This window comes from Theropithecus gelada, chromosome 11 (assembly GCF_003255815.1).
Source record: "Theropithecus gelada isolate Dixy chromosome 11, Tgel_1.0, whole genome shotgun sequence".
Taxonomy (NCBI): domain Eukaryota; kingdom Metazoa; phylum Chordata; class Mammalia; order Primates; family Cercopithecidae; genus Theropithecus; species Theropithecus gelada.
In genome coordinates this window covers 63222325-63277974 of record NC_037679.1, presented here as the reverse complement: position 1 = coordinate 63277974, position 55650 = coordinate 63222325, and the positions used below count along the sequence as shown (strand labels likewise).

The following is a 55650-nucleotide window of genomic DNA, read 5'->3' as shown; positions in this document are numbered from 1 at the left end:
TTTTTTTTTTGAGACAGAGTCTCGCTCTGTCGCCCAGGCTGGAGTGCAGTGGCGTGATCTCGGCTCACTGCAAGCTCCGCCTCCCAGGTTTACGCCATTCTCCTGCCTCAGCTTCCCGAGTAGCTGGGACTACAGGCGCCCGCCACCTCGCCCGGCTAGTTTTTTGTATTTTTTAGTAGAGACGGGGTTTCACTGTGTTAGCCAGGATGGTCTCGATCTCCTGACCTCGTGATCCGCCCGTCTCGGCCTCCCAAAGTGCTGGGATTACAGGCTTGAGCCACCGCACCCGGCCGTTGCCAATCTTTGTTCTAAATTTCTTCCTCAGGGACTAGGAGGGAGTCACGCCCATGGGCCAGACCTAATTGATGACCCCAAGTCTTTAGATGAAGCTTTCCTTCCCTAACCAATTGCAAATCAGAAAATCTTTTAATCGACCCATGACTTGTAAGCCCTTGGTTTAAGATATCCTGACTTTTTAGGCCAAACTGATGTTTAACCTCCAAGTATTGATTTACAATTTTGCCTGTAACTTCTGCTTTCCTGAAATTTACTTCTACCTTTAAAAACCCTTGGCTTGCAGAGGTCAGATCTTAAGCATGAACTGCCAGATTCTCCTTGCATGGCACCCTGCGAATAAATGCCTTGTTTCTCTCACAACAAAATCTCAGCATGGATGTTTGGTCTTACTGTGCCAGGCAAGCAGGCCCCAGCTCAGTCTAGTAACACTATAAATTGGAGTTCCCATGACCTCCTCCTTGGGTTCAGCTAAATTGCTAGAACACCTCATAGAACTTAGGGAAACACTTTACTTATGTTTATCCATTTATTATAAAGGATATAATGAACAGATAGATGGAAGCAATGCATCAGAAGGTTTATGAGAAAGGGCACGGAGCTTCCATGCCCTCTCTGGGTGCTCTACCCTCCAGGCACCTCCATGTGTTCGGCTATCAAGAAGCTCTTCAGGCCAGGCATGGTGGCTCACCCCCTGTAATCTCAGCACTTTGGGAGCCTGAGGTGGGCGGATTGCTTGAGCCCAGAAGTTTGAGACCAGCCTGGGCAACACGGCAAAACCCTGTCTCTATAAAACATACACATTAGCCTGGCGGTGGCGGGCACCTGTAGTTCCAGCTACTCGGGGGGCTGAGGTGGGAGAATCACTTGAGCCCAGGAGGTAGAGGCTGCAGTGAGACGTGATTGTATCACTGCAATCCAGCCTGGGTGACAGTGAGACTCTGTCTTTAAAAAAATATATATATATTTTCAAGCCCAGCCCTTTGGTGTTTTTATGGAGGCTTCATTACAAAGGCACAATTGATTAAATCATTGGCCACTGATGATCAACTCAACCTTTGGCTTCTTTCTTCTCCCTGGAGGTTGGCAGGTGGGACTAAAAGTTCCAATCTCTACTCACATGATTGCTTCCCCTGGCAACCAGCCTTGGTCCTGAGACTGCTTAGGAAGCCCTAGCCTTCAGTCATCTCATTAGCATATAAATAGACATTCATCCCTTCAGAGGTTCCAAAGTTCCAAGAGCTATGTGCCAGGAACTAGGGACAGAGACCAAATATATATTTCTTATTACATCACAACATCTCCCCATAGCCTAAAATATTTACTATCTGGCCCTTTACAGAAGAAATTTGATGATCCTTGCTTTATAGCAAGGGCTATATCTTACTTCTCTCTGTACTTCCAGCCTCCTGCAACATCAATGTTGGGTAAGCAGAACCAAAAGGGAATTTGTAATTTACAATTAGATTTTGATAAGATTTCTGAAACCCTTACAATGTTTTCAGTTTTGTGATTCTGTTACCCCTTGTCAGCTCAGAAGAAAAGAGGAAAGCTAGCCAAATGATTGTGGGCCTTTGGGAAAACATGAGAGAGACCTAGACCTGAAAAGCAAGCCCACAATCTTAGCTGGGAGTAGGCTCTTGTGTGCTTCCTCACATCCAACAGGAAATCATGCCAGTGAGAAAGAAAATAAAACTTTTTTTTTTTTTTTTTTTTTGAGATGGAGTTTCGCTCTTATTGCCCAGGCTGGAGTGCAATGGTGGGATCTAGGCTCACCACAACCTGCGCCTCCTGGGTTCAAGCAATTCTCCTGCCTCAGCCTCCCGAGTAGCTGGGACTACAGGCATGCCCCACCATGCCCAGCTAGTATTGCATTATTAGTAGAGCAGGGTTTCTCCATGTTGGTCAGGCTGGTCTCGAACTCCTGACCTCAGGTGATCCTCCTGCCTCGGCCTCCCAAAGTGCTGGGATTACACGCATCAGCCACCGTGCCCAGCCAAAAAGAAAACTTTTTATCTGAGGAAGGTTATCAGGTCCAGAGAGGCACAGGAGTGAGGCAGCAGCCAAGTCCCATTTCCCCACCTCCAGCTGAGTAACTGAGTAATCATCTCTTGAATCCTCCTCTTAGATAGACTCTAGACTGAGTGTCACCATAAATGACTATAAATTAACCTAAAGATGCCACAGGCTGGACACCATAACTCACACCCTATATATAGTTCAGTAATATACAGCCAATCACCAACCAATGTTATTTCTCTAAACCAATGAGAATTTCTGACAAATACCTTTTGTAATTGCCCCTCTCCTGATTCATTCTTTTTTCTTTAAAAACTCAAGTCACTTTTTGGTTCTCCAGAGCACGTCCCAAGGTAATTTGGAAGTGTTTCCCAGGCTGCAGTCCTCAACCTTGGCCCAAATAAATATTTACCTGTTTTTGTCTCAGTTTCTTTCTTTATGTCAACAATGGGCTGAAGGTAAAAAAAAAAGAGTAGGAACAAATATGGCTGGGGAAAACAGTTTAACTTGAAATGCAAAATAATTCTAACATGCAAAAATTGTATCCTTCATCAGGCTTTTTGGAATTATCCACAATACGTTTTTAGAGATTCCTGATATGGTTGGCTGTGTCCCCACCCAAATCTCATCTTGAATTGTAGCTCCCATAATTCTCACATGTTGTGGGAAGAAGCCAGTGAGAGATAATTGAATCATAGGGGCGGTTTCCCCCATGCTGTTCTTGTGGCAGTGAATAAGTCTCACCAGATCTGATGGTTTTATAAGGGCTTTCCCCTTTCACTTGGCTGTCATTCTCTCTTGCCTGCCACCATGTAAGACATGCCTTTCACATTCTGCCATAATTGTAAGGCCTCCCCAGCCACGTGGGACTGTGAATCCCTTAAACCTCTTTTTCTTTATAAATTACCCAGACTCAGGTATGGCTTTATCAACAGTGTAAAAATGGACTAATACAGTTAATTTTGTTTACTGATACAGCATTATCAATCAAGTTGGCCTAATTGCCATTTATAGAACATTCTGCCCAACAAGAGCAGAATGCAAATTCTTTTCAAGTGCACACAGAACATTGACCAAGATAGATCATATTCTGGGCCATAAAACAAGTCTCAACAAATTTAAAAGCATTCACTTCCTACAAAGTGCATTTTCTGAACACATGAAATTAAATTAGCAATAAATATCAATATTTGGAAACTAAATAAAGCACCCTTAAATAACCCTTGGATCAAAGAATAAATCAAAATGGAAATGGGAAAGTATTTCAAACTAAATAAAAATGAAAATGCCACATATTAAAGTTTATACAGTGCAGGAGAATTTAGAGGGAATTTTGGAATAATAAATATTTACATTATAAAAGAAGAAAGGTGTGAAATCAATGACTCAGTTTTCATATTAAGAAACTAGAAAAAGAAAAGCAAATTAAGCCTTGAGTAAGTAGAAGGAAAAACACTATAAAGATCAGAGCCAAAATCGGTAAAATGGAAAACAGGAACAATAAAGAAATAATAATAAAAAAGTAATAAAATAATTTTTTTTTTTTTTTTTCATACAGGGTCTCACTCTGTCACCCAGGAAGGAGTGCAGTGGTATGATCTTGGTTCACTACAACCTCAGCCTCCTGGGCTCAAGCAATCCTCCTGCCTCAGCCTCCCAATTAGTTGGGCCCACAGGTGCGCACCACCATGCCTGGCTAATTTTTGTATTTTTTGTACAGACGGGATTTCACCACGTTGCCCAGACTGGTCTTGAACTCCTGGCTCAAGCAATCCTCCTGCCTTGCCCTCCCAAAGTGCTGGGATTATAGGCATGAGGCACTGCACCCAGCCTAAAACAAATTATTAGTATTAAGAATAATAGAGGTAAGGACGGGCGCGGTGGCTCACTCCTATAATCCCAGCACTTAGGGAGGCCCAGGCGGGTGGATCAACTGAGGTCTGGAGTTTGATACCAGCCTGACCAACATGGAGAAACCCCAACCCTACAAAAAATACAAAGTTAGCCAGGCGTGGTGGGGGATGCCTGTAATCCCAGCTATTTGGGAGGCTGAGGCAGGAGAATTGCTTGAACCCAGGAGGCAGAGGTTGCAGTGAGCTAAGATTGCACCATTGTACTCCAGCCTGGGCAACAAGAGCAAAACTCCATCTCAAAATAATAATAATAATAATAATGATAATAATAGAGGTAACATCATGATATTTATTAAAAGGATAGTAAGGGAATACTATTAACAATTTTATGCCAATAAATTCAACAACTTAGGTGAAATAGACAAATTCCTTGAAAGCACAAACTACCAAAGTTCTGATGAATGTGACAGATTCATGATTAAAAAAAAATAACAAAACAAAAAACGGCCGGGCGCGGTGGCTCATGCCTCTAATCCCAGCACTTTGGGAGGCCAAGTTGGGCGGATCACGAGGTCAGGAGACCGAGATCATCCTGGCTAACACGGTGAAACCCCATCTCTACTAAAAATACAAAAAGATTAGCTGGGCGCGGTGTCGGGTACCTGTAGTCCCAGCTACTCGGGAGGCTGAGGCAGGCAGATTGCTTGAGCCCAGGAGTTTGAGACCAGCCATGGCAACATGGTAAGACCTCATCTCTATAAAAAATACAAAAATTAGCTGGGTGTGGTGGTGTGAACCTGTAGTCAGCTACCCTGGAGGCTGAGGTGGGAGAATTGCTTCAGCCTGGGAGGTGGAGGCTGCAGTGAACTCTAATTGTGCCAAGGCATTCCAGCCTAGGCGAGGGAGGTCCTTGTCTAAAAATAAAAACAAAAATAAGATCTCCCCAAAATAGCAGTAGAAGGGAACTTCTCAACCTGCTCTTGGGTATTTATCAAAAACCTACAGATAACATCAAACTTAATGGCTACCAACTAAATGTTTTCCCCCTAAGATTAGTTATAAGGGGAGAATGTCTGCTCTTACCAACTCTACTTAACATTGTAGTGAAGATTCTAGCCAAGAAAAAGAAATAAAAGGTATTTATATCAGAAAGGATGAAGTAAAATTGTGTTGATTCATAGATAACATGAGCATTCACGGAGAAAATCCAATGGCGTCTACAAATAAAGCTACTAAAATAAATGAAATTGCAGGATACAAGCTATTTCTACAAAAATTCCTATGTACTAGCAATGAGAATCAGACACTACAATTAGAAAAACAATACCATTTTCAATAGATTCAAAAATCATGAAAATTTAAGTCTTCTGGGATTTCAAATCCCAGGGCAGACCAAGACCCTGGTAATTTTCTGTGATCCTAATGGCTGAGGCAAAATAAGTTACAGTAAAACAAACAAACAAACAAAAAAACCCAAGACAACAATAACAAAAACTTTACAAAGAATGAGTGACACTACTAACCTTTTTTTTTTTTTTGAGACGGAGTTTTGTTCTTGTTTCCCAGGTTGGAGTGCAATGGCGTGATCTCTGCTCACCACAACCTCCACCTCCCAGGCTCAAGAGATTCTCCTGCCTCAGCCTCCTAAATAGCTGGGATTACAGGCATCTGCTACCATGCCTGGCTAATTTTGTACTTTTAGAGACGGGGTTTCTCCATGTTGGTCAGGCTGGTCTGAAACTCCAGACCTCAGGTGATCCGCCCACCTGAGCCTCCGAAAGTGCTAGGATTACAGGCGTGAGCCACCATGCCTGGCCACTACTATTGTAAACTCACTCAATTGAGTAAAAACAGACAGCTACAATTTTCATACTAAACATTCAGTCTTGTAATCCCACTCTCCGGTATACCTAATTTAAATACACTTAAAATGTTTTATTTAGAAGAATGGTAGTATGTTAATATTTAATCTTCTCATGTATAAAGTTTGAGTGAGCAAAGAAAAATATCACGTTCATCAAGGAAGTTTTAAAATAATATAGTCATCTTAATCTAAAGAACCATAATTCCAGTTATTCATGCGTAAAACGCGGCAGCAATGTTCATGGAAAAAAGTGGAATTTTTAACCATGTGAGCTGCTTTTGCACTTTGAGAAAATGAACAATTTTGTTTTAGATGTCATTGTCCTTCCTTGCATTCAGAATGTGAATGTTCATATACTTTGCAAAATAAGACCTAAGGTTGCCCATGAATCTGTATTTAATTAAAATTTTTTTTTTGTTTTGAGACAGGGTATTTTTGTATTCTTTTTAGTAGAGACAGGGTTTTGCCATGTTGGCCAGGCTGGTCTCGAACTCCTGATCTCAAGTGATCTGCCCACCTCAGCCTCCCAAAGTGCTGGGATTACAGGCATGAGCCACTGTGCCTGGCCTGTATTTAACTTTTTGATATAAGAGGAAAATATAAAAATAAATGTGCCTACCAAATACAAATGTTCTTCACCTACTTCAAAATCAAAATGATCATTCCAGCTAGTTCTCCTTATAAACTCCAATAATTTTTTTAATTGTGAAAATCTGACAAAGAATTGCAAGACCTAAACAGTGAAAACTATAAAACACTGATGAGATAAAGATGATTTTAACAAATGGAGAGATATACTATGTTCATAGGTCAGAAGGCTCAGTATTATTAAGATGTCAGTTCTCTCCAAATTGCTGTTAACTCAATGCTAATGAAAATTGCTGCAGGCTATTTTGTAAAGAAAAGAAAAAAAGACAAATTGATTCTAAAATTCATGCAGAGGCCTGGCATGGTGGCTCACACCTACAATCCCAGCACTTTGGGAGGTTGAGGCGGGTGGATCACTTGAGGCCAGTAGTTAAGACCAGGCTGGCCAACATGGTGAAACCCTGTCCCCACTAAAAATACAAAAATTAGCTAGGTCTGGTGGCACATGCCTGTAGTCCTAGCTACTTGGGAGGCTGAGGAGGAGAATCACTTGAACCCAGAAGGTGGAGGTTGCAGTGAGCCAAAATTACACCACTGCACTCCAGCCTGGGCAATGAGACTCTCAAAAAAAAATAAACAACAACAAAAAAAGACAGGAACAATAGATGCTGGTGTCTACTAGAGAGGGGAGAAAAGGAAAGGGGTAAGGGCTGAAACATTACTTGTAGGGTATTATGCTTGTTACCTGTGTGATGGGTTCAATCATACCCCAAACCTTACTATCATGAACTATACCTTTGTAACAAATCTGTACACGTACCTCCGGACTCTAAAGTAAAAGTTGAAGAAGGCTGGGCATGGTCACTCATGCCTGCAATCCTAGCACTTTGGGAGGCTGAGGCAGGAGGACCACTTGAGCCCACGAGTTTAAGACCAGCCTGGGCAACATGGCAGAACCCCATCTCTACAAAAAATACAAAAAAATCAGCTGGGCATGGTGGTGTGCACTTATATTCCCAGCTACCCTGGAGGCTAAGGTAGGAGGATTGCTTGAGCCCAGGAAGCTGAGGCTGCAGTGAGCTGTGATTGTGCCACTGCACTCCAACCTGGATGACAAAGTAAGACCCTGTCTCAATAAAAGAAAAAAAAAAGGTAAAAGAAAGAAGACAGTGTGGTATCAGCATCAAGACAGAAAAATACAGCAATAGAACAGAAGAGAGAGTCCGGAAACAGACCCACATCTTATCAACGTTACTTGCAAGATGAGGCTATAAAATACATCTTGGTTACCCTGTCTCATGCCAGCTACATTGTGAGAAACCCTTTGGAGAGCCCCCTGTGTCAAGGTACTGAGGCCTCTTCCCAACAGCCATGCGAGAAAACTTGGAAGTGAATCCCCCAGCTTCATTCAAGCCTTCAGATGACGGCATCCTCGGCCAACAGTTTGACCAAAACCTCGAGAGAGAGTTGGAACCAGAACCTCTTAGCAAAGTTGCTACTAGATTCTTGCCCCTGAGAAACTCTGTGACATAATAAATGTTTGCTGTTTTTGTTTGTTTGTTTGTTTGAGATGGAGTTTTGCTCTTGTTGCCCAGGCTGGAGTGCAGTGGCACAATCTTGGCTCACTGCAACTTCCGCCTCCTGGATTCAAGCAATTCTCCTGCCTCAGCCTCCAGAGTAGCTGGGATTACAGGCACCTGCCACCACAACCGGCTGATTCTTTGTATTTTTAGTAGAGACGGGGTTTCTCCATATTGGTCATGCTGGTCTCAAACTCCTGACCTCAGGTGATCCACTCGTCTCGGCCTCCCGAAGTCCTGGGATTACAGGGGTGAGCCACCGCACCCAGCCAATGTTTGCTGTTTTAAGGCATTAAGTTTTGGGACTAATACTTTACGCAACAATTGGTAACTAATAGAGGGACTATTACACAGATGTGAGCAGGGTTTATGAAAACCTGTAGGAGCCAGTGTAGTTCCTCATGGTAGCAACAACCGGAAACCACTTGATACCCGAGTCTGACGAAGCAAAGGGAAGGATGCATTTCAGAGTCTATGGAGCATAGGGGAGTTGGGGGTGGCCTTGCCAGGGCTACCCACTTGGGTAGCGGGAGGCAGCGGCCCAGCAGGAGGGAGCCAGGGAAATAAACACCCAACCTTGATTTCTTCTCTTCTTTGTTCTGTTAGTACTTCTCCTCACTGGCCAAACTCAAGAGTAGGTAGGGCTTGAGTTCTGCAGCTGGAAGAAGGAGGAGGCCACAGGGCTGGGCAGAGGTGAATAGATGCCTTATGGCAGGGTTCCTGAATCCCTGGGCCACTGGCTGGTGGTACCAGTCTGTGGCCTGTTAGGAACTACCTGAGCTCCACCTCCTGTCAGATCAGCAGCCCTGTAGATTCTCACAGGAGCACAATCCCTGTTGTGAACTATGCATGTGAGGGATCTAGGTTGTGGGCTCCTTATGAGAATCTAATGCCTAATGATCTGTCACTGTCTCCCATCATCCCCAGATGGGACCACCTAGTTTCAGAAAAACAAGCTCAGGACTCCCACTGATTTTACATTTTGGTGAGTTGTGTAATTATTTCATTATATATTATAATGTAATCATAATAGAAATAAAGAGCACAATATATGTAATGCACTTGATTCATCACGAAACCATCCCTCCCATCCCTTGTCCATGGAAAAATGGTCTTTTATGAAACTGGTCCCTGGTGCCAACAAGGTTAGGGACCACTGCCTTAGGGAGTAGGAGGCAGAGGAAGATTTACACCTGGGTTATGGACATGGAAAAAGAAAAATGAAAGAAAAATGGAGGTGAGTAGCAGGGCAACAGCAAGAAACGTCGGATGGGGAACAAGGACTGAGATTTGGATCACGATAAGGTTGCTCACTGAGCAGCAGAAAGTTCTCTGATGGGCAGATTCAAGGGGCAGTTCAGCTTGGAAGGGCTTCTAGGAGCAGAAGTGGCCTAAAGACTGTTGTGCTGGCTCTCCACTTCTTTTTTTTTTTTTTTTTTGAGACGGAGTCTTGCTCTGTCGCCCGGGCTGGAGTGCAGCGGCCGGATCTCAGCTCACTACAAGCTCCGCCTCCCGGGTTCAGGCCATTCTCCTGCCTCAGCCTCCCGAGTAACTGGGACTACAGGCGCCCGCCATCTCGCGGGGCTAGTTTTTTGTATTTTTTAGTAGAGACGGGGTTTCACCGTGTTCGCCAGGATGGTCTCGATCTTCTGACCTCGTGATCCACCCGTCTCGGCCTCCCAAAGTGCTGGGATTACAGGCTTGAGCCACCGCGCCCGGCCTCCACTTCTTTATATTTCAATTGTTGCCCTAGACCAGAGGGCAGCAAATCTTTTCTTTTGGGGGCAGATAGTAAATATTGTAAACTTTGCATTGCAACACCTCTGCTGCCATTGTAGCAGGAAAGCAGCAAAGACAATAGATAAATGAAAGATGTGGCTGCGTTCCAATACCACTTTCTTTACAAAAACAGGCAGCGGGGCTGTAGGCCGGAGTTTGCCAACCCCTGCCCTAGACAGGTAAGAAGTTTTTCATTGTTTTGCCTTCAGGTACACGTAAATTTTTTAAAAAAAATTTTAATTGTTGTGGGTGCATAGTAGGTGTACATATCTTCAGATAGACTTTTAATGGGCCTTATCCCAGGACTGGTTCCTGCCAGATAAACTATCTGAACTTCTTTCAGAGTACCAGGAATTAATGAGTCAGTAGATTCTGCTGTAATTCCTACGGATGTCTCCGAATGAATGCATGTATAGCTGACTAACTATTAATGAGGAATATGGAACAGGAATTTCCAGTTCCAACGTTTGATTTAAGGTATTTTCTGAAAATACATTAGATTAAAGGAAGGTTTTCCTTTCATGCCAGGAACATATTCTAGCCTGGTGAAATGATTAAGCTTTGAAATCAGACACATCCGAATTCACAACCTGTCACTTTCTAGCTGTTTGGTTTGCTGAGCCAATTTTCTCTCCTGTAAAATAGAGATAATACCCACCTCATAGGTAATGACAGCCATTATTATTACAAGGGATAACAAATATACTCTTTCTTACTTAAACTTTTTTCTGTCTTCTACTGTCCTCTTGAAAATGATTGGTTCTTAAAGTTTGTTCCCAAATTGCAGGCTTTTCATTCCCGAAATGCTCTTCAAGCAAAACCAAAATAGATCCCAGACAATTTATATATTCACTGAGACTCTGATTGCAAGCAACAGAAACTGAATTCAAACTTACAAAAGGGGGAAAAAAGAAAGATAAGAGTGACTTATTGGATACTAGAGTAGTTCTCAGAATTGAAGCTCAACAATTCAGCCTTAGGTAAACAGGAACTAGAGAAGCTCAGGGATCTTCAGGAATTAAGTGCCTCTCCCCCAACCCCCTGTCCCCCTGCCATCTTTTCTCTGAATTAACTTTCCTATGTAGACAAGTATTTTCTATATCTCAAGGGAGGGACCTGTTGGGAATTCTGGGTCACATCATGACTTTATCACCTAGGAGCAAAGTAAATGTTTGCTTTTTCTTCCACTAGATTTAGATTTTAAAACCCAATGGAATGATCATATTTGGCCTGATTTGGCCCACTCCTCAAGCTAATCACCGTGGCTGGGGGAGGTAAGGTACTGTGCAGCCTGGCTTGTATCAAGTATCCTGTAATAGGATTGGCTGCACCCTCTAGGACCGTGTGGTTGGAGGTGGGGGAAAAGCAATTATCCCCAAAGAAGGAGAGCAACGTCACCTAAAGAAGAGTGAAAAGGCATGCTGGGCAGACAGGTGTGTGCTGTATTCACAAGAGAAGTCTACTCTATCGACTATATTGACAATTATTTTTATAAGTTGCCTGCTATGATTACAGTGCTAAGATCCTTAAACAAACATGGCCACTGACTTCTGCCACTGTTGGAGGTAGTGGAGGCAGTTGTCAGGCAAGAGGGCATGAATAGGGCGTTTGGAACCAATTTAGTTTAAGATGTGGGAATACAGGTGTTCACCACCGCGCCCAGAGTTGTTGCAATGCAAAGTTCACAATATTTACTATCTGCCCCTGAAAGAAAAGGTTTGCTGCCCTCAGGTCTACAGCAACAATTGAAACATAAAGAAGTGGAGATCCAGCACAACAGTCTTTAGGCCACTTCTGCTCCTAGAAGCCCTTCCAAGTTGAACTGCCCCTTGGATCTGCCCATCAGAGAACATTCCACTGCTCAGTGAGCAACCTTACCGTGGTCCAAATCACAGTCCTTCTTGTTCCCCATCCAACGTTTCTTGCTCTTGCCCTGCTACTCACCTTCATTTTTCTTTCATTTTTCATATTAGGTAGGGATTCTACATGACAATTTTCTTTCTTTCCTTCCTTTCTTCCTTCCTTTCTTTCTTTCTTTCTCTCTTTCTTTCTTTCTTTCTTTCTTTCTTTCTTTCTTTCTTTCTTTCTTTCTTTCTTTCTTTCTTTTTCTTTCTTTCTTTCTTTTTCTTTCTTTCTTTCTTTTCTTCCTTTCTTTCTCTCTCTTTCTCTTTCTTTCTTTCTCTCTCTCTCTCTCTCTTTTTTGAGGCAGAGTTTCCCTCTCTCACCCAGGCTGGAGTGCAGTGGTGTGATCTCAGCTCACTGCAACCCCCATCTCCCAGGCTCAAGAGATTGTCATGCCTCAGCCTCCCGAGTAGCTGGGACTACAAGCATGTGCCACCACACCCAGCTAATTTTTGTATTTTTAGTAGAGATGGGATTTCACTGTGTTGGCCAGGCTCGTTTTGAACTCCTGGCATCATTTGATCTGCCTGCCCCAACCTCCCAAAGTGCTGAGATTACAGGCATGAGCCACCACACCTGGCCTTTTTAAAATTTTTTTGAGACAGGGTCTCACTCTGGTTGCCAAGGCTGGAGTGCAGTGGCACAATCTTGGCTCACTATGGCCTCGACCTCCTGGGCTCAAGCAATCCTCCCACCTCAGCCTCCCAAAGTGCTGAGATTACAGGCATGAGCCACCACACCCCACCTACCTAATAGTTTTCTAAATGAGCAGATGTCCTGTAAAAGCTCTATTTTAGTGCCATAAAATGTGAGAAAACATTTTTTTAGCTGAATATCTTAAAAATGTAAAGTCTAGTTCAGAAGTGTCTCCCCTTTTTGAAGTCCTCTTTCATGTCGCTGAAGCCCTGCATACTTCTCATCCTGGGTTCTCTCTGGGATCCTTGCCTTGTGTCGCTAACTAAAAGCCTTGCAATAATTTATTTTGCATTGTATATTATTTAAGAGGTAATATGTGCTTTTCTCTTTTTTTTGTTGTTTTTTTTGTTTTGTTTTGTTTTGTTTTTTGAGACGGAGTCTCGCTGTGTCGCCCAGGCTGGAGTGCAGTGGCCAGATCTCAGCTCACTGCAAGCTCCTCCTCCCGGGTTCACGCCATTCTCCTGCCTCAGCCTCCCAAGTAGCTGGGACTACAGGCGCCCGCCACCTCGCCCGGCTAGTTTTTTGTATTTTTTTAGGAGAGACGGGGTTTCACCGTGGTAGCCAGGATGGTCTCGATCTCCTGACCTCGTGATCCGCCCGTCTCGGCCTCCCAAAGTGCTGGGATTACAGGCTTGAGCCACCGCGCCCGGCCTCTTTTTTTTTTTTTTTGAAACGGAGTCTCGCTGTGTCACCTAGACTGAAGTGCAGTTGCATGATCTCGGCTCACTGCAACCTCCATCTCCCAGCTTCAAGCAATTCTCCTGCCTCAGCCTCTGCTGGGATTACAGGAGTGTGCCACCACACCTGGCTAATTTTTGTATTTTTAGTAGAGACAGGGTTTCACCATGTTGGCCAGGCTGGTCTCAAACTCCTGACCTCAGGTGATCCACCCACCTCTGCCTCCCAAAGTGCTGAGTTTGCAGGTGTGAGCCACCGTGCTCGGCCAGAAGTGATATATGTTAACTCAGATGACTGGAGATGTCAAGAAGTATCACAGTGCATGAAATTAACTTCTCTTTTAGTTATTATGTCTGGGACCATACCTGACACGGGATACAACCAGTACTAGCTTAGACGAAATGGAGAACTAGAGACTTGAATTCTGCAGAGTCTCTCCTCTGTTTCTCCTTTCTGCTGTTCTCTTAGTGTTTTGGTTTTCTCCCCAGGACTGGTGACAAGTCAAGCAACAGCTACCAGGGCAGCTCCACCCAGCTTTGACACCAGAGAGGGATTGACCCTTGCTCTCCCTGGGGTCAGGTTTACAAATCCTGGGTAAGGGTTCTGGCCTGGTTCAAAGACTGTATCCAGTGGGGCAAGAGAGGCTCATGTCTGCCCTGGCTTGAATCAGGTGCCCAATCCTGCACCAATCACCAGGGGCCAAGGGGATGGGATCTGTCAGAAGAGGGTGGTCTGCTCTCTGTTCCCATGGGAACCTCACAATTGGAGTCAGGGAAATGTACATTTTCCAGAAGAAGGGGAAAGCCTATTCTTGATGAAAAACAGCAGCAGGCCTCTTTGGAGTTTACCTGTCTCTGCACCTGTGATGTGAGCACAAACAGTAACCACATGAAAAACGGAAGGAAAAGGCAGGAAAAGGCAAGGTGGGGCTGGGAATAGAGATGGGTCTCCCAGAGGAGGTCTGGAACTTGAACTGGGCTTGGAAGGCAAGGACATCCCTACATGAGACAGCTGGGGAAGGAATTTTTGGAATGGGTTGGAGGTTGAAACAGCCTCAGTGGCCAAAACTCAGATCCATCATCAGAGGCCAAGTTGGTAGCATAAACTGAGAAATAGCCTGGTAGAAGCCAGGGGTTGGCGGTGGGGCTTGGGAGAAATGAAAGAAGCCATGGCTTTCCCCAAATACATTTAAACCCCTCCCAAAGTTTGGGGTGGAAACTCCCCAGACTTGTATAGGTGAAATAAAAATAAGTATGCTGCCTACAAAGGTGACTGGATAGGAGTTTGTAACCTTTGAGCTAGATGGTCTCAATAATTTTTTTTAGCAATTCTGGCTGGGGGCAGTGATTCACGCCTGTAATCCCAGCATTTTGGGAGGCCAAGGTGGACAGGTCACTTGAGGTCAGGAGTTTGAGATCAGCCTTGGCAACGTGGCAAAACCCATCTCTACTAAAAACATAAAAATTAGTGGGACATGGTGGTGGGTAACTGTAATCCCAGCTACTCAGGAGGCTGATGCATGAGAATTGTTTGAACCTGGGAGGTGGAGGTTGCAGTGAGCTGAGATCACGCCAGTGCACTCCAACCCGAGCGACTGAGTGAGACTCCATCTAAAAAAATAAGAATTTCTTAGCAATTCTGCTGTTGAATCTGTGACTGATTATAGGCAAACAGAGTCGGGGGAGCCTTTCCAGTCAGGAACACCCTGTTTAGGAAAGTGATTAAGACAGGATTGTGCCAAGTTGGGAAGGGGCAGTTTGCAGAAAATCCTTTACTTAATACTTCATAAAACTCGGAGACCCCCTCAGGGTGAGGTCGTAAATGCTTTGTTTCTTCAACTTTATCACCTAGGGCTCAGAAAATTCAGTTGTGGAAATTCGGTCTGTGCTTATAATTTTTTATCCTTTGAATGGGTTCTCATTGAACTCAATCAGTGTGGAATCGGAGGCATGCAGGTGGGAAGATCTCTGACTTTGAGGCAGCAGAAGTGTAAGAGCTCTGGAGACAGGTGGGAGGGACCTATCCGAGCCTTCGGGATAACTCTGACCAGGTGTTTGTTGGAGGTGGCGGAGTCAGGGGACATGGAGTGAAGTGGAATCACTCTTTCAATAATTTATTCATTTAGTACACCTTTTTTTTTTTTTTTTTTGAGACAGAGTCTCGCTCTGTCACCCAGGCTGGAGTGCAGTGGTGCGATCTCAGCTCACTGCAGGCTCCGCCTCCTGGGTTCACGCCATTCTCCTGCCTCAGCCTCCTGAGTAGCTGGGACTACAGGCACCCGCCACCAGGCCCGGCTATTTTTTTTGTATTTTTAGTGGAGACGGGGTTTCACTGTGTTAGCCCAGGATGGTCTCGATCTCCTGACCTCGTGATTCACCTGCCCTGGCTTCCCAAAGTGCTGGGTTTACAGGCGTGAGCCACCACGCCCAGCCCATTTAGTACACATTTATTCAGCTTTGAGCCAGGCACTGTTCTAGGCACAGCGGGTGCAGGGATGAAAAAGAGAGACATGGTCTGGCTCTCCACAAATTTACATTCCAGGCCAGGCACAGTGACACACACCTGTAATCCCAGCATTTTGGGAGGCCGAGGTGGAAAGATCACTTGAGTCCAGGACTTCAAGACCAGCTTGGACAATATAGGGAGATTCCGTCTCTATAAAAAATAATTAAAAGAAATTTAACCAGGCATGATACGTGCCTGTAGTGCCAGCTACTCTGGAGGCTGAGGTGAGAGGATCGCATTGAACCGTGAGAGCCTGCATTGAACCGTGATCATGCTACTGCATTCCAACCTGGGAGACACAGAGACCCTGTCTCGAAAAAAAAAAAAAAGAATTTCATTCCAGGGGGAAATGTGCTTTAGTGCAGCAGTCCTCAATCTTTTTGGCACCAGAGACCAGGTTCATGGAAAACAATTTTTCCACGGATGGTGGTGGTTGGGGAGGGGAGTTAGTTTCAGGATGATTCAAATGCATTACAATTACTGTACACTTTATTTCTATTATTATTACATTGTAATATATAATGAAATAATTATCACCATAATGTAGAATCAGTGGGAGCCCTGAGCTTGTTTTCCTGCAACTAGGCAGTCTCATCTGGGGGTGATGGGAGATAATGACAGATCATCAGGTATTAGGTTCTCATAAGGAGCATACAACCTAGATCCTTGGCATAAACCGTTCCAATAGGATTCATGCTCCTATGAGAATTTAATGCTGCTGCTGATCTGACAGAAGGCGGGGCTCAGGCAGTAATGTGAATGATGGGGAGCGGCTGTAAATATAGATGAAGCTTTGCTTGCTTACCTACTCACTATGCACCTCCTGCAGTGCAGCCTGGTTCCACTAATGGTCCATGGCCTAGGGGTTGAGGACCCCTGCTTTAGTGAGAGAGATGGATGTAACTACAAGACCTGGTCTTGGAGGATCAGGGAAGGCTTCCTGGATGAAGTGATAGCTAAGCTAAATTCTCTGAGGGATGTATAGGAGTCAGCCAAGCAAATGGCAAGGACTGACGAGTCAGTGGCCACAACTTTCAGGTGGGAGTACAGATTAAGCAAACCAAGAATGTGCTTGGGGATCAGCGAAGCAAGGAATTTTTAAAAAAAGAATTTGATATTGAGAAACATATAAAAGTGTCCATCATGAGAAAAGCCAGAACTTTGTGGGACTTCTAGCCCCATACTCTGCAGTGAAGCATCCTTTTTATTTTGAATTACATAGGGGGAGATACGGCATCATCACCTTTTCAGTGCTTGAAGCCAGTGAACAGCCTGAGGAGTCACCCTGGCTTTAGAGGTGGAAGGGATGTCTCTGGCCCCCCATTTTCTCTCCTCCACTTCCCTCTGCAGTTTCTTTCCCTCCAGGCTCAGCCTGCCTCAGCATCTTTTCCTTTTAGTGTCATTTCCTAGAGTCCTTATTAAAATTTACTGCTCTTTTATTCCTTCCTTTGGCCACCTCTAATCCACAGTGTTAATTATCACATAGTATATCAATTACTCCCATAACTGTTAAACTAGGTAAACTTTAATAGGTGGCAAGATTCCACTGTAATAGAGAAAAATTAATAACTACAGCTTTTAAATACTCACAGTCATTCTTAATTTTGATTTCTTTTTTTGTAATCCTCATTTCAACAGTTGTAAAACAATAATAATAATGGCTAATAATCTTAGCTATTTTTCACTGTGCGAGGCTCTCTTTGAAGATCTTTATACTAACTCATGCCTCCCAACAACTCTGTGGATTAGCTTGTTATCTGCAAAGTGGATGAGGAAGGTCATCGATTTGCAGACGAGGAAATTGAGGCACACGAGTTACGTAGCCTGTGGACCCAAGGTCACTCAGCTGGTAATTAGTAGCAGCAGGATTTTAATCTATCAACCTAAATAACAGAGAGGGGCCCTCTAAAAGAAAATGATGTTTATTTGGGAATAGAGCACTGCAATGGGAAAACACCTGCCATTGTAAACTACGTGAGTATTCAGGGAGGTAAAGGAAGACAAAGGTTTCTACAGAAAAAAAAATGAGAAGGATTACAAAATTGTTTTGAAATAATTATCTTTGGCTACAAAGATCAATAACAAGGGTGATACTGGTCCAAGGTTGGACAGGCAGCTGCTGGACAGATGCTCTTGCAAAAACATTTTTTTGTGCAAGGTTGTAGTTTTTGTAGAGTCTTCTTTGTTATCAGGTACACAAGTAGGAGATCCTTTCTTCATAGACTTTGCCATAAGGAAAAAGATAACTTGTTAGGGTTTTCTTAATATTAGTGACTCCATTTTGATTTTGACAACTTTCACAAAACCAAACACTCTACTCCACAGCCCATCCTACCATCCACTTAAATTACCCAAACCAACCACCTAAGAGTAAACCCTATTTCTTCACTATTCCCTTTTTGGCTTTAGTTGTTGCTGTTGTTGTTTGTTTTTTGTCTGAGATAAAGTCTTGCTCTGTTGCCCAGGCTAACATGAACATGGCTCACTGCAGCCTCAACCTCCCAGGCTCAAGTGATCCTTCCACCTCAGCCTCCGAAGTAGCTGGGACTACAGGCACGTGCCACTATGCCCAGCTAATTTTTAAATTTTTGGTAGAGACAGGGTCTTGCCATATTGCCCAGGCTGGTCTTGAACTTCTGGGCTTAAGCGATCTGCCTGTCTCAGCCTTCCCAAATGCTGGGGTTACAGGTGTGAACCACCTGGCCTTATTCATTTTTTGCACCAAAATGTTCTACACCTGAAATGTATCAACAATCCATTCACTACACTCCATCTTTCCACCTCCATCCCCACTGCTATAGAAGAAACCATCAGGAGGGCTCACCAAGAAATAAGTTCCGTGAGTGCAGGGACGTGGTTTTTTGTCTCCATTGTCTCCCCAGGGCCTGGCTGACACACTGTAGATGTTCAGTAAAAATGGACCAAATGAATGAGTTCCTAACTGAAATCAACAAGAATGCTTTGAGCACCTATTCTGTTTCACAGAGAAAATTGTTGACCTTCAACATATTTACTTGCAGGTTTTCTCTGTAAGTATTCCTATAAACACGAATTGGGATCATATGGTATCTCTTTATAGTTTGCTTTATTCTCAACATCTTCCCATGTTTTAAAAAATTCTTTGAAAATATTTTTATAGCAGGATAATATTCTATTTTATGACATATTTCTTAATCATTTCAAATTGTTAGACAATGAAGTTGTATTTGTTATCTATTGCTGTGTAACAAATTATCCCACAACTCAATGGCTTAAAACACCAAGCATTTAGTAATACTATCTCAGTTTCTGCAGGCCAAGAATTTGGGAGTGGCTGTGGCTCAGGGTTTTTTAGTGCTGCAATTAAGCTATCAGCTGGGCTGTGGCTATCTCAACACTCAGGCAGAGGAAGACCCACTTCCAAGCTCACTCGGCTATTGGCAGAATTCAGCTTCTTGCCAGCTGTTGGCTGGAGACGACAGTTCCTTATTCTATTTATCTATATCTATACATATCTGTATCCCTCTATTTAACTATAGATATAGATATATAAATATATAGACCTATCTATAGATAGATCGATAGATATAGAGATACACACACACACACACACACACACACACACACAGTGAGAATGAGAGAGAGAGAAAGGTGACCCAAGATGGAATTCACAGTTATTTTGTAATCTAATATTAGAAGTGACCTCCCATTTTGCCTGCTGACTTTCATTCACTAGAAGTGAGTCGCCCTGGCACTCCTCTCTCCCCCCAGCCCAACACGCTGTGCCCTCACACTGCCAGGCCCCCTCCTGTCAGGGAGAACAGTGTCCAATAAACTCCTCCACCCACGGGCTTCCTGAGCTTCGACAACCCGGCCAGCGTGCAGACCGCCATCCAGGCCATGAATAGCTTCCAGGTCAGCATGAAGAGGCTCCACGTGCAGCTGAAGTGGTCCAAAGGTGCCAATCGCCTGGACTGAACACCTGCGGGAGCGTCTCCCACGGGAGAGCAGGACTCGAACAGGGCAGGATGCCGAACAGGCTCCATTTAAAAACCTGTACGTGTATACCGGAACTTCAAACCAAATTAAATAAACCTCTCTCTCTATTTATATATGAGAACTGTTGGATGACACCCTTGACATATCAGCCAATATCAATGAAGCTGAAGACTCCAGACACTGTCTGTGTGACTGTAACATTTCTTCCAGAAAAAGATAGCATCTATGGAGTTCAGAGGGCACGTTTGGGGGAAATATATATGACATAAAGAAGAAGAGGATGAAGAAAAATGAAAAAAATAAAAAAAACCACACGCACACACGGCAACTTTAAAACAAAATAACATAAGACCAGACGTGAGGCTGAAGGGCTGGGAACTGGGAGGAGATGCTGCTTTTCTAGCCTACAAGCACCTGAACCAGGCCTGGGGCACAGGGGATAGCTGGGAGGCCACTGAGCATCTCTATCTCTTCTTCCTTCAGCTATTTAGGGACCAAAGGATCAGACTTTTTATTGCAGCTCTATGTGTAGCCCTGTGTCAAATGGAGGGGGAATGGAGGACAACCCCCTTCCTGCCTCATGGCTGTTCTTGACACAGCTTAGAGCGATTCTACAAAAAATGTAATAAAAAATTTAAAAATAAAAGGAAAAACAACATATCACTGCTTTTAAAACAGCAAGATAACAGTGCTTTGATAATTAGAGAGGCGCTTTGATGACCCTCATCCAAGTTTATGAGACCTTCCTAAGGTTTTCTGTATTCTATGTCTGGATGGAGCTGTTAAGATGAACAAATTGGTGGATATTTGGGGAAAGCAAATCTTAAAACTCATTAACCGCAAAGTGTGAGAAAACAAGGAGGGGAAAAAAAGGGACTTACCAGGCAGGGTCATTGTTGTGAAAAGTCTGTAAATGCTTCTAACTCTTCCCCTTCTTAAAATCATAATAGTTGTACAGAATTTTAAAAAGGAAAAGTTTAAAATACCTATATAATAGAAGAAAAATAGAGAAAAGCAAAATAAATAGATAAAAATGAAAAAAAAAAAAAGATGTGAGTCGATAAGTCCAGTCCATATCCCAGGGGAGGACAATACACAAAGGTGTGAATACTAGGAGGTGCAGAGCCTTCGGGCCATTTTAGTTTGCTTACCACATAGTTTTCCCCAATTGTTTCTATTGTTAACAGTGTTGTTATGAATATCTTACTACTTATTACCTGTATTACAAATGATTTCCTGTGATAGATTTTTTGACTAGGTGTGTAAGAACACTGATAGGGTTTGACTGTGTCCCCACCCAAATCTCATCTTGAATTGTAGCTCCCATAATTCCCATGTGTCATGGCAGGGACCCAGTGGGAGGTCATTGAATTATAGGGTTGGGGCTTTCCCATGTTGTTCTCATGATAGTGAATAAGTCTCATGAGATCTGATGGTTTTTTAAAGGGGAGTTCTCCTGCACATGCTCTCTTGCCTGCCGCCAAGTAAGACGAGACTTTGCTCATTTGCCTTGTGCCACGATTGTGAGGCCTCCCCAGCCATGTGGAACTGTAAGTCCATTAAACCTCTTTCCTTTATAAATTACCCAGTCTTGGGTATGTCTTTATTAGCAGCGTGAGAACAGACTAATACAAACACCTTAAAAGCTGCCAAAGCACACACCGCTTTCTAGAAAGCTCTCCCATTATCAGCATATAAGAGCACCAATCTCAGGCTGGGCGAAGTGGCTCACACCTGTAATCCTGGAACTTTGGGAGGCTGAGACGGGAGGATTGCTTAAGTCCAGGAGTTCAAGACCGGCTTGGGCAACATGGTGAAACCTCATGTCTACAAAAAAAAAAAAAAAAAAGAACATCCATCTTACCACATCTTTGTCTTCATCTTTGCTGTAAAATTATTTGCTTATGTGTTAGGTTTCCCCTTATTTTAATTTGTCTTTGAGGTAAACGTTTTTCCCTACCCACATGTTCATGAACCATTTGTATTTTTTCTTTTATGAGTTTTCTATTTTATGTCCTTCGCTCATTTTTCTATTGGGAATTTAGTGTTTTGCTTAGAATTTAGTGTTTTGCTTATCAATGTGTGTGTGCTTCAAATATAAAAAGACATGAACACATATGAAAAGGTAGGATCCTTTTGGTAAAAGCTTTATTGAAATATAATTTACATACCATACAATTTTCAAATTTAAAGTGTACAATTTACTGTTTTTGAGTATACTCGCAGATTTGTGCAACCATCCTCACAATTTTTCTTTAATTTTCTTATTATTTTTTGAGACGGATCTCATTCTGTTGCCCAGGCTGGAGTGCAGTGGTGCAGTCTTGGCTCACTACAACCTCTGCCTCCCAGGCTCAAGCAATTCTCCTGAGTTAGCCTCCTAAGTAGCTGGGATTACAGGCACCTGCCACCACACCTGGCTAATCTGTGTTTTTTTTTAGTAGAGATGAGATTTCACCATGTTGGCCAGGCTGGTCTCGAACTCCTGACCTTAAGTGATCTGCCTGCCTCAGCCTCCCAAAATGTTGGGGTTACAGGTGTGAACCATTGTGCCCGGCCCTCACAATTTTAAAACATTTTCATCACCTCAAAGAGAAACCCTATACCTTTTAGCTATCACACCTCTGGCTTCCCCATCTCCTCCCTTAGCCCCCAGCAAAGAATAATCTGCCTCTGTCTCTACGGATTTGACTATTCTGGATATTTAATGTAAATGAAATCATATATCTGTGGTCTTTTGTGTCTGACTCCTTTTACTTATATAATGATTTCAAGGTTAATCCATGTTGTAGCATATATTACAGCTTCATTTGTTTTTATGGCCAAATGATATTCCATTGCATTGATATATCATATTTGTTTATCTATTCATTTGTTGATGGACATTTGGGTTGTTTCCACTTTTTGGCTATAAGAAGAAAGCTGCAGCCAGGAGTGGTGGCTCACATCTGTAATCCCAGCAATTTGGGAGGCCTAGGTGGGTGGGTCACCTGAGGTCAGGAGTTCAAGACTAGCCTGACCAACGTGGTGAAACCCCGTCTCTACCAAAAATACAAAAATTATCTGGGTGTGGTGGTGCATGACTGTAATCCCAGCTACTCAGGAGGCTGAAGCAGGTGAATCACTTGAACCTGGGAGGTGGAAGCTGCAGTGAGCTGAGACCGTGCCATTGCACTCCAGCCTAGGCAACAAGAGTGAAACTCTGTCTCAAAATAAATAAATAAATAAATAAATAAAAATAAAAGAAGAAAGCTGTTATAAATGTACAATTTTTGTATGGATATATATTTTCATTTATCTTGAGCATAAACCTAGGAGTGGAATTGCCAGGTCAAATGGTAACTTTTATGTTTAGCTATTTGAAGAACTGCCAGACTGTTTTCCATAGTGGCTGTACCATTTTACATTCCCACCAGCAATGTGTTAAGGTTCTAGTTTCACCATATCCTTGACAACACTTGTTATGATCGACCTTTCTGATTCTGGCCATCCAGGTGGGTGTGCAGTGGTATCTCACTGTGGTTTGATTTGAATTTCCCTTATGGGAAATGATGTTGACTAATGATGTTGAGCATCTTGGCATATGCTTGTTGGCCATCTGTGTATCTTCTTTAGAGAAAAGTCTCTTAGGATCCTTTGAATAAATAGTTGTTTTTTTTTAATAAGAGAGACCGGGGCCAGGTTTGAGGCTTGGCTTCCAGCTGTGTCACTTCTTGGTTTCTTAAACTATGAGCTTGTTTTTATGTCTTTTGAGTTGGGTCAATAACACCTATTTCATAAGGTCATTGTGTGGCTGAAATGAGAAAACATGCAGGTAGCATTTAGCAGAGTGCCTGATACGTAGTAACTATATCATAGATGAGAGTTGTTTTCATGATTTTTAAAAAGGTAATAACACAGTAAGAACTATGTTTTCTAAGACCTGGCATTCACATGTAGGATTTAGAAAAACAAGTTTTCAGGAAGATTAATATGGCCATGTTATATTAAATGGACAGGGACACCAGTTTGGAAATGACCCAAGAGTTTAAGCAAAAAAATAAAGGACATGAGAAAAGAATGTTCTCTGCCCTTCTTTCCTATCACAGACAAGGATTTCCTCCTGTCCTCAGCCTCAACAGCCCTAGAAAGGAGAGTGATCATGCTGCTTTTTCAAGCTGATCAAGAATTTTTTAGTCATCTTTGTATATTAACTCACCTAATACCTGGGGAAATAGTGATGAATATGTTTTGGACTTTTTGATTAACACATCATAATAATGTGAGGAATTTTAAATGTGTTCATTAACTGTGTTTCTGTGGAAGAAGATGGCACATAAGGCTTTCATAATCTCAGGGTCATTTACATTACAATTAAAACAATTTTATACCATACCTGTGCATGCATTCATTTAGTACATACTTATGAAGCCCTACTATGTGCCAGGCACTGTTTTAGGCTCTGAGAATACAATGGTAAACACAAGGTCTTTGCAATAAAGAAGTTTATATTCTAAAAAGGTGAAACATTCAAAGTCCATTCATTCAACAAATATTGAGTACCAAGTGAATGCTGGACACTATTTTAGATGCGTGGGATGCATTGGTAAACAAAACAAGCAAAATTCCTTGTCCTCATAGGGCTTACATTTTAGTGGGAAGAGACACAATAAATCATAAACATAACAAATAAGGAAACGATATAGTATATTAGGGGGTTATAGCTGAGCAGGGGTAGGGAGTTGGAATTGCAATTTTTAGATAAGTGATCAGGGCTGGCCCCATTAAGGCATGGAAGGAGGTAAGGGAGTGAGCTATGCGGCTGAGGGAGAATGTACTAGGCAGATAGAACAGCCAGTGCAGAGGCCCTGAGGCAGGAGCATTCCTGGCAGAAATAAGGACTGCAAGGAGTGCAATTAGCAAAGGAAAAAGTAGGAGGAGATGAAGGTAGAGGGGGAGTGGAAAGGGAATAGATCAAAGATCCCATAGGGTGTTGTCCAGTGAAGAGGCCACTATTCACATCTGCAACAATTAAGTGCCGAATGTATTTCTTGCTAAGCGGAGGACAGCAGTACTTGTAAGAAAGAGTGTCTCTGAACAAAGGAATCTGTGACTCTTATATAGTGTTTTGGGAAGCATGGGGTTTGGAGGTTGGGGAACTCTTAGAAGCTGGACTGTTTAGAGATGAGTTGACCTTTAGCTGTGAAAGAAGGATTACTAGAGTGTGGCTGTTGCTGATTGGCTAATTTTCAGAAGTAAGTCACTGATCAGGAGATTGTTATTGATTGATTAAAACAGATTCTGGTTGTTTCTGGTCACTATGACCAAAGAATAATCAGTATCTTTTTGTTGTTCAACTTGGAATGAAGGAGCTTGCCACTCTGTCTTGCAAGGCCACTGGACAAGTCTTTATCTTTTACTTTGAGGAAAATGAGGAGTTAACAGGGGAATTTTAAGCAGTGGAGTGACGGGATTTGACTTATATTTTCAGAGGATCTGAAATCTTGGCTGCTGTGTATCAGAGTGGAAGAAGGGAGACAAGTCACTGCAGTCACCCTGATGAGAGATGTATTAGGTTGTTCTCGCATTCCTGTAAAGAAATACCTCAGACTAGGTAATTGATACAAATAGAGGTTTAATTGGCTCACAGTTCTGCAGGCCGTATAGGAAGCATAAGGCTGGCATCTGCTTCTGGAGAGGCCTCAGGAAGCTTCCAATCATGGTGGAAGGCAGCGTGGGAGCAGGCACTTTATACGGCCAAAGCAGGAGCAAGAGGGAGAGGGGGAGGCGCCACACACTTGTTAACCACCAGATCCCAAGAGAACTCACTCCCTATCTCGAGGACAGCATCCAGGGCATGATGTTCAACCATTCATGAGAAAGGTACCCCCATGATCCAATTATCTCCCACCAGGCCGCACCTCCAACACTGGGGATTACATTTCAACATGAGATTTGGGCAGAACATCCAAATCTTTTCAGGAGATGTGACTTGAACCACGGTGGTAGTAGTGTGGGCAATGAGGAGTGTTTTTTCCCTCTTTTTTTTTTTTTTGAGATAGAATCTTGCTCTGTCACTCAGGCTGGAGTGCAGTGATGCAATCTCAGCTCACTGCAGCAATCTCAGCTCACTGCAGCCTCCACTTCCCGGGTTCAAGTGATTCTCCCACCTCAGCTTCCCGAGTAGCTGGGACTACCAGCATGCACCACCATGCCCAGATAATTTTTGTATTTTTTGCAGAGACGGGGTTTCACCATGTTGGCCAGGCTGATCTCAAACTCCTGAGCTCAAGCAGTCCACCCTCCTCAGCCTCCCAAAATGCTTGGATTACAGATGTAAGCCACTGAGCCTAGCCTGTTTCCATTTTAGATATATGTACTTATAGCCAACAAATAAACAAGATAATCCAGTTAGGCTAAGGGTATTGGAGTAAACATAATGATATTTACTTTTACATAGAATAATATAGCTGGATGACAGGATAGAGAGTAACTAGGTGGGGCTACTTAAGAAGAAGGGATCAGGGAAGTCTCTCGTTGAAGGGGCAAGACCTCAGTGATGAAAAGGAACCAGTGAGGATCTTAAGGCTGGTGCGTGTGTGAGGAGCAATGCATAGGCCAGTGGGTCTAGAGGGTGGTGAGGTCAGGGTTGAGGAAGAGCCACAAGCCAGGTGGGAGAGGGAAGCTGAAGCCAGATCCTTCTAGGCCTCAGTGCATATAATGGATTGAGAAGAGTGGAGCAAGAGAAGAATCAGGAAGGTGGAAGTGGAGACAATATTCTACTAGACACTGTCCTCATGGGAATTTTACGAGGCCTCGTTGAAGTGATGAAGTAAAATCTAACTGTGAAGTCTTCATGGGGCCAGGGATTCTGTTTCATTGTTTGTTGCCTAGATAAATAGCGATATAAACTAACTGGCAGCTGTGGTGTATAGACTCGAAATAAAGACACTCAATTACCTGTCTCTGACTTTTAATGCAAAGACTAGGTTAGCTGCAGTGTTTTTTCCAAGACTAAATTATGATCTTGGCCTCCCTCTTTCACCAAGACATCAGAAAAATGGTTAACATTTACTGGGGGCTTCCTGAAATAGACACAGAAGGCACAGAGAACACAGGTTAGTTGTCAAGGCAGGATGACCTAGGATCCAACTGCAGAGGATGTGGACTGGGTTCCATTTCTCCTAGAGTTCTGGCTCTCCAGGGTAAGGAGAGTGATTCATTCACCTTTGTAGCCCTGGGGCTCCTAGTACAATGCCTGCAGAACCGTAGGAGCTGATACTACCTTTTAGTGGAATTTGAATTAAGTATGTAGTTTAGATACACAGTACTGAAATGATAAACTCAGAAAAGTAGTCATCTTCACATCTTTTGGTTCACCATTCATAATTGGAAGAAGGATTAGTCATCCTTCTCCCAATCTATTACTTGTGTTTTTATACTTCCTGCCCTTGAACCTTTGAACACATCATTTCACTCCTAAATCTCCACTATGGGTAAGCATAGAGAAAGGGAGAAATTAAACTCAGGCCAATTCTTCCTTGTTTTTTTTTTGCTTTTGTTTTTGTTTTTGCAATTAACACTTTTTAAATGTTTGATGAAGATTGAAGAAATTCATGCTATATAAAGATCTTAGGATAACTTTTTTTTTTTTTTTTTTGAGACGGAGTCTTGCTCTGTCACCTAGGCTGGAGCGCCATCTCGGCTCACTGCAACCTTGGCCTCCCGGATTCCAGCGATTCTCCTGCCTCAGCCTCCTGAGTAGTTAGGATTACAGGTGCCCATCGCGACGCCCGGCTAATTTTTGTATTTTTAGTAGAGACGGGGTTTTGCCATGTTGGTCAGGCTGGTCTTGAACTCCTGACCTCAGGTGATCCGCCCGCCTCGACCTCCCAAAGTGCTGGGATAACTTTTTTTTTTTTTTTTTTAAGGGCTTTCTATGTATACATTATCCCAAATGACCCTGAGAAGCAGACATTTGGGCAAGATCACAAGCCAGTAAGAAGGGGAGCTGGAATTCAAGTCAGGTTGTCTGATGACAGTGGCATTGCTACTTACTCCTCTTTTCACAATTTGGGGCTTTCATTTGTCCTTTCTTCCATACTTGCCCCAGAAATGTTTAAATACTCTGAGAAACAGTGGGAACTCTATAAATAAAAGATCTCTCTGTATTTTTACATAATCAAAGCTAGAGAGTTTAATGTGGCGCAGGCCACTCGGTTAGTGGAAGCAGAGGGCACACCATCCCCAGCTCCAGTTGCAGTGAGTGGTGTTGGATTACCCACCTCTGGGATGGTCACTGCTGAGCGAAGCTGGACCTGGGACTGCAGTCAGAGAAAGCGAAGGAGCTTGGCTTCACAGAGGCAAGAACGGGCCACGGATTCTTGCAGCCAAAATGTCATCTGGTTGGGAAAAGCCGCTTGGCAATTTGCAGCTACTAGAGGGGCGGGGGTGGGTGGAAAATGCAGCATCTTAAGTTCCAGATTCAGGGTGAAGGCTGGCTAGACTTAGCAGGGGTCTGCATCTTTAGATGAGACGTGAAAAACACCCAAGCTCAGGGACCAAATGACAGGGAGCGCTGTGCCTGCAGCGACGGTAACAGGGACCCAAGGAAAGAAAACACGAGGCGCTGAAGGCGCTCCAAGAGGTCCCCGCCGTTCAGACTCTCCCTGTGGCCCGGGCGCGTCGTCCTAGGGGGCGGCTTCTGTCCTTGGTGTCCCCTTCTTAAAAATCCAGGCGCAGGCAGGCTGAGCTCGGGCGGCTGAGACACCTTCACGTGGCGGGGGAAGGGGTGACAAAGAGAGGGAGGCCCGAGAGATCCCGCTTGGCACAGGCCCGGGTCAGCACAGGGAAGAAGGCCCGCCTAAACCCGAACAGCGCGCCGGGGCCGGGCCCTAGAAGACCTCGCGCCAAGAGGAGCGGGATCCGGAGCTGCGCTGCGGCCTCATAGGAGCGCGGGGCGGGGCCGGGGGCGGGGCGGGGCGGAGCAGCGGCGGGCGGGCGCGCGGGCGGCGCGGAGGGAGGGTGTCGCGCCGAGGGAAGCGGCCCGCGGCGGAGGGAGGGGAGGCCGAGTCCTGGAAGCGGAGCTCCGCGCTGGGACTGGTTCCTTCGCAGCCATTTTCTGTCCAACCAAACAGCCGATTGGAGACGGGAGCCAACCAGGGCTGCATTGGAGGTTTGTGTCTCGCTTCGGCCAATGATCGCTCCTAAACCGACTCCACTTTAGCTCGAATGAAATGTCCGTCTCCTCCCGGCGCCGTCCCTGCCGCCAACGCCGCCGCGGCCGGGGGTACTCGCCTCCCGCCCTCCCGCGCGGGCCGGGGCCGGGGCCCGCGCCTGCGAGGCCGCTCCCGCAGCGGGCCGGGCCGGGGAGCGGGCGCGGGGCCGCGGCGCGGCTCTTTGTGCGCCGGGCTGAGGAGCGGCGGGACGCGGGCCAGGCCGCCTCCCGCTCGCCGCCGTTGAGCTCCGGGCCCGAGGCCGAGGAGGGGCCGCGGGGCTGCGTCGGGGCCCCGCTCTCGACGGCTTCCCGGGCCGGCTCCATTTTGTGCGGGGAGCCGGCGGAGGGGCGGGAGACGCGGCGCGGGCCCTGGCCCCGTAGCCCCGGCCGCGGCGCGGGCCCCCGGGGGCGCCCCCCTCCCGCCCGCGGGGCTGTGGCGGGGCCCGGCGCTTTGTCTCCCCGCACATCCCGAGGGCCGCGCGGCGGGCGGGAGGCAGGCGTTGGGCGCGGGGGCCGGGGCGGCCAGGCGAGTCAGGGGATGCGCTCTGGGGGCGGCCTCCCGGCACTCGCAGGGCTGACAGGTCGCCCGTACCGGGCCGTGAGGCTGGGGCCACCCAGGCACCTGCGTGGGGAGGAAGGCATGGCTTTGGCTTCCCCGCAGTCTGGTTTGCGCGTAAAGAATGCAGCCATCTGGCGGCTTGCGGTCCCAGGACTTGCCCCGAAGGTGGGAAGGAAGCCCTTCGGATTGGACTAAGGTTTTAATCATTAGTGGTGGGAGGCGGGAGGATATGCAGGGCCTTAAGGAACGGTAGTCTTAGAGAACAAAGAATTACAGAGCACCCACAAATCATAATCTCGCTCAAAGCACTCTAACAGGATAATTTAAACAAGGTTAGGTAGCCTGCGACCTTTAAAAAAAATGGCATCCCACTAACCCGCATGGACCCCATAGTTCCGTGGTTCGTGCCACAAATCACTGGGGTGGTTTCATCTCTCTTAGTATGGAAACTAATCAGCAACATAAAGTGATGAAAGCAAACGGATCAATATCAGTGGCACTAATCAGTGGGGGTTTTATTTGTAAAGTATTGAAAGTTTAACCAAAATTCCTTAAAAGGCAAATTATTCCTTCCCTGCGCTGCTCTTGTATCTTAATTTAAGGATTACTGTATATTGATGCAAAACTCTGGTTGTTGATGCCAAAGAATGGAGGGTGGAGGAAGGGACTACTGCTTTTCTTGGATACAAATTTGCATTTCTTCAAACATTAAACAGATGTATGCATTCCCTTGAGCTTTTACATATATCAACCTGCCCTTAAGAAAATACATACCATATGAAGTGGCCGTGTTTTTCTTTAATGTACTGAATCTAAATATATACTGAATCAACTATTTGGGTGAGGAAGTGTGGTGTGACTCCCCTGTCCATACCCCTCTCCCCCATTCCAAGCAAAATACATAAATATAGCTCCCATATTTTAAGTGTTCTGAGGGCTTATTTTTTCAAAGACACCCTTTAAAAAAATAACATTTCTCGTTACAAGGAAGGACTTTTCTGAGCAGTTTTGGGGTTAGAGGATACTATTAATATTTGAAAATAAATTATAAGTTACTTTTAATATTATAGCAAATGTCAAGCAGTCTTTGCTACCTGGACCCTTTTAGTGGCATTAAAAACATTCAATTCAGTGGCTACAATTTTTTCTGCTGTGTGCTAGATTTCATGCTTGGATGCGTATCAGTATGTCTTCTCCCTTTAAAATTAACACTGAAAGGATGTGTTTTTGTTTTGGCATCCTACCCCTCACCCATTTAATTGTTTCCTTTGAAAAAGAGAAGGGAACAAATGAGAAATGAAACTTGTAACACTGCAATTGATACTAATTTGTTCAGCTATTTATGCCTTACAGTGAGACTGAAGTGCTATTTCGATGCAATTTTAGTCAAAAATGGTGGTGCTTCAAAATTATAAATAAGGGTCTTGATTGTGTTGCTTTTTTGATATCCTCTCAGTGCAGAATGTATCTTCATTACAGTATAATCTGAGATTCTTAATTGGAAAGCGTTATATTCTCAGATAATTTTTTCCTCCTTTTAAGTGATAGAATGCCTAAATGTTACTCTGAAACATGTAAGAAAACCGCCACCAAAAAATTAAGTTGATAAGGGGTGTATTTGCATCTTGGGTGTTAATGTTTTAAGTGATTTAGATGTATAATTTTTGGCGTCTTGCGTATTATATAATTTGATCCCTATTTGGTGTATTGTAATGAATGTTTATGATGAATATGGCTAAATTCAGGGTTATGTTGGAAAATCCATTTTCTCCTTTCCCCATGGAATTAACTTGTTTGTAAGTTCTCCAAAATAAATCTTTCAAGTCAACAAACATTTATTGGATGATGCCTTTTTATACTATTTTATACCATGCACTCCATGGATTATGAATCGTAGTCAAAATTGTACATGCCCTCTTTAATTTTATGAGAAAAAAAGCCTGTAAGTGATACATTTATTATATTTTTTACTACTGATAGATGTTAGGTCCTAATAGATGTTTATCTTTTAGGTTGAAATCACAAAGATTAGACACCTTTTTAGACAGGTATTCTTCAGCACCACTGACAACACGGTTCTGACAGTATTTCATGACAGTAAGTATGTTTTACCATTTTGGTTGTTAATTAGATTTGAATAGTAATTGGCTGGAAATAAAATTATAACTGATTTATACTGGAGGTGCCTGGTAGAATGAATGCGTTTCAAGTCTAGTCAGACAGTACCTCTGCTCATTCCTGTTGCTTCCTTATTTTCAGCTTCTTGCATATATTATTTCCCATGGGTCCCTGAGTGCTGTTGAGGCTACAGGGTAACCTGTGCCGGCTGTAAAGGGGCTGTCTGTTTAGCCAGTTAATTGAATACTTAGGGGACAGTTATGCCCAGAATGGAAAATGCTAACTCTTAAGTGCAGTAGATGTGGGAAGAAGAAAGGCGTGATGGGCCTGGATACTTGGGAATGTCACAGAGGGATCCTGCAGACCTTGAACTGAGCCTTGAAATAGAGGGTGGGAGTGGATTGGTGAAGGGTATCACCAGAAGCAAAAGCCTGGTGGCAGGATGGGCAACTTAAGTTTAGGGGATCGGGAGTAGAGGTGCATGGTCCAGGGTAGATCTCAAAGGATAATGTAGGAAAGAGAAAGCACTTGTCCCTTCTGGATATTTAATTCTGGATGTGCTACTGTATCTCTAACCTGGGGCGGGCGTGTTACAGCTTTGGGCCAGCCATGGTTGCTTCACTCCTAAAATGAAAGAAATGCACTCAGCGATCCCTAAATAAAGCACATTCTAGCACAAAGATTTTTAACCATGAAGATAGAGAAAAGTAGGAAACAAGTTTGATTAGGTTAAATGTGCGATCTGCTCATGTGAAGTCACGAAAATGAGGTTTGGATTTGACACAGGAGGCCTTTAGGAACCTTTGAGAATAGGTTCAAGAGTATAGAAGTGGTGTTGTGGTGAGATTAGCCTTACAACAGTATGTTAAGATGGGCTGGGGTAGTAATCCAGTGGAAACAGGAAAGGGAAAGCATATCTAGGAGACATTTTTAGAGAGGTAATAGATGAGGTAGAGCTTGAAGGAGATGGAAGAACCCAAGATGATGCTGGTATATTTAGCTGGGCAGCGTGAAAGACTGGTATTCTTCTTAGCAGAATTACGGTAGTGGAAAGGGAAATCTCCCTCCTTGCCCCCTTGCAGGGGATGGGGGAAGGTGACTTTCATTTCCCAATATCTTAAATTTGCAGTGATGGGATATTAGACATACTGTACAGGCATGGGTTGCTTGAGTGGCAAGCAGGATATTGGTTGTAGATTTGGAATGTATGAGCATAGAAGTGATACTTAGTGAGTTCATTAAGATAAGGGAAGAAAGAGAAGGAGAACCTTGGGTGATGTTAACAATTAGGGTGGGGAGGAAAGAATATCGCTTTGGAAATCAGAGCAGGAGAGAATTCCAAGCATAAATATATGTGGCCAGCAGTAGCCAGCACTACAAAGAACAGTCAAGTAGGATGAGGACAAGATCACTGGCAGCTTTGAAGAGTGGTTTCATTCTGGGTTGGGGTTAAAAAGTACATGTTCAGGAGTTTAAATAGGAATGAAGAGGTTTCTTAACAACTGTCAGGGCAAGAATGGTAGCTAGGCAAGGGTATGGGGCAGAATTAAGATTTTATATATCTCTGTGTACTTCTGTGTGCTTAATGAGGGAGACTAAGCATGTTTAAGGAAGAGTGAAGGAGCTGGTAAGGAGGATCGAAGATACATTAGAGAAGAGGAATCTTTGTATTTCTTATCCTCAGAGAGATAAAAGGAATGTAACCCAGAAAACAGATAAAAGGGTAAATTAAGAGAGAGGAATCTCTGCCTGGAAGAATAATGAGAACCGCATTTGAGGGGGCAGTATTAAGATTACATTTGTCGAGTTCTGACTATGTATCTTGTACTTTGCTAAGTACTTTTTAATACAATAGCTTCCTCATAGTAACATCACTTTAAAAATGGGGAAGCTGAAAACACAAAGAGAACTCATAAACGGGGAGCCAAGCTTCAAACCCACGGAATTGGTCCTAAGAGCCAGTGCTCCTCACCGTTGTCCAGGGTGCACTTCTTTACCATCTCACAAACACCATCCTGGTTTGAGAAGCTAATTTCAGTGCTTTCAACGTATAATCAGTAGCCTTAGAATGTAAAGGGGACAAATTAAAGAAATAGGTGTAAGAACTACATGAAAAACTAGGCAGGAATGCTGTAGAGAGTAGTTGGTATCTGAGGCCCTGGATTTCAGTCCCATTTACTGTGTCACCTCATGCAAATTATTAGCCTCATGTACCTCAGTTTTCTCACCTGCGTCACAGGCTTGTGAACATTGCATGAGATATTTAGAAAGTGTTCGATAAATATAAACATTAAAGAGGGCAGTATTTGTTTGTGGAACAAATTATTAGCATAGTTTAAGTACGGCTACATAAAAAAAAAGAATAAAGATTTATTAGCTTAGCCTGCTACCTGTTTATTTCACATCATATTTTCAAAAATAATTCTGTCAATTCAACTAAATAATTAGAATAGTCATTAAAATGAATTTATTGGGATTTAACCACTCTTTGTCCGTATTTATCCATTCCCTTGGGTCTAACGATTCATCATTGTCCCCTTGTCATTAATCCTACATGCTGTGCTCTTCCAGCCTCATTACCTGGGTGAAATCCAACACTTTCTCTTTTGTATTCTCATATCAGGCCTTTCAAGTGTCACACTGGACATATTGGCACCACTGTAAATTCACGGTCATTAGCTTCAGCTAGGCTCTACGCTGTCCAGCATTCCCCTCCCTTTCCTCTCCCATTCTCTGTGGTGACAGCTGTCTGTCTCTCCAGCTGCAAGAATCCCAGCATTATCCTTGGTCTTCCTGTAGCTCTATCAGTCAATCACCGAGTCACCTACTAAAAAGCTGTCTAGTTGTTCTGCTTCTCTTGATCTCCAGCGCTCTCGCCTGGACCTGATGCTAAAATGATCATTATCTTGCCTGAAGTCATGCCCTGACTACAGCATTATAGTCCTCACTGGTCTTCTGTGCCTATTTGTGCTCCCCTCCAGGTCGGTTTCTGTACTGAACTCTAGCCAGAGGGATCTTTTTTTTTTTTTTTTTTTTTTTTAAATATGGTTTGTGCTCTTCTGCTTAAAACTCTTATTTGATTTCCTCTTGTCCACAGGACACTGCTTGATCTAGCCCCTCCTTAGCTCCTTCCAATCCACCAGTACTGTATTTCTTGGTTTTTCTCTGCCTGGAACATTTGTTTCACACCTTTCTTTTTGTCTGACTGATTTCTATTCACCTTTCAGTCTCATTTTCAATGTCATTTCCTAAGATAGCCTTTCTTGACCCCTCAGACTAGTGAGGTCCCTTTTGGAGTAAACTCACATAGCACATAACAAAACATCTTTGTTTTTCTTCGTACTTGGCACTAGCAATTACTTAATTATTTGTAATTATTTTAATAGCTATATATACCACCTACTGAGTATGCCCATTGTACTATGCTGTCTTTACATGGATTAGCTCCTAACCTGTACAGGAGCCCTGGGAGGTTAAGTCTTGTTCTCATTCAGCTTGCTCAAGGTCTCATGGTAAGGGGCAGGGAATTCAAATTAGGTGATTCGATTCCAGAGCCTGTGTCCTGGAAGGACTAATAGGCTCTGTTCTCTACCCCTTCACCCTGCCTCCCAGGTTATGTAACGTTTGTCCTGCAAGCTGAGGGCAGAGACCTTGTCTGTTGACAGCTACGTGACCAGCACATAGCATGGACCTGGTAAATACTAAGCGCTCACTCAGTAAATATTTGTTGGCTGGCTTACTGAAAATCTACAGTCTGTTTTATAAATTTTTATAGGATGTTTTAGACCTAGAAAAAAACCTTTGGGATGCATCTAGCAAGTTTTTTCCCATCATTCTTATATATAGGCGAATGGCTGGCATATTCTAGGCATCAAAAATTAGGCTGATTTATTGAGTGAAAGGTACTAAGTGCCATAGAGCTTTAAAGAACAGAACATTTGTTTTTGAATTGCAGAAAGGATAAATCAGAAAGATTCAAGGAGGATAGAGAACACTGGGATTAAAGTCTGGGGCAAGATTTTAATGGTAGAATGATAGAGGAAAGGAAGACAGAAGGTGTGAAATGATAGAAAGCTAAAACTTGTGGAACCGAAGACACATACAGTTAAGCAGATGATGTGCGGCTTCTCTTCAAAGGAGGGAGGATGAGATCGAATGTCTGTGGGGTACGCTGCGTGCCAAACACTGTCTTTAGCAGCTTTCTAGTCTTTATTTAATTCTGACAACTCTAGGAAATACTTGTATCTTCACTTTTAGAAGACTGAGGTTTAGAGAGGCTAATGCTGTTAGTCCAAATGATAATCTTGTTGCTAATTCCAGTGCATGACAAGATAATATGATTTAAACTTTTTCCCTTTAATACCTTTGTTTGTGTTATATTTCTAAATTAATTCATCTCCCAGATCCGCTTGGTTATTTGAACAGTGTCTTGCTCATAGCCAATTTTAAAAGATTTACGGTATCGCGTAAACACTCGTTCAGGAAAGAATTTCTGTTATTCTTCCCAACCCACTGCCTGCCCTCCCCACCCCAATCAAAGTTTTGTTTCCAATTGTAGGTTCTGAAACAACCACTTTGGTCCTGTCTCCTGCACCTTGATCTTCCTTAGGTCATTGTAAAAGCTAGTCAACTCACAGCTATCATAATTGACCATTCTTTTATGGCTATAAAAAAATCCATCATCATGTCTATTAAAGGATACTCTCCTAGTATGTTAGCATTTTAGAATCAAAATAGCATTTGATTTTCGGGCAATGTTTCACATTCATTTGTGTTAGTTTAAGATGGGGAGGGTGGTATTGTTATTTACATTTTATATGGAAATACATTTAATTGGCAGGGATGTTTATTTTCAGGGGATCGGTAGGAGAGTCAGAATCAGGTCACTGACTATGTTTTTTACTTCTTAGAGGCTACTAAAAAGTATCAAATAGGTACCCTGTGTTCACAGATTATTAAAGGTCTGTGAATTCTATTTTCTACCCCCTTATAACAACTATATAAATTACAGAAATGTGTCTCTATCTACAATTATATTAGGCATCACAGTCAACAGATATATGAAAGAAATGCCATGTTATTGAAGACCTGAAAACTAGCCCAGTATTTTAATATTAAATAAAAATCCAACAGAGATGGAGAAGACATGTGTTATACAAGGACTGAAATTTTACAGTTAATAACATCAAGTTTATACTGGGCCCTGGGCCTTAATGAATGGTCAAATTTCTCTTTTTTGTTCAGCCTGAAAGTGTATATGAATTACACTTGATTTTTGCTATACTTTTTATTCAGATAATGCATTTAAATTTTTTTCTCTCACGGATATCTTATTTTGAGTAGTAGTATTTGCAAAATAGAAAGCCTTCTAGAATCTGCCATGTTGGTGAAATTGAATGGAGCCAGTTCAGGGCTTATGATTTACTTTTTTCCAGACTTTCCCTCTTGGCATTCTTTTAGCTCTCAGCAAAATTAATTAAGCAGGCTTTCTTTTTTAAAATTAGGAATTTTAACTCTTATTCTTGTCTGTGCAGGTAATTTTCCTATCTTTATACACAGATCTTCCTGACCCCTCCTTTTTTTTGAGACAGGGTCTCACTCTGCCACTGAGGCTGGAGTGCAGTGGCGTGATCACGGCTCACTGCAGCCTCAACCTCCTAGGCTCAAGTGATCTTCTCACCTCAACCTCTCAAGTAGCTAGGACTACAAGCACATGCCACAACACCTGGCTAATTTTTTAATTTTTATTTTTTTAGAGACAGGGTCTCACTGTGTTGCCCAGGCTAATCTTGAACTCGTGGGCCCCAGTGATCCTCCCACCTCAGCTTCCCAAAGTGCTGGGATTACAGGCATGAGCCACACCTGACCCTGACTTGGCATGGGGAGAGAAAATTAACCTTTGACTAGAATCAGGAGTTTATGAGCTCATTCAAAACATGGGTGTACTTTTGGCTTGCCTAGGTACAGAATTGTGCAGGGAATCCACATGCTTCTTATACCAAGTAACAGTTTGAACGGAGATATTGTCTATTTTGGAACTTCTTTGAGAAAGCAAAGAAAGTTTGCAGCAGGAGCAAAAGAAAAATCAGGGTTTAGCTGGAGAGCTGGAAGTGATGGATACAGGTAGATTCCAGTTGATGACTTAAGCTGATTTTTTTTTTTTTTTTTTTTTAAGAGACAGGTTCTCACTACATTGACCAGGCTGGTCTGGAACTCTTGAGCTCAAGCAGTCCTCCTGCCTCAGCTCCTGAGTAGCTGGGGCTACAGGCGCGTGACACTGTGTCCAGCTTTATTAAGCTGATCATCATTCCAGGGATAAATTAGGTTGTAAGTCAGGGTTGCCTGTGGTACTATATTTGAAGATTATGCACTTGAAAAGAAAGGCATATGGTTTAGGTTCATTTCCTTGTCGTTATTGGCCTTCTGCTTATCACTTAGGGAAGATGGATAGGAAAATCTTGAATCCTGGACAAATTGTGGGAAGGTTTCCAAATCAAGAAATATAGGCTGTTTGTGGTGACTGATGCCTGTAATCTCAGCATTTTGGGAGGCTGAGGTAGGCGAATTGCTTGAACCCAGGAGTTCCCAACCAGCCTGGGCAACATAGCAAAACCCCATCTCTACTAAAAATACAAAAAAATTAGCTAGGCTTGGTGGTGCATGCCTGTAGTACAACTACTCTGGAGGCTGAGGTGGGAGGATTGCTTCAGCCTGGGAGGTTGAGGCTGCAGTGAGCTGTGATCATGCCACTGCACTCCAGCCTGGGCGACAGAGTAAGACCCCGTCTCAAAAAAATAATTAATTTTTTAAAAAAGAAATACAAATTCTCTTTTAGTAAGCTTAAGGCTATGAAAAGTATAATTGACCCATCATCCTGTGACAGTTTATAAGTGTTGAATCTGTTACGTTTGTTAGTACTTTGAAAAGTATTGAAAACCTGTTTTTCTCCTCATAGATGGATGGTGACAGTTCTACAACAGATGCTTCTCAACTGGGAATCTCTGCAGACTATATTGGAGGAAGTCATTATGTTATACAGCCTCATGATGGTAAGCAAGCCACAGTTAGAACCAAATTCACAAGATGAAGCAAGTTAGAAAGTGGACATTTGGCCGGGCGCGGTGGCTCAAGCCTGTAATCCCAGCACTTTGGGAGGCCGAGACGGGCGGATCACAAGGTCAGGAGATCGAGACCATCCTGGCTAACACGGTGAAACCCCGTCTCTACTAAAAAATACAAAAAACTAGCCGGGCGCAGTGGCGGGCGCCTGTAGTCCCAGCTACTCGGGAGGCTGAGGCAGGAGAATGGCGTGAACCCGGGAGGCGGAGCTTGCAGTGAGCTGAGATCCGGCCACTGCACTCCAGCCTGGGCGGCAGAGCGAGACTCCGTCTCAAAAAAAAAAAAAAAAAAAAAGAAAGTGGACATTTAATTAATACGGTGTTCTAGGTTACTTTTGTCTTTATAGGAAAATTTACAGTCTTGTGTTACAGTTCAATGAGAAAGTCTAAAAAGGCGTACCATGCTATTTCTATTAGAAATAGTCTTCAAAAGAATGAGTCCTTGAAAAGATTTTTACTATAAAAATACACCTTGTCTAAAACCTGTACAGTTTCTTTTGAAATTTGTTACCGACTTCCTGTTTAAATGTTAAATATGAGAAATTTATAATCAATTGATAGGGTAACTAAAATAATTATTTAGAGGGTGAGTTAAATTTCTAGCTATTGTATTTCTTGCACTTTTATTTTTGGTTTTCATTCAGTATTAACTTTGAACTATGTCAGGTATTGGAATGGTAGTGTTGGCTCGGTGTGGTGCTCATGCCTATAATCCCAGCAGTTTGGGACAGCAAGGTGGGCAGATCACTTGAGCTCAGGAGTTCGAGACCAGCCTGGGCAACATGGTGAAACCCCACCTCTACAAAAAAATTAAAAAATTAGCTGGGCTTGGTAGCATGTACCTGTGGTCCCAGCTACTTAGGGGGCTGGGGGCTGAAGTGGGAGAATCACTTGAACCTGGGAGGTAGAAGCTTCAGTGAGCCGTGTTTGCACCACTGCACACTCCAGCCTGGGTGACAAAGTGAGACTCTGTCTCAAAAAAACAAAACCAAAAAAAAAACCAAAACAACAGTGTTATGTTGGCCTATCAGAAATAATTTACTTTTGTGGCATTTTGATTTGTAAGAAGAAAATTTTTTTTGAGATGGAGTCTTGCTCTGTCGCCCAGGCTAGAGTGCAGTGGTGCAGTCTTGGCTCACTGCAGCCTCCACCTCCTGGGTTCAAGCGATTCTCCTGCCTCAGCCTGCCCATTAGCTGAGATTACAGGCGCCCACCACTATGCCCAGCTAATTTTTTTTATTTTTAGTAGAGACAGGGTTTTGCTATGTTGGTCAGGCTGGTCTCGAACTCATGACCTCAGGTGATCCACCTGCTTCAGTCTCCCAAAGTGCTGGAATTATAGTCATGAGCCACCATGCCTGACCTGATTTGTAAAATTTTTAAAAATTGAGATACATTTTTAGAAGAAACTTGCCAAAGGGATTAATTTAATTTCATCCTGAAACAGATATTCAAATAAATTAATTCTGATAACATCATTTTAAACACACAAAAACGTAAATTGAATCAACTTAGGTGCCGTGCCTACTTACTTAGTACATATGAAGAGTGGGCAGTTTACTTACAGGATACTGCATTTAGTCATAAAAGGATGTTATTGGTACTGCACAAGCTTCAGTTATAGCTAAATTTATATAATTCACAAAGTCACTTGTATGAACAGTTGGATCACTGCTATAGCTTTGTTCAAAAACTAGTTACATTAGTAATCCAACTGGATCAGTAATATTCAAGTCCAATTTTTCTATTCTTTATAGAATTTTATATAAACTTTATATAGACAAGACAACTTTATATCAACTTTAAAAAAGTTTTATATAGACTTTTACATAAATGAGTTTATATAAACTTGGGTTTGGAGAAACATACAACCTCTTAATCTAGTAATATTGAAATAGCCATAGGTTACAGTCTGTAAGTTTTATAGCTAAGTCATGCAATAAATACTTATGAGTACCTACTCTGTGGAAGGTGCTATACCAAGCTGTAGGAAACACAAAGCTGATTCATGACATCAAGTAGCAAAAATCTAATAGGAGAAATGAGGAATAATAAAAATTCTAAAACTGTGTAAGAGAAAAGGCATAGAGAAACACTTATATTTTATGAAAAGATCATTTTTGAAGGTGCTATGGAGATGTTATTTGAGATTTTTGGAGAATGGGCAAGTAGGATTTTAGCGGATATATTAGAGGATAAAAAGCATTCTAGGCAGTGAATCTGAAATTAATAAAAAAAGTTCAGTTCTGGCTCTGTAAAAATTATGAAGAGACTTGCTATCCTAATCCCTAAATAAGGGTTAAGAGATGAACCAGAATGATTTTATTCTGTGGATCTTTTTGGTAGTTTTTTCTATCTTGAAATAGAAATAATAAGAAGCTTTAAACCTAAATATTTTTATTTCTTTAGATACTGAGGACAGCATGAATGATCATGAGGACACAAATGGTTCAAAAGAAAGTTTCAGAGAACAAGATATATATCTTCCAATAGCAAATGTGGCTAGGATAATGAAAAATGCCATACCTCAAACGGGAAAGGTAACGTAAAGGAGAAATTTAACTAGGTTTTTACAAGGGAAACACGAAACTACATAAATTCACAGGTCATGGGTACAGTTAGCTGCTGATTTCAATCATTCAGGCTTTCGGCAAATCAAATATTTCTTTCATGTCTACATACACAGTTACTGAACGGTGTCCCATTTTCAATTCTGTCATGTCCCTAAATGTTCTCCCCTCTCCCACTTATTGGAGGCAGATAAAATAGAATTTAGACTTTTTTTTTTTTTTTTTTTTTTAAAGACAGAGTTTCACTCATGTTGCTCAGGCTGAAGTGCAATGGTACAATCTCGGCTCACTGCAACCTTTGCCTCCCAGGTTCAAGCAATTCCCTTGCCTCAGCCTCCCGAGTAGCTGGGATTACAGGCATGCACCACCATGCCCAGCTAATTTTGTATTTTTACTAGAAATGGGGTTTTTCCATGTTGGTCAGGCTGGTCTTGAACTCTTGACCTCAGGTGATCCGCCTGCCTCGGCCTTCCAAAGTGCTGGGATTACAGACACGAGCCACCGTGCCTGGCCCGACTGTTTTAAAAAATAGGTACGTTGTCAGAACTATCAGGTTTGGGTGTATGAAGCTGTAACTTTTTTTTTTTTGAGACGGAGTTTCACTCTTGTTGCCCAGGCTGGAGTGCAATGGCACAATCTCGGCTCATCGCAACCTCTGCCTCCCAGGTTCAAGCGATTCTCCTGCCTCAGCCTCCCCTAGTAGCTGGGATTACAGGCATGTGCCACCATGCTTGGCTAATTTTGTATTTTTGGTAGAGACGGAGTTTCTCCATGTTGGTCAGGCTGGTCTCGAACTCCTGACCTCGGGTGATCCACACACCTCAGCCTCCCAAAGTGCTGGGATTACAGGCGTGAACCGCTGTACCCAGCCTGAAGCTGTAACTTGCATAATGTTGCAGCAAATTTAGGTTGTATTGGTCTGATATAGATGTAATAAGAATTTTCCAAAACAAAACTCAGCGGCTCGGGACCTGGGGTACCTGCTGTAGTCACGAGAGACAAGCGGCAGCCTGGTCTGCAGTGAGTAGCCTGCAATATTCGGCCGTGGTTACGATGAGTTTACCCCTCAATCCCAAACCTTTCCTCAGTGGACTAACAGGAAAGCCAGTGATGGTGAAACTTAAGTGGGGAATGGAGTACAAGGGCTATCTGGTATCTGTAGATGGCTACATGAACATGCAGCTTGCAAATACAGAAGAATACATAGATGGAGCTTTGTCTGGACATCTGGGTGAAGTTTTAATAAGGTGTAATAATGTCCTTTATATCAGAGGTGTGGAAGAAGAGGAAGAAGATGGGGAAATGAGAGAATAGCATCTTTTGTTGGGGATTTTTTTTTATATATATATTTCTAGACAATAAAGATTTGTTTTTCAAAAAAAAGAATTTTCCAAAACAAATTCTGGTATTTGGAAACAGCTATTTTTACGTAATTATAGATACCAAGATACATTTAAACTGATACTTTTTTTTTTTTTTAAGTAGTTTTGTCTTCTTAGAACTTTTAAAAACTCATTGTCACTGCTCATCGCTTGGTCTGAATTAAAATTCACATGTTTTATATCATTTTCTATTGGTAATTTTTCTGTCATTTTATAGTTTAAAAAGACTTATGGAAGTAATAAAGCTTGCAAATAAATATACTATTAAAATACATCACTAAGCCTAGAGCTTTCAGTTTGAGAATTTTGTCCTTATGTTTTAAGGGAAAAAAAGCACAAATGCTGATTATTGCTTACATAGGCTATGGCTGCCACTGGTCAGTACCGTAGCCACAAGCCATGTGCTCAGAAGTACCTGAAATGTGGCTGGTCTGAAGGGAGATGTGCTGCAAATTTGAAACACCAGATTTTGAAGACTTAGTGTGAAGAAAAGAATTAAAATTTCTCATTTAAAAATTGATTCTATGTTTAAATGGTAATAATTTTGATATATTGGGTTAAATATATTAAAATTAATTTTACTTTTTTTTGATATGGCTACTAGAGAATCTAAACTTACATATGTGGCTCACATTATATTATCTTGCTTGACTGCATTTGTGCAGTTCTTGCTTACTTTCTCCAGTATGTAAAATAGGCGTGGCAGTGAAAGACAGTGTGTTTCAGCAGGGATTTTGAGTGGTATTGCTGTTACAGGTGGTTTTGTAGTTGCTTGATTAATCCATTGGAGTTTCATTTTTAGACCCCCAGACCCTTAAGGGAAAAATTGTTTTTATAATGAAGTGGCAGATGTGTGCTTCTTTAGGCAGGCTTTTTAGTAAACTCAAAACCTGTATCTGACACTGTGTATCCCAAATAATAAAAAAGTCAGTCACCATATATTATTATTTCTCTCTTTTCCAAGCTTTTTGTGAATTCACTTCTCTGCCCTAGCAGAGAAGTGGTACCTAAGTCACCCACAAAATATGCATGGTGGAATTGATTTTCCAGGGGTACTGGGTTAGTAAGAGTTTTCATCCTCTGTGGGGTGGTAGGAACATCCAGTGATTGCTGTTTTATATCTTTTTAAATATTAAAAAAATTTTTTTTGAGACGGAGTCTCACTCTTTTTGCCTAGGCTGGAGTGCAGTGGCTCAATCTCAGCTCACTGCAACTCTGCCTCCTGGGTTCAAGCAATTCTCCTGCCTCAGCCTCCTGAGTAACAGCAATTACAGGCACCCGCCACCATGCTCGGGTAATTTTTTGTACTTTCAGTAGAGATGGGGTTTCGCCATGTTGGCCAGGCTGATCTCGAACTCCTGACCTCAGGTGATCCGCCCACCTCAGCCTCCCAAAGTGCTGGGATTATAGGCATGAGTCACCGTGCCTGGTGCTCTTTTATATCTAAATTAGACTTGTTTTCTGTAAATAGTTGTCAAGGCTTCTTTCAGTTGTATTTTAGTTTTTATTGTGACTCAGGTGTGGACTTTTGATAGCACACATTGTGTTAATGTTACAACATATATTTATGAGATTTAATAGTCATCAGGTGAAGATGTGTTCTTCTGAATAGGCTTTTATTTTTGTAGGTTGTTAGGAAGGTGATGGTTATAGTTTCTGTAATTTACCTATGATTTTCTCTTCAGATTGCAAAAGATGCCAAAGAATGTGTTCAAGAGTGTGTGAGTGAGTTCATCAGCTTTATAACATCTGAGGCAAGCGAAAGGTGCCATCAAGAGAAACGGAAAACAATCAACGGAGAAGATATTCTCTTTGCTATGTCTACCTTAGGCTTTGACAGTTATGTGGAACCTCTGAAATTATACCTTCAGAAATTCAGAGAGGTAAATAAAATGTCTCCCATTGTGCTTTTTTTTTCCCTTCTTTTTTTATTTTTTTGAGATGGAGTATCGCTCTGTTGCCCAGGCTGGAGTGCAGTGGCAAGATCTCGGCTCACTGCAACCTCTGCCTTCTGGGTTCAAGCAACTCTCCTGCCTCAGCCTCCCGAGTAGCTGGGACTACAGGCATGTGCCACCATGCCCGGCTAAGTTTTGTATTTTTAGTAGAGACGGGGTTTCACCATGTTGGCCTGGCTGGTCTCAAACTCCTGACCTCAGGTAATCTACCTGCCTAGGCCTCCCAAAGTGCTGGGATTACAGGTGTGAGCCACCATTCCCGGCCCCCTTTGTGCTTTTAAGAAAATAAGAGATGTTATTTACTTCAACTTTTTAAATGTATTATTTGTTTAAAAAATTCATTTTGTAGTAAATTATGTAACATTTCTCAGAATTATTTAATTGCTTATATCAGCAGTCCCTAACCTTTTTGGCACCAGGGACCTGTTTTGCGGAGAGCAATTTTTCCATGGACTGGGGTCAGGGGAGGGGTGCGAGGGGCAGATGGCTTCAGGATGAAACTGTTCCACCTCAGATCATCAGGCATTAGTTAGATTCTCATAAGGAATGCATAGACTAGATCCCTTGCATGCGTAGTTCACAATAGGGTTCGAGCACCTATGAGAATCTAACATGGCCACTGATCTGACCGGAGGCGGAGCTCGGGTGGTAATGCTGGATTACCAGACCCTCACCTCCTGCTGTGTGGCCGGGTTCTTAACAGGCCACGGACCCTCATCAGTCTGCAGCCTGGGGTTTGGGGATCACTGACTTATATTACAGTACTTAAATAGTAAGTCCTTTCTTTTTCCCTTTGTTTATTACTAACTATAGCATAGTTATATAATGATTTAAAGCACAGACTTTGGATTCAGACTACCAGGAGGCTGAAGCCCAGCTCTGCCACATGCAAATTCTGTGGCCTTGGACAGATTATTTAATTACTTTAGGCCTTGGTTTCCTCTTCTGTAAAATGAGGCTAATGAGTACCTATATCATAGAATTATTGATGGGACTAAATAAATAATGTTCAGTGCTCATTAATGTTACTTCTTGCTGCTATTGTTAATTTAAAAGAAGTAGCATTAAAAGTAGTAAGGTTGGAGTCTTATAGATAATAAAAAGAGGAAGGTATAATCATGTCTTTCTTATTATTGATTGAATTCTTCTATTCTTCTTAGGTTTATCTTTGCTTGTAGGAATGGATTTTGTGAAAAGGAGTTGAGTTTAGCATATTTATTTCCACATGCCAACTTAGGTGTCAGATTCACATTACTTTCAAAATATATTCTTAATATCTTTAGTGTTTGAATCCCATTAAATTAGTGATTTTGCATGGAATGATTGAAGTAGGAAAAGAATGTGTAAATTCCTGACAGTATTTTTACAAATCTTCAGTATCATAGGAACCTAGAGGTATTTGGCCAAACTAATTTAGGAATTTTTAACTCTCAACTTGCTGCAGTACTGCCCAGTTGACTGAGAGGCATATATATACTTAAGTGATCACTTGGATCATTTGTAGATTTATAGGCTCAATATTGGTGGTATTTTGCAGATTTCTTCATCTGTAAGTGGAGTTCTCTTACCCCTTTGATATGGTGTGGAATTAGAATAATTTATTTTTATCTGTACTTTGTTTTCTAGGTCATTACTCTGTCTTGTTAATGATTACAGCTTATATTAGAAGTTAGCCTTTTGAAAGCATTCTTCATATGTAATTAACCAGAAGTGTTAATAAATACTCTGCTTAGAGTTTGTAATAATAGAAGCTCCTAATTTTAGGCATAAGTAAGCATTCGTGTTTGGAAGACAATTTCATTTGAATATCAGTGACTTTTTTTTCCTTCCTCAGGCTATGAAAGGAGAAAAGGGAATTGGTGGAGCAGTCACAGCTACAGATGGACTAAGTGAAGAGCTTACAGAGGAGGCATTTAGTAAGCATTCTTATAATACAAGTCATGTAGATTGTTAGCAGTGATTCATACTAAGTGTCTAATGGTATTTTTGGAATGTCAGCACTGAGTATTTTGACAAAGCACTATTTTAAATAGTTCTTATCAGTTCATGCCCTTTTATTTGAAGTCAGTGAGTGATAAGTGTAGAAAAGTTTAATTCTGTAGACATTATAACCTTTCATTGATAGTTCTGACTGAGTTCCGTAGCCCCTAGTTTTTGGTGAAGATTCATATGAGATAGGAATATTAAGGAATTGTAGTTTGTAATATAAAATCTTATGATTTAAATAAATTTGAACTCAGTTTTTTTTTTTTTTAATTGAGTATCATGTTTTCATATTGGTGAAATAAAAGGGCTATGGTGAGTCAATTTCTCATTATATATATTTCTCATATGTAAACTATATGCTGCTCAGTTATATGTTGCTCTCAGCCAAACATCATGGTGTAGTGTAGTTTAATCATGAATCAGAAACTTCATCTAGTCTGTCTAGAGATTTGTACACGTGGGCAGTTAGCTAAGGTACATGTTAGAGATAGGAAAATTGAAAAACGCAATATAAAATAATGTGGTTTTTAGGGAACATTTTTTAAAATGGAAAATTGGAGGATTTATTATTTTGTCCAAGACTACATCATTGATATGGGGCAGAATTATAATGAGACATTAATGGTACAACCTTAAGATTCAGCCCAAGAAAGTAGATACAGTTCTTTTCCCTCTTTAACTAATTTTTTTTCTTTCAGCTAACCAGTTACCAGCTGGCTTAATAACCACAGACGGTCAACAACAAAATGTTATGGTTTACACAACATCATATCAACAGGTACAGTCCTTTATATTTTAAACGCTTAAAAAATTTGCTTGTATTAGCAGGGCCCTGTGGCTCACACCTGTAATCCCAGTACCTTGGGAGGCTGAGGCGGGTGGATCACCTGAGGTCAGGAGTTTGAGACCAGCCTGGCCAACATGGTGAAACCCTGTCTCTCCTGAAAATACAAAAATTAGCCGGGTGTTGTGGCGGGTACCTGTAATTCCCGCTACTCAGGAGGCTGAAGCGGGAGAATCGCTTGAACCCCGGAGGTAGAGGTTGCAGTGAGCTGAAATCACACTACTGCACTCTAGCCTGGGCTAGAGAGAGACTCTGTCTCAAAAAAAAAAAAAATTTTTTTTTTTTATTATACCTATTGATATAGTTAATTTCAACACATTATGAAGGACCTGATAAAGAAGGTTATTAAAATTATGTTTTCTCAATATAGATAACTGTATATAGTGTTCTCTTAATAGTTAAAAATAAGCATATATTCATATTTCCATAGATTTCTAGAAAGATACACAAGAAATGGGAAGGAGACTTACTTGTTACTGTCTTTTTATTCACTGAATTTTTGTAATATGGATATTGTACTTTTAATCTCCTTTTCTTTAATTCTGTCCAATTTAAATTTTCTAATCTTAGATTTCTGGTGTTCAGCAAATTCAGTTTTCATGATCTGAAGAAATGATGGAATGGGGAGTGTAGAGAAATGAGAGTCTGTATGATTCTGGAACAGAGACATCAGAAGGAAAGACTGGTGAAAAGATGTATCTTTGTATATTAATAGCTGTAATGTAGCTTCCTGATGCTTGACTAATTGAGGTGTTAATTCTGACTTGAGAATCTTTTTCATGAATGATTTTAAAGAAAAATTTGGATTTTAAAGGTATTAAAATATTTTTGTTTTGTACGAGAGTTTGTTGCTCTGTATGACTCCTGTATGCATTGTATATTGCAATTTATTACTGTCAGAGATTTGTAGACAGTTTCTTATTTTCATATTGAATCATGTTACTTTTGTAATTCAAGTAAGCAGCTGGGTTAATTCATGATGTTTGCCCTTTTAATAAAATATAAGGGTAGAGTTCATTTTGAATGCAAGTTGCCTTTATTACAAATTTGAGTTTGTCTTGGTTATACCTTGCATGATAACCTAGCTAGATTTCTAGCATTTGCTGTATTTATTAAAATTATTTTTTTTGGTAAAACATTAATAGTTTAAGCAGCATCATTTTTTTGAAAAATGTAATTGAATAAGTGTGAATGCAGAAGCAAATATTGTCTGCCCTGTTAAACTTGGTGCCCGTTAACAGTGTTTACACTGTTCATCGTGCCTGTTAATGTAGTTTTAGTTATTGGAGCTTTTTTAAGACTAGATTTGGTTTTGAGTTACATTTTTAAGAATGTTGGAATACATTTAAGTTTAATGTAGTCCTAGTGCTCTTGAAATGGTGCCCCTTTCATTTGGTACATGATTTTGTTTCAAATCATATCTTCAAGTACTATAGTATCCTCTTACAGAAGAGGAATTTTATAGTCTGATGGTAAATGTCTTCATTTTACCTTTTTAATTGAAATGTCAAGTTTCCTGTTACACTATGGAAACCAAGAAACATCAGACATCATTGCGTGTGTAGACCTTTTGCATGGGTGAGTGAATGAAATGGAGAACAGAGTGAGTGCTGTGAACGGTGTGAAGCAGAAGCTGCCAACTTCTAGTGTGTTGTCTTCATCTTTGCAATAAACTAAACTTAGATAATGTAACTTTGTATAATTTAGTAGTATGTACTCGGATTGTTTCTTTTTGAAAAGTGAGGATTTGTATTTTCTCAGCTATTCTTTTTGGTGTTAATTAACTTGAGGGTTTTTTTTAAGTTTTTAATATCAAAAATTGCTATTGTATAGTTTGCCTAAAAGGAAGTTGGAGTGAATATCATCTTTGAAGGACACTCAGATTTATAAGGTCGAAGCAATTTCCCAGATATAGGCTGAATAGAAACATTTACTTTGCCAGAAGGACCATTAGGAGTATATTTGGGCTAATCAGAGGTTAATAATGCCCTCATCTCCTACTATCCATTTAAAAAGCAATCTTCATTATAGTAAATTCAAATAGGAAAAAATGGGGGAGTAGTTAAGCAAAATCAACAATCATCCTACTATGTTGAAAGAACCAATGTTAATATTTTGATAAATATCATTTGTCCGTTTACTTTGCTAAATATGTATATTTTTATAAAAATGGGCTCATATTGTGCATACCGTTTTGTAACCTGCTTTTTTCACTTAACAATATATTGGGAACATCTTTTCCAGGTCATGCATAGTCTTCTGCATCATTTTTATTGGTTTATTATTCTGTTGTATGACTCAACCATAATTTATTTAATCTTCTATTGGATATTTTGACTATTTACATCTTTTCACAGTTATAAACAGCACTTCACTGAATCTCATGTACATCCATGACTGTTTTCTTAAATTCTTAGAATTGCTGGGTTACCAAATATGTAAACTTTTAAGGCTTTTGATACTTCGTTATGAGTGTGTTTTTGAGATATTTTCCACTTGATCCAAGCAGTATGTCACTATATAACTGGTAAAAGCACTTGGTCTTTGATTAACAGATACTGTCTCTAAAATTAGTTTACAGATTAATATATGTTCAAGTAGACAATGAAGATAAAAAAGGAATTTGAGGCCAGGCACGGGGTGGCTCATGCCTATAATCCCAGCACTTTGGGAGGCTGAGGCAGGCAGATCACTTTCAGGTCAGGAGTTTGAGACCAGCCTGGCCAACATGGAGAACCCCCTGTCTCTTCCAAAAATACAAAAATTAGCAGGTTGGTGGTGCACACCTGTAGTCCCAGCTGCTCTGGTGGCTGAGGCATTATCCCTTGAACCTGGGAGGTGGAGTCTGAAGTGAGCCAAGATTGTGCCACTGCACTCCAGCCTGGGTGATACAGCGAGACTCTTGTCTCAAAAAAAAAAAAAACCAGGAATTTGAGTAAATTTTAAATTAGTATATACTACAACAAATTTCCAAACTTCGTAATTTGCTAGTACTGCTAACTAAAACTTTACACCAGGTAAAATCAGGTCACCTTTGTTTGTATTGACTTCATTGTTGTTGGACTTCATACTCTGATGGGAAAGAAAATGGACATTCTGAATGTGTCAGGTGTATAATATCCTAATTTATGCTTGTCAGAGCTGGGGTCTGTGTCTTCCTTGGCCCATGTTGCATTTAACTGAATGTCATGTTTTCTTCTCTGAAACTTATGTATGCAAGCTCCCATGTTAACCTATTATAAAAATGCTTTTTATAATTTTGTAAACATTGCTTTCTTGAGTATCTAAGAGAGAAATGAGTTTCCGTGAGTTCCAGGTAGAAGACAGGGACTTAGGTAGTTTCTGTCTTAGGTAGCTTCTATTTATCCGTCCTCATTACCTCACTCTAATAGAGATGCTTTAAAATCCTCGAGTCCGGTGAGGATTGTTTTTTAAATGCTGCCTTCCTAATGTCACATACTTTGGCATGACAGTGTTTGAAGCTATTTGTATTTTTTCCCCTCCTACACTGTATGACGTGTGCAGTGTTTTCCTTTCTTCAAAAGCATGCCTTATTGCCTGTTTTCTGGGTTGCCTTAGTGAGTTAAAGGAATATCAATTAACTTTAATAATTCTAATTGAATATAGTAATGAGGGCCTAATTAACAGGACTTCTACAGCAGTAGAAATTAGGCATGAAAAGTGGAAAGAATAGTTTCTCCCATTTGCTAAGAATGAAATCTTGCAATGCAAGATTTTAAAAAAATATTTTCTCTTAAGGAAAATTGTTATTTTATCAACAATCTAAACAAGATGATGTTTGTTGCTTTATATGATAAAATACACTTTAAATCATTCAAATAAGTGATAATTAGGCAGCTTCTTAGAGGGCTTTAAAAGAAAAGTGATACTGGCTAAAATCTATTTTACTAGTCTATTTTAAATGTACTTTTTGGTCTCCCTGAATTAGCTGATAAATTAATTTACATAAGTTAATAATTTGTATTTATTGACCTTAAACTCCTATATGCTTGTGAGTAAAAAATGGAACACTAACTTTGTTTTTTAAGGAACTATACTACACTGCCTGAAAAATATTCAGTTTTAATTTATGTTTTCTTTTAGAGCTAGAAATGTTACTTTACCAAGTTTAGCTCTATCTTGACTGGGAAGCTCCAGTCACCCCTGATCTCGTCTTGGCTCCTTATGCCAAGTTCTTTGCCTCCCCCATCCACCTGCCATGACCTTAAACACATAGGCTTCCCTCTGCCTAGCTAAGTCCCACTCATTCTTCAGGTCTTAACTTCATCAGAAAAGGTCCTCAAACATTTGTAAAACCTTTGTACTGATCACCAGATGTAGAAAACAGCACCACCCAAAACTGAGGAGATGTGTAATACAGCCTTTTATACTGGCTGCTGTACTGCCCCTTAGAAACTTGTTTCAAGATGGCTGCTTTTTGTACCTGATTTTAAGGATTTGTGAAACCATAAGGTATAATCTCTTCAAATCTTGGGCCACAGATGGCACTGGCATGGATTCATTTCTCTGGCTTCTGGCCATTGCCTTTAAAGAAAGGCAATTGCCTAATAGTAAAGTTACAGTTTTCCCTGATCTTACTCCAGAGACTGTTTCTTTTTCCACTGCATATTAAAGGGATACCTGTGCAAGGCAATGTATTGTAAGAACTCCTTTGCCAAAATTAATTTGAGCAAGTGTGTCAGGTAAGAATAAAGTCATTAAAATATGTGCTGGCACTTTTTTTTTTTGAGATGGAGTCTCACTTTGTTGCCCAGGCTGGAGGGCAGTGGTGTGATCTCAGTTCACCACAACCTCCGCCTCTGGGGTTCAAGCAATTCTCCTGCCTCAGCCTCCCGAGTAGCTGGGACTACAGGCGCACGCTGCTAAGCCCGGCTAATTTTTTGTATTTTAGTAGAGATAGGGTTTCACTGTATTGCCCAGGCTGGTCGCCTGCTCCTGAGCTCAGGCAATCCGCCCACCTTGACCTCCCTAAGTGCTGAGATTACAGGTGTGAGCCACTGCGCCCGGCCACTGGCACTGTCTCAAAGGCCATGTACTAGTTTTAGGGGAGCAAGTTACGTTAATAGGTAATTCTTTTTTCTTCCACAAAAATATACTGAGATGATAAAATTCTGATCCATGGCATAAAATTTTGCCTCTTTAAGGTATAATTTAGATCTTCCTTGATTGTCCTCTAAAAGCAAGCAGTAACAGGTTTGTGGCATACTTTTCCAACTGTTTTCCAGGGCTAAATTTCAGAGTACATCTGAATGAAAGATATTTCTGAACTTTGAACACTAGGCAGTTGTTGAAAACAAGTTACTGGGCAAGGACAAGTCATAACAGAAAGTGCCTTTCAGCCAGGACAGGTATGCCAAGGAGGCTCATTCATGCATATATAATCCCCCAATATTAGTTTTACAAGAAACCAAATCCGAATTCTTTTTTCAGATCAAAGCAATCGTTGATCAAAGAACACAATGTTTGGGACATTTAAGGAAATGGCAGAGCTGTTCCTTACTTTGGAGGAAGACTCCATCTTTAAAAAATGGTTTCTTTCTGCACATTCCCAACCTTGCAAGTAGTAGTCTCCACACTGTAAAAGTGCTGTCTTAAGGCCGGGCGCGGTGGCTCAAGCCTGTAATCCCAGCGCTTTGGGAGGCCAAGACGGGCAGATCACGAGGTCAGGAGATCGAGACCATCCTGGCTAATGCGGTGAAACCCCGTCTCTACTAAAAAAAATACAAAAAACTAGCCGGGCGAGGTGGCGGGCGCCTGTAGTCCCAGCTACTCGGGAGGCTGAGGCAGGAGAATGGCGCAAACCCATGAGGCGGAGCTTGCAGTGAGCTGAGATCCGGCCACTGCACTCCAGCCTGGGCGACAGAGCGAGACTCCGTCTCAAAAAAAAAAAAAAAAAAGTGCTGTCTTGTTACAGAGCTGTACAGAGAGAACCAGACATCTTGTAATTCTGTATAGACTACTACAAAGTACCATGTATTCTACTCACATAAAGGGCAAACTGTTTTTTTTGTTTTTGTTTTTTTTTTTGAGACGGAGTCTCGCTCTGTCGCCCAGGCTGGAGTGCAATGGCCGGATCTCAGCTCACTACAAGCTCTGCCCCCCCGGGTTTACGCCATTCTCCTGCCTCAGGCTCCCGAGTAGCTGGGACTACAGGCGCTCGCCACCTCGCCCGGCTAGTTTTTTGTATTTTTTAGTAGAGAGGGGGTTTCACCGTGTTAGCCAGGATGGTCTCGATCTCCTGACCTCGTGATCCGCCCGTCTCGGCCTCCCAAAGTGCTGGGATTACAGGCTTGAGCCACCGCGCCCGGCCCAAGGGCAAACTGTTTAATCTAGACTTCAGTTCCAAGAGTAAGACAGCCTAGATACCCTAACAACTCCCACTTAAAAACCCCCAAATGCTTTATAACATAAAATAATGTGAACTATCAGCAAATTAATTGAATAATGCATTTTTAAAGTGTATCATGAAAGCAAGGAATTTGCAGAACTCCAAAAATGAAGCAAAAATAACCTGTGAGGTAAGCTAGCACCAAAGCCTGCTTTTGCTCCAAGAGTTCTTTTGGACTCTGGAGTTCATGACCTAGCAGGAGAGCGGGGCCTGGACATAAAGCTGAATGCTTACCTAGGTAGAAGTCTTATTACAGCCACCATGGAGAAATAGGTAGCAAGCAGGCTTGTCTGCCTCAATTTTGGTGCTGGATGAAGGGGTATAAATTACCCCTAACCTCAAATTCATAACGACAGGCTGTTCCTCAGCTGAAATGTCAGTTGATAATTGAAAAGTTGTCTCAGGTTGGTTGCTTCTGGATGTCTGGCAGAGCAAAGTTCTCTCAAAGATCTCAATTTCAGTCCATGCTTCAAATTATTTGGCAAGGAATAGAAGTTTAAGATACCACAAACTCCACATGGCCAAGACGGCAAAACCCCATCTCTACTAAAAATACAAAAATTAGACGAGCATGGTGGCATGTGCCTGTAATCCCAGCTGCTCAGGGGGCTGAGGCAGGAGAATTGCTTGAACCTGGGAGGTAGAGGTTGCAGTGAGCCAAGATTGCACCACTGCACTCCAGCCTGGGCAACAGAGACTATAAACTCAAGGGGGGATGGCACCGTGAGTAAAAAAATACATAACAGACAACAGAAGCATCCATAAAGACTCAATATTGGTATTAACATAGGAAAAAATTAATGACATTTAGAGAAATAGAAGCATGGAAAAAGGAACAAAAGATTGCACAGAAACAAGGAGATTTGTAAACCAAATAGAACTTGTAAGAAAAAAATACAGTAATTGAAAACTAAAAACAATGGGAAAAAAGAAAATTTGAAGACAAGGCAAGAAGGCAGGAGTGGATACAAAAATCTGTGACATAATTTATGACAAAAACCTAAAAATAAATATAATGATATTTGTGATCACAATAAGTATAAATGGACTAGACTATGCAGTTAAAAAGGCAGGTTTTCTTTGGCTTTATCTTTTAGGTATGTCTCCTGTAAACTTGAACTTAAAGGCCAAAGAAAAATCTAAGACGTACCAGACAAAGACTAACCAAAACATCGTTATCGTAAGTACTGACAACAAAGAAGATGAAGGCAACATGCAGTCATAGAGACAGAACCACTAAACAATTTTAAAAGGCTCACTTTACTAGGGAAATAGAACAATTCTAAATTAGTATGCACTTAGTAATAAAGCCAATGAAAAAGCAAGTACAACTTTAAGAGAAATTATAAGATCCATTATAATGAAATCTTAGATTCCAGTAAATAAATCAGGTACAAATTAAATCAATAAAGTTGTACCCAACACAACTAACAAGTTTGATCTGAGACTTACAGAACATAATACTCAACTATTAGGTAATACACATTCTTTACCAATACACATGGAATATTCATGAAACTGACTACATGATAGGACATAAACTAGTCTGTTTCAGAAAACCAAACTCTTAGAGATCATGTTCTCTGGCAAATGATATTAGAAATATAGATTAAGGCTAGGCACAGTGGTTCACACCTGTAATCCTAACACTTTGGGAGTTCAAGATGGAATGACAGCTTGAGCCCAGGAGTTTGAAACCAGCTTGGGCAACATAGCAAGACATCTCTCAAAAAAAAAAAAAAAAAAAAAAAAAAAAAAAAAAAAAGGGGGGGGGGGG

The 55650-nt window shown here is 41.7% G+C and overlaps 2 protein-coding genes across 5 annotated transcripts; both read left to right on the top strand.

Annotated features, from left to right (window-relative positions):
• The first annotated feature begins 28741 nt into the window (after positions 1-28741).
• On the top strand, positions 28742-50015 carry NFYB (nuclear transcription factor Y subunit beta). 4 transcript variants are annotated; one of them, XM_025402635.1, is made up of 9 exons: positions 28772-28890; positions 31504-31588; positions 35222-35303; positions 38565-38658; positions 41137-41267; positions 44365-44562; positions 46469-46550; positions 47319-47398; positions 48035-50015. In XM_025402635.1, the coding sequence occupies exons 3-9, from the start codon at positions 35295-35297 to the stop codon at positions 48065-48067; spliced, it is 627 nt and encodes a 208-aa protein (XP_025258420.1). In that variant the 5' UTR covers positions 28772-28890; positions 31504-31588; positions 35222-35294; the 3' UTR covers positions 48068-50015. The 4 variants fall into 4 exon arrangements, 3 of the variants coding, with proteins under 3 accessions (XP_025258421.1, XP_025258420.1, XP_025258422.1); XM_025402636.1 differs by lacking the exon at positions 35222-35303 and having other exon boundaries at positions 28742-28890; XM_025402637.1 differs by lacking the exons at positions 28772-28890; positions 35222-35303 and adding an exon at positions 29014-29656.
• Positions 42257-42680, top strand: LOC112634803 (small nuclear ribonucleoprotein F-like). The gene has a single exon (XM_025402638.1). It carries the CDS (start codon positions 42351-42353, stop codon positions 42609-42611), a length of 261 nt encoding a protein of 86 aa, XP_025258423.1. The 5' UTR covers positions 42257-42350; the 3' UTR covers positions 42612-42680.
• Positions 50016-55650: the final 5635 nt, after the last annotated feature.

Bases quoted from the DNA above. Each gene is read 5' to 3' on its own strand.
- NFYB (XM_025402635.1), top strand. The intron at 44,563-46,468 runs GTAAATAAAATG...TTCCTTCCTCAG, and splicing joins ACCTTCAGAAATTCAGAGAG to GCTATGAAAGGAGAAAAGGG. The intron at 47,399-48,034 runs GTACAGTCCTTT...TTCTAATCTTAG, and splicing joins ACACAACATCATATCAACAG to ATTTCTGGTGTTCAGCAAAT.
- LOC112634803 (XM_025402638.1), top strand. From the start codon at position 42,351: ATGAGTTTACCCCTCAATCCCAAACCTTTCCTCAGTGGACTAACAGGA.